This window comes from Eptatretus burgeri, chromosome 8, assembly GCF_056783735.1.
Source record: "Eptatretus burgeri isolate ZD-2024b chromosome 8, Ebu_testis_v1, whole genome shotgun sequence".
NCBI lineage: Eukaryota > Metazoa > Chordata > Myxini > Myxiniformes > Myxinidae > Eptatretus > Eptatretus burgeri.
This window is the reverse complement of record NC_140968.1, coordinates 25674579-25746667: the sequence shown is the minus strand read 5'-3', so window position 1 is coordinate 25746667 and position 72089 is coordinate 25674579. Positions and strand designations below refer to the sequence as shown.

Genomic DNA, 72089 nt, shown 5'->3' with positions numbered 1-72089 from the left:
CTCCTATCATACCGATACACCTTGTAGCCTTCTAATCCTGTCCTCCAGTTATTCCCTCCTTAAACCATGTCTCACTCACTGCAACTATATCGTACTCCTCGCTATCTACTTTGGCTTCAAGCTCTTCCATCTTATTATTTAAACTTCTGGCATTGGTATGGAATATGTTTAACTTTTCCCTTCCTGAAATTCGGTTTTCTTGCCTGGCCTTACTAATCACAATGATATCGTCAGTTCCTTCCTTAATAGCTTCCCCACCCTTAGCTGACCTAAAAAAGCCTGAATTCCTTCCTCAATTCACACTGAAAACCTTGCTGCACCCTTTCTATTTAGCAGATGGTCATCATTCCGGAAAGACTCCCTTTGTCCCCAAAATGATTCCCACTGCTTCTTAAATGCAAAACCTTCCTCCCTTCCTCCTCCTTCCTTCACACACAGAAGCCCACAACCATAACCAACTATTATTCTTCCAGCCATTGGTTGACATCTATCGCTCTGCTCATAATTTCTATATCATGTCCTAATCTTGGGCGAATCCCAGAAAACATTACCTCACAACCCTTTGCTTGCAGCCACTTACCCAATATCCTGTATCTATTTTTCAAAACCTCAGAGTAAACTTTCTCGAAATCATTTGCGCCTCGGTGGACCACAACCAACTTTTTCCTATCGTGACCCAATATGATATAATTTACACTTCCTTCAATGTTCCGAATTCCTGCTCCTTCAAAGCTGCACAGAACTCCATGTCGACGATCCTTCATGTAGAATGAAGAATCGACATATTTAATAGTCTCATCACCGACAAAAACTGTCTCCAAGACCTCATTCATACCAATCTCGATTGCTGTACTCTCACCACTACGTTCACTTGCTACACCTTTACCACTGCCTGCGATCACTGCACCCTCACCACTGCCTGCACTAAATGCACCCTCATCCCCTGCCTTCAATCACTGCACCCTCACCACTGCCACTCACCACTGCCTGCAGTCACTGCACCCTCAGCACTGCTTATACTCCCCACACCCTCTCCACTACCTGCACTCGCTGCACCCTCTCCACTGCCTGTACCCGCTGCCTTTAAACTGCCTGTACCCGCTGCCTCTCCACTGCCTGTACCCGCTGCCTGTACCTGCTGCCTTTAAACTGCCTGTACCTGCTGCCTTAAAACTGCCTGTACCCGCTGCCTCTCCACCTCACCACTGCCTAGACTCGCTGCCTCATCACTGCCTAGACTCACTGCCTCACCACTGCCTAGACATGCTGCCTCACCACTGCCTCGACTCGCTGCCTCACCACTGCCTGGGCTCGCTGCCTCACCACTGCCTGGGCTCGCTGCCTCACCACTGCCTGGACTCGCTGCCTCACCACTGCCTGGACTCGCTGCCTCACCACTGCCTGGACTCACTGCCTCACCACTGCCTGGACTCGCTTCCTCACCACTGCCTGGACTCGCTGCCTCACCACTGCATGGACTCGCTGCCTCGCCACTGCCTGGACCTGCTGCCTCACCAATGCCTGGACTCTGCACCCTCATCACTGCCTGTCTCACTGTACGCTCACCACTCTCTGCTCTGGCTGCACCCTCACCACTGCATGCATTCCCACCACTCCCTGCCCCTGCTGCACCATCACCATTGCCTGCTCCCGCTGCTAATTTCCTCAGCAACCTCAGCCCACAACTATAAGCAACTATTATTTCCAAATTTCTCACGTTATGCCACTTGCTGCAAGTTATCTATCTGTTCCTTCAACCTAGTAATAAGTATCCTCAATTGGGCTATTTCCTCACACTACCTACAACAGTGAGTACCCTCCGATTCCCATATTCATGATGTAGCCCACATTAAGCATCCATCACATTTTATGTACTCCTTGATCTTTCTCCTTCGCTCTCTACTTATACCCTTTTTCGCCACCATATTCCCAAGGCCCCAACTAATTAAAAATGCGCAACTTAACACTCGGCCTCCCCCTGCTTCTTTCAATAAGCGAACATAAATACTCACTAAAACTGTTATGAACACAACTACAACCTTTATAAATACAATCCCACAACCCCGACACAAAACTCAAGAACAAAATACGCAAAACAACACACAAAAAACACTCATCTTGTTCTGGCCTAGGAGTTAAACACAGCCGCGTGCCTACATATAGATATCTCAAAAAGTTATGTGCGGATTCGGGCAAAACTTGGTGGACTGGTTGGGAGTGTGACAAGGATGAATTGATTAGATTTTGGTGAAGATCAGGATTCGGATCTGAGAATTTTTTTTTGATTTCATAAGTGATTATTCACCATTGAGAGATGGAGCCAAAAAACGATATATAGCATGTTACTTCAAAAAGTTGTGGACGGATTATGACAAAACTTGGTGTACGAGTTGGGTACGTGACAAGAACATGGCGATTAGATTTTGGTTTAGGTCCGGATGCAGATCCGGCCTATCATTGTTATACAAAACGTAAACTGTTCAGCCTGGCGGAGGTATGCGCTCTACCGAGTGCCGTTCTAGTTCCATCTGTGCTCCTGAAAGGTATAATAAAGTTACCGGCACCTTATTCTGTTTGTATTAATCAAATCGTGCACACAGCAACGATTGTGTTTTAACGCACAAGGGCTTTACGTGACTAACGCAATGCAGTGCGGAGCTTGGACATCGCAACTTTCACATATCTACTTGTTTCTCCCAATGATTAAAAATACTGCTAAAAAGCAGAGCTTTGTGATATTTTACCTCATATTTCTATCAACTATGATGGTGAAAAAAAAATTGATAATCCCAATCCCAGATGGAACATCACAAATAGATTTGACTCCTGGGCAACCATTCACCATCAAGCAAGCACTAATTCCACCTGAGATTACAAGACCATCATCAATCCTGATTACAATTTGACCATTCATTCCTAAAATGATAAACTTGATCGCAACCGTCCAACTCGATAAGCACCAGTTGGGCTCGGTCAGGTTGTAGCTTAATGGTTTGATGGGTGTACATGCTTCTTCTGGATCAAATATAACATGTGTTCCCCAATATAATAAAGTTGATTGGAACACACCTCTGGACATTACAGGTAGGGTGATGAAGAAGAAAATGCACTTGTTAATTACAACTGACAGCACGTTGTTGTTCGGAATACAAAAAGAAAGTTAATCAAAGCATACAATAGATATTTAAATGCTAACGGAGTCTCCAGATACTTATGGGACCATCTTCAAAGGCATTCCAAATGTGGTTTGGTAACTGACCCGTACGGAGTCCACACGGTGTCGTGCAATGACTGCGAGCTTCTCGAGCACGCCGCGCAGCCGCTCTTGCGTAGCGTGGGAGAGCAGGCTCACGGTGTCGGGTGCCACCTCTTCCACGCCGTATCGCCGTGCTGACAACAATGAATGAATGAATTAATAAACAAGGTGAAAAAATAAATCAAAGAAGTAAACATTTTCAATAGGGAATGAGAGGAAAACGGAAGGTCAGAAAATGAGTGGAATAATTATAGAATGGGAAGAGAGTTTAACGCAAGTGTGAAAGTTCAGAACATCAGAAGGGTAAGGTGGTAAGGCGTTTAGACGGGTGGGGGTGGGGGCAGTTGGAAGAAGAGGCCTGAGGGAGGAGGGAGGGTTCTTGGATCGAGTAACGAGGGAGAGCTACATCAAGGTAAGAGCTGAAAAAGATGAGAGAACTCTGCGAGAGGCGATGTGCAGTGGCGATACCGATATGGTGGATGCGGTTGAGCAGAGGACTTGAAGCCAGGAAGAGCTCATCCTTGCAGGAACGAATCTGTGTCCCCACAAGCTGTGCACTCGTCGCCTGAATGCGAGCATTCTCCTCACTTATGTTCACTCCTGCCATCAGCGCGACGTCATTGATGTCATCATCGTCCCTGGCCGACACCGCCATCCGACACAACAGAGAAATGATGGTGACAATCGGCGCTACTGCCAAGGGAGTGCCACTGCCCTCGGCTGCTGTGGGTAGCCCTCAAAATTATAGTTTTGAAAATCCAAATATCAATATGCAGGCAAGTTGGTTAACATCTCTTCAAATAGCTACCGTTTTGAATGACACAGTTATTTTGGTATTTTTACTCATGAGTGATAAACTAAATAGACTGGAGGCTTTGTTAAGTACTGTACGCAGTTTTACCACACGAAATGTACAGTCGTCATAACAAGGTTACCAGAAGGAAAACATGATGGGGAGAATGCAAGAATATGCAAGTTGGAAAGTGATTTGAAAGAACCAGCAAGTTGCCCGTGCCCACACGGGATTCTAAAACGGAGCAGGGATGGAGTCGGTGAAAATGCAAATGGCATCTTCTGTCACCAAGTTGGCAAGCTGGGAGCAACAATTCGCATTTTAAATGCTTTTACGGCAGCGAGGTGCTCCATTTGAAACTGATTGTTCGATAAACATGTGGCTTTTGATGCCTGGGGTCCGTAATAAAAATTTGTATTGTTGTCAAAGCCAGTGACCAATTGCAAATAGTAGGAGGTTAATCAAAATGAGGGAGAGGAAGGTTGACGAAGAAGCAGCTGGCACGATTAATTATATCGGTGGCTAATTGTGCTTCAAGAATGTAACCAATAGAAAACTTAAAAATAAAAAAAAAACATTCCCACAAGGCTCACCGGTATGTTACGTGTGCATGGGGAAGGGGTTTTAAAAAAGCGAATAAATAGATCTCATCATTATTTAATTTTCGTCTTTGCATCCTTTCGGTTTACATGAAAAAAAACCCACAGACCATGTGGAGTAGTAAATACAACATTATATAATTTAATGTTTGTTACGTTACACTTTAATACATTAAATAACAAAAGTGAAGGGATCCAGTGATGAAAGAAGAATGATGATTTGCCACATAAGGGGAAGGTTATTTTTGTGGCAACAACACATTAAATTAGTTTAATAGACACCAAATAAATATCCATGGACTGGTGTTGCAGTAATCAATGAGGGGGAGAGACGAGGGCTTCATTAAGCAAATTTCCCCCCCGCCCCCGTTTGGGTACCGGATGCAAGGTGGTTTCATTTTCACATCAATCCGAGACTTATTGTGAAGCTTGTACAGAAATCATGTACACGACAAAGATATCCACAGACATCAGTGTATTTATACATGAATTGCAAGGACATTCATAAACAATGGACAAACACGTATGGGATTTGAACATCATGAGATGGGGGAGGGTACAGAGTGATTGTTATCAGGTTAAGCCATAAAGTGCTGCCGCCCTGTGCTCGTGTGGATACTCCTTCAAAATATGTTCTTGAAAACCCTTGGAGTATACAATTTATGCATGTTCTGGAACTGGGACCTAACAACAGATGAGAGCCTGTCGTCGTCGTGTTCATGACGTGTGCACGTGTTAATGCGAGCATCCCGATCACTGCGATGCTTCGTTTTATAAACAACAATTTACATACAAACGTGGGTGCTGAACCAGTACTGTTGTTCCGAAGCGACGGTGTTTGCATTGCAGTACTAAACGACGCGTTTTGAAAAATCCACTAAAGATTGTGGATGGAAAGGCAGGGCAAACACGATACCTCTTCTCTGCACATAAGAGAAGAAGCAAAGGTTTTCACTTCTTCATGAGCAATACATAGCAGGCTAGCAACTAGATGTGACTAAAGGTTCCAATGTCACTTTTCAAACAGATGGAAATAAGTCTTGCCATGTAGATAGTAGGCTCATTTCTCATCTTTTGTTAGTGCGTAAGATTGCAATGTTTATGTACCCGGTCAAAGGCAAGACACACAAGTACATTTTGTACCTGAATCCGCTACCTCCAGCCTCCTTTGCCTTGTACTTGGCACTTGCCGTGAGTGCCGATGAAGTCTGCTGGCCTGAAATGTGCCCCAGCAGGGGAGTAGACTGTTTCTGTACAATACCTGGTTACAAAAAATGAGGGTTGGGCAGAATGAATGAGGTGTGGAGGCATTCCATAATACATACACCGTTCACACTTTAATATAGAAAAAAAAATTTCAGAATTGTTTATTGTTTGGAATCCGACTCAGGCCCAGTACATCACACGAATCATGCTGTGGGTGCCATCATAAAAAAAATCGTGATATTTAATGAAAATCAGCCAATACAAAATGTACACAGCACCATGAAATGGCTACGGTGCAATGCAAGTGCATTCTCCTTAGCAGACTTCCCCTTCATCAAGTTAGGCAGAGGAGACTAAATAACTCACCTGTATTGAGCTGGCGGACCTGCACGGCCATTTGTGTCGGCGTTCCAGCAACCCTCTGCATGAACGGGGCTTTGGCCTGGGCAATGGACACCGAAGCAAATACGTATATTAAAATTTAAAAAAAAAGGAATCGTATTACAACTCGAATTCATTTGTGTCCAGCTTGGGCACATCACCAAACCCAACATCTTCTAAAAAAAAACAAAAAAACCCAAAAACCACACTACAGAGCTGACTCTTTTGTGGGAGAGAAAGCACATCTTATTAAACATCAATATCTGGGAAATACACAGCACGCTATGAAGGAAGAAGCGTGTGAAGAAGAACCACCACATCAGAGGGAGAGAAAAGCAATACCTGCCAAGGAACAAAGCTATCAGCGAGCTAACAGTTTCCAGCAAATAAATTAGCTGTAAAAATAAGTTATTTCTGCAGCAACTGCACATTGAAGACTATTTCATGAAAAAAAAAAAGTTTATTTTCATATTCTTCTTCATGTCGAAGCATTTATTTTCATACTTACAGGAGATTGTATTGTTACGAATCTGGAACCCATCGCACACAACAGCCAGAGTCCTTATAGATCAGTTATATCGGTAAGTATGTGTTCTCGGTAGGGTCCCGTCCAATGTTTAATGGGTGATTAATTGAACGTGCGCTGTGAATTATTTTATAGTTAGGATTTTTACATCACCAACAACAACGGCAACAACAACACTACTCGCGGCATTGTCTGCGCTCTTCGAGCATGTGCGGAATTCCATGCCCCAGGCGGTGTGAATTTCGCACCAAATATGGTCACGAAGCCTTTTGCTCTGGCTTGGCCCCAAATATGGGCACGGAGCGCTTCGTTCTGGTTTTGCGCCAAATAAGGGATGCGTCATTTTCCGCCCAATGGGCGACGCGCGGACCAGTGCCGGGGCAATTCTTTTCAGGAAGGCGGAGCCGCGACGCGCCGTCCACCCAATGGGAGCAGGCGACGGGGGAGCGGACCCGCCCCGAAGGACGGAAGAAAGGATTGAAGATTGCGTCCAGTCTGCTCGAGCGCACTTCTGTCTGGGTCTGCGGCTAACTGCATCCTGCGCATCCGAGGCGTCTCGTCTGGCGCATTACAAGCGGTCGACCATCTCATCACGGGAGATCACCTCGTCTCGGCTCCTCTGGGTTCGGTTGCCCTGGTCCTTCCTTTGGCGCCTGGTGCTCCGGGAAGGTGCGGTCGTACAGCCGCGCGAACGTGGCCAGGTAGCCAGCCACGTTCTCTTCCCTCAGCTCGTCTTCCCTCCCGAACTGAAGGAGCAATAACGACCTCGAGGTGCATCTCTTTATGGGTATTTGTGTGTGCGTGTGGGTGTCCGTGGGCCCTGTCTCAAAGTGGAATTGTTTAAGGAATTGCTTGTACATTTGATACCCTTCTTTATTCGGATAACTCTGCCTTTACGTGCTCCCCTCGTCCCCCGATTATTGTAAATAAATTCCCCTCTTGTTGAATGTACCAGCTTGTTCTTTGTCATTTCTGCCATTGGTTTGCCACGGTGCGTATTGGGGGTTAGGAAGGCCGTTGTTGCCGTAATTGTTCATTTGGACCGACAGGCCTCGGTAACCATCCGCTCGGGTTACACACGGTTCGAGCACGGTAACGGCTCGGCCCACTCGAGGCCTGCCGAGGGTGTGAATTCCCCGGTAGCTATGCCGCGTGGGTACTTAGGTATATTGAAGTTTGGCAATTAACCTCACCCCACGCGGTCGAATTATGAGCGATTCATGGTTCCGTAAGGGGCCCGTGGCTTTCGGACTTATCCGAGGGTCACGACCTAAATTCTGGTGTGTTCGGTGGAGCCGACTCTACTGCTCCCCCCAAGCCGGTCATGCTCGCCACCGAGACCCGGCCCCACAACAGTATATCATCGCTCGTTAAATAAAGGAAGGCTTGAACACTGTCTGTGCAACAAACAGGCATATTGAATGCATGGGTATAAATGGTAGCAGCCTCTGCCATGTTGTACCTGCTGACCAGTGACCTCACATTAATACCTTCCTTCACACGATAACGATGACACAGGTTCAAGGCAAAGTATGTGTTTCCAATATTGGAACCCTCTTTTTAATAAAGCTGAAACCTCCAGAATGCTAGGCGGATCAATTATCGTGTGCTCCCACCAAGACCCATCACATGAGAACAAAGACCTGCTTGACAGAAAATACACTGTGTATGTACAAGCATAAAAAGATGAAGAATAGCACCTTGAACCAGATATGTAAGCCTCCACCGACTGGGGGAGGCTTACCCTTGATGATCGCCTGCAACATCCAATGATGGCCATTTTTGGGGGGACCACCATACAACCTTGACCTTCAACATTCATGGATAGAGTGTGAATTTTAAAAATGTGTCCCCATCTCCAATCTATCCATAAAACTCAACATCATGAAAATCAGAGGAAAATTATTGAAGTGATGATCAAAAACATGTTTTTTGTAAATTAGGTCACAATCCGAAAAAAGGAGGTCAAGGACACTAATGAAACATCAGGTGTGCAACTTCAGTGCAGGTACACGATTATGATGCAAGAACATCTTGGTAGGCCAGGCTGTTGACTTTTAACTCGGAGGGGTATGATGTAAATCGAGCGTAAATGCGACTTGCTCTCAGCTATCTGGAGAGCAAATTCAGTCCGATCGGACAAACTTTAGTCGAATTATGGTGAAAATGATAAAAAGGTCTATAATTAGGTCATGACCTTAAAAAAAATTAGGTCACGGTCAAAAAATTTATGCCAACTGCGAATACTTTCTATTTGCATTACTGATGCAAAATTTCGTTTTGAAAGTTCCTGTTGGTTCCAAGATATAGCTCAGAAATTCGGAGTGTTGAGAGTGCAGGAATAAACTACAACGGCGCTCTTCAACACTGCGACGTCGAATGATATGACTCCGCCCACATCGTTACATTATTATACATACTTGGACCAAGTTTGATTTAAATCCCTTCAGCTGTTCTGAAGGATCACATTTTTACCTGACCTGACCTCTGACCCCTTGATACCAAAATCTAATCAGTTTATCTTTGCACCACACTATATACTTAAATACTAAGTTTGGTCAAAATCCTGTCACTGGTTCAGAAGTTAGCGTGGTAACAAAAATTAACGGGACCTCTGACATTTGACCTCTTGACACCATAAATCTAATCAGTTAATCTTTGCATCATTATACACACTTGTAGCAAGATTGACTTGGATCCTTTCAGCCATTCTTAAGCTATCGCGAGAACGAAAACCTATCACGGAAGCATGGACGGACAACCTGAAAACATCATGCCTCTGGCAACTTTGTCAGTGGAAACATTAAAAAAAAGTCTAAATGGTGGTTTAGTACTCCTCAGGGTCTAATAAGCTCTGGGGTACCACGAAAAAGTCCATCCATCCATCCATTGGGACCATACTCTGTGCAGAGCATTGGTGCTGCCTAAGCAGTCTCCTTGGCTATTGGACACAATCCTGGACAGGTCGCCACTCCGATACAGTATACCAGCATGCTGGCACTCATTTTTGCTGACCTCGGAAGGATGACAGACAGAGTCAACCACACCTGGTATTAATTCAACAGCCGAGTGGGATTTGAACTCAGGATCCTGGGATCCCAAGCTCACCACTCTAACCATTAAGCCAACACCAGGCCATGAAAAAGTGGGGGCACTAATTGTAGAAACAAACCCCACAACAGCAACAATCAGCCTTTCCTATTCTATAGGGGGAGGCTCAATAAACCAGGAAACAAATAGGTATAAGAGAAGAATGAATTGTGTGTTTGTGTTTTTTCATGGAAGGTTCTATTGTTTGCTTGGGAAATGGATTTGGTGTACCGTTGCCACCGAGGGTGACTGAACGAGTTGCAACGTGTGATGGGGGGCGACGACTCGCTGCTTCAACGCGACGGCGGACGCCGCCTGTTGTGCCGCAGTAGCACCGGGGGTCGCCATGGGAGGCAGAGACCCTGACAGAATGCTGGCAGCATACTGTGGGTTCTTGTTCATCTGCCGAAGCGCCGGAAGACTCCTCTGTGCATTAAGAAAAAAAAGGAGCGACGGTGAAGTTGGAAACAATTTTGTTTTTAAAGAAGTCAGCTCATTTTGTCAGTGGTTAACATTTCTGACCAGAAGAAGCCAAATGTCCCAGCACAGATGGTGGAGCAAAATGCGGTCAATGCGGAAGTGCAAACATTAAACAGTGAGGCAATTCACCTTCAAAAAAGGCACAAGGTAGGGCTGTGGAGAGGACTTGAGCTCCGTCTGCAGGCGCTCCGTGAACTCTTCTGCCTCCAACTTACTATCCTGTCCAATGCAATTGTTGGATCATATCCATTCTTGAAATTCATCAGCCAATTGAACACACCATCAAGTTCTAAAGTGCTGCTACAAAAAATTAAGCAAACTCACACACATAAAGTCGTGCAATCTTTCATGACTTCACATACATTAAATTCCAAAAAATATCACAGATTGCTAGAGATAGAAACCAAGAACCATTATATTCCTGCAGACGAAGTGGCTCTCCACAACGATGGGAGTTCTTGATTGTTCCACAAGGTCAGCAAGCGATGATGTGCTGAAAATGACCGCACGATATAAAATGAGCTTCACTTCTCTCGAAAGGTCTTACCAGTAGACTCTGCACAAGTTCACGCACATTCCGCGCGGTCTCCAGTGATTGCGAGTCCGAAGAGGACAGCTTGATGAGAGTCATTAGAAAGTTCTTACACTTTCGTACATTCTCCAGCAACTCCTGTAGCAGCAGAAACTATCATAAGAACATAGAAGACCTGATGCAAATCACGAACGCCAAACTCAAATTTGACTTCGATTCTGTGATCAAGGTTTATTAATCAGCATTTCCTGGGATTAAAAATGACACCATGCGTCAGACACCGTCGAGCGAGTTGAATACGGGGATCTCACCGGGGTCATGACCAAGGCTTTTGAAACTGACTGTCCTGTGGCAGCAACAACTGGTGCCGGATGAAGTAGTACAGTCTGCACGCAAGACAGAAAACAGTGAACGAAAACAAAAAGGGCAAGAAGAGGTGAGAGGAATAAAGAATGGACACATTACAGGAGAGCTTCACCACAGTTATGTTTAAAACAAGCCTTTGGTCATGTTCAAGCCTCATCAAACATGTGGTTGGTTGTGCCTATTATCCACATTATTTTTAATTCTATATTCATAATGGAGAGGAACTGGCTTGTCAAATGCAAGAGAAGGGAAAAAGAAGAAAACAATAAAATAATTTCACTTGGAGGAAAATCTTGTTGTTGTTCTTTAAACAGGATCTAAAGCTAGTAGACGCACGTGTGTACACACACACACACACACACACACACACACACACACACACACACACACACACACACACACACACACACACACACACACACACACACACACACACACACACACACACACACACACACACACACACACACACACACACCTCAAGAATGAAGTGAAAAGATCTTGCAAGCTGAAGAGTGCCGAATTTGTACCAGTGGTAGTTGAAGCAACGGGAATGATAAAGAAGAACCTCACAAAGATCCTAAAAACTATCCCTGGGAAGATTATCACAAAGAACGACAGTTCGAGACTGCCCGGCGCTCAGTGACGATCTTGAAAAGAGCCCTCAGAACAACACAACTTAGCCCACGAATCACGATCCTTCACTCAAACAAAGGTGGATACTTCAAGCCCTTCTGAAACCCACATACAGTCAAAGCTCGTTACTATGCCACCCGTCGGGACCGAGCAAAAGTGGCATAGTAGCGAGAGTGGCATAGTAACGAGATTTTGTAAAAACGGCCTTATTTTCTCAAGTTAACCATCTGTAGATAATCTTTAGACAAAATTTATTCCAGCAAGTAAAAGGCATGACTGTTGTATAAGCAAAGCGAACGGAGAACATACACACACTAACAGAGTTCACACACTAACATATGGCATGGCGAGAAATTCACGACACACAAAGCTTTCAAGAATCGTCGGTTGGCACATCTTCTTTCGGCGGATCTCGTGCATCTCGTTGTCTAGCCAATCGCACGCTTGCATCACACCGGGCTTCCCGCTTCTCTGCTGCATGAACTTCCGGACGGTGCTACAAGCGCGCTGGGCTTCCTCGAACGGAACTATTTCCTCCTCGATAGTTACCTCGTCATCTTCGCTTTCCACCGGCTCCTCACTGCACAGAATCTCCTCCGCAATCTCCTCCAGCGTGAAATACCCGCCAGTCGCGAGGCGCTCGTCGGCTTCGAGAAAGTCAGAAAGCTCGATCTCCTCGTTCTCGTGCATCTTTTCCTCGGCAGGCAGAGCTTCCCAGATGTCGGGCAGCTCCGCATCCTGTGGCTCAGTTTGGATCTCCTCTTCGATGAACTTGGCCTTCGCGAAACAGTTCCTGATCGTCGACTTGCCGACCTGCTCCCAAGCACGCCGGGCGACGTGTAGAGTGTCAAGCAACGTGAACTTGAACTCCTTTCCCTCGTCTATGGCCTCAAGCCGGCGGCATAGCAGGAGCTTCTTGTTGTGGCGCTTGAGGTTCTCTATGATTCCCTGATCCATTGGTTGCGAATTGGCTGTCGTGTTGGGTGGGAAGAAGACCAGTTGGATGTTGTTCAGCTCGAGCTCGGGAGGGTGGCCAGAGAAGTTATCGAGACAGACCAGCACTCTGCGTCCCTGCTGGCCGAGTCGTCCGTCCCACGCACGCGACATCTCCTCGAAAAGCTCCGCGTCATCCACGCCTTCGAGTTCGCCTTGTACTTGACCGGGATCTCTTTGTTCTTGAAGGCACGGGGTTTCTTGGAATTGCCAATCACCAGAAGAGGGAACTTCTCACAGCCGCTCATGTTTGCCCCAACCAGAAGAGTGATCCTTTGCTTGCTTTTCTTTCCTCCAGTACACCGCTCTCCCCTGAAAGCCATGGTCTTGTTCGGAAGCAGCTGCCAGAAGAGTCCAGTCTCGTCCAGGTTGAAGACGTCGTCTGCGGAGAACTGCCCGAGTAAGGGCCGGAGAACCTGTTGTTGCCACTCAAGAAGGGATTGCGAATCCACCGCTCCAGCTTCGCCCTGCACTGTCTTGAACGTGATGCCGTGGCGCTTCTTGAAATTGCCCAACCAACCGTCGCTCGCCATGAAGTCTGGGATGTGCATCAGCTCAGTCAGTTTCATCGCCTTCTCCTTGATCAGATCGCCGCTGACAGGCACATTCTGTCCTCTTGATTGCTTCAGCCACATGAGCACTCCCTCATCAAGCTTCGGGTCGTGAGCCTGCGTCAACTTCATGCGCTTCAATGGAAATCCAGCTTTGATTGCAGCCTCGATTGCATCCTTCTTGCTGAGAATGCCCTTCACGGTGGTTCTCTTAACTTCGACGCCCCATTTCTTGCTAATCTCCCTGGCCAACTTGGACTGATTCGGCTCCTTCTTCGCGGCATCGATGATCTCCTTCTTCTCCTTCAGCGTAAAGTCGGTTCGCTTGCGTTTCTGAGCTGACATTATGGGCTGAATTTGAAAAAAAATGATGTCACTGTTGTACGTGTGCCTGCGTGTCTGTGTGTGTGCTCGCGCTTTTTTGTGTCTCGTTGTGCGTGTTGTGATTGGCATGTTGTGGCTGGCATCGGGGAGAAGAATCGCGTGTTTTGACACAGTCTGACTATGCGCGTACGTATTGAGTTATGTTGTGCGCAGCTGGACTGTAGTTAGTCGCTTCGCCTTTGGACGTGAGTGTGATAATTGAGCACTGCGCAATACAGACTTTTTCCACGACTCGTGCCTTTTAACAGTCACACAGTAGTGGCATGGTAGCGAGAGTCGGGGGTAGCATAGTAAATTTATTTTGTATTGAATTTTGTCGGGACCAAGCAAAAGTGGTATAATAGCGAGAGTGGCATAGAAGCGAGGTGGCATAGTAACGAGCTTTGACTGTATGTAGAAAACAATCAACAACATACACGGCACAACACAAGACAAACACAGCCACTGAGCTTCCTGGGGGAAGTGCCGTCACTTCCCAGGGCACTCTGGGTACCAGTGACGTCACAACAATGGTGCCACTTTTCTCACCACACTCAGAGGGCATTTCCTAAAGAGGAATTTCCTCCTCCCCATGAATGCCAACATGTGGCTGTTTGTTGTGCTCTATGCTTTTTAGCTGCTGAGCTTCAAGCAAGGAAGCAGCACGTACCATTTGAAAACTCTCTGCTATGACTCGAGCGAGAGTTTGAACCATTGACCTGTCAGACTTGGAGCGGACTCTCTAATCATTAGATCACATAGTAGTTGCTGGTAATATAAAAATTAAATTGTATTAAAAATAAATTGTTGAAATATAATTTATTAAAATACTGTTGTTATTAAATCGAGCATTCTTCATCACCATCATCATCATCGTCATCGTCATCGTTATATGCCCGTTACCATGCATGCATGTGCAAGCCGTGTTTCACCGAATGGCTGCTTTCCAGGCTGCACGATCCCTTGCTCACCCTCTTGTTAGGCCTTTAACTCGAAGATCATCTCTCAGCAACACATCCCATGGGTTTTCCTTGGACGGCCTTGAGCTCTCCTTCCAGTAACATTCATATTTATACACCTCTTCACCAACTACCCGCCCACATGTCCGAACCATCTCAACCTACCCCTACGCATAAGATCACGAATACTTTCTATTCCTAACCGATCTCTTAATTCCACATTTTGTTTCCTATCCTTCAGTGTCACATCACATATCCACATCACCATTCTCATTTCATTTTGTTCACACCTCCGTTCATCCTCCTTTTTGATCACCCATGTTTCGCTGCCATACATCATCACATTTCTAACGCAAGCCACATAGTTTTCCCGTTAATCAGAGAGAGGTCCCTTTTGATGTCAATAGGGGTAACAACTCCCTAAACTTCCTCCAGTCACTTCTAATTCTTGCAATCGCTGCTGCTTCAACACCACCACCTGGACCAATCATATCACCAAGGCAACAGAATTTATCGACACATTCCAGAGATATATCCCCATAAACTAATCTTTCTGCTCTAACTGGAGTCACTTGTTTACCTGCACAAACAGCACATTTGAAGTCAGGTGCCACCTGCAGTCTACCCCTGATGCCACTACACCTCTTGTGCACCCAGCAGTTGCAGGATTTACACAATATTGAATTACTACCAATACACCTTTTCTGCAGACAGCACAGAGCCACCTTTATTTTTCCACACTTCCTTCTCCCACACCACTAATCAGTACTTTCGTTTTCCCTGGATTCAATTTCAGTCCTCTGGCCTCCATACCCTCCTTCCAGACTGTATATTTACCCATTACCTCTTCCACACTGTTGGCTATCAACACTAGGTAATCAGCATATAGGAATTCCCAAGGTGAGCCTCCTTTAAATTCCTGTGATAAAGCCTCAATAACCATGATGAACAGGATTGGACTCAAGACTGAACCCTGATGAACACCCACTTTCAGTTCAAAATCCTCAATCTGCACTCCATTTACCCTCGCAGAGGTTTTTGGGTCATCATGCATTGTAATGACTACTCTAACTAACCAATCTTCCACACGTAACTTTCTCATGGACCACTGCACCACTTCCTGAGGCACCCCATCAAACGCCTTCTTCAAATCCACAAATATAAAGTAAAGTTGTTTATTTTTCCCCATATATTTTTCCTGTAATTGTCCAACTATAAAAATTGCCTAAATCATGGCATCGTGAAACCAAATTGCATTTCATGTATATTAACACTCTCATCAATTTATCCATGACGCTCTCTACCACTTTCATTCCATTGTCAGCAACTTCAGACCACTATCGTTGCTCCAAACTAAGGCATCACCCTTCCCTTTATAATATTCACCATTACACTCTTCAACCAGTCATCTGGGGCAGATGTCTCCCTTAAAAATGAATTTATCAATGTAGTGATTAAATTCAAACAGCACATTTGAATTACCCCCATTGATGTCAATAGGGGTAACAATTCTTTAAAATAAAAACCAAAACAGCTCTGGTTGATATTGTCTTGGCAATTAGGGTGGGTATTCATTGGGGGGGGGGGGGGTGGGGACAGAATTATAAAAGTACATAAACATATTCTGCAATTAGAATATTCAGCAAATGAGTCGAAGAAAGAAAGAGCAGAGCCGCAATTAGTGAAATCTGATAGGTTATGGTCGTATTTCTAAAGATGGTATAAAAAACCCCTGACAAGGTCAACAAGGAAAGGTTAACTTCTGTTCGTGCACTTATAAAGGTAAGCTATGCCTTTGTGAGAAATAGTCTGGGTAGAATCAATAGTAGTTCGGGTTCTAAAGTGCAAGGTAAACTTACACTTTTTGGCCCAGGAACACCGACAGAGGCTGGTGAAGTAGGCCGAGATGATGTTGCGGTAGTAGTATTTGCAGTAGATTTGGATGCCGACAAGCTCGGTAACGTTGAAGCAACAGTAACTTTGATAGCAGGAGAGAGAGCCGGTGATGTCCGGTTCACCTGAGCATTTTGGAAGAAAAAATTCAAGCATGTGCACCTTTATCATGCATGAAGTACAAAGGACGAGGATGCAAGTCCTCATCCAACTACACCTTAAAAATGGGATATCTACATTTTACATTTAAAAAAAACTAATAAATAAATAGTTAAAGAAACAAACATAAAATTAATGAATAAATACACATAACGTGTGTTGTGGAAAGGAAAAAGGAATAGAAATAAATAAATAATTCATGGTGGCATACAGGCGTGGGTGATGGTAAAATGAATATAAAGAAATAATTCAAAGTTGTGTGTTGGTAGTGAAATGTCAAAGTGTATATAAATAAATAAATACCACAAAGCTGTGTGATGATCATGGAAATGATAGTGCATATAAATAAATAACTAAACAATTCAAAGTTGTGTGCTTGGCTTGGAAATGGTAAATTTAGATTTGGACTCATTGCTGGCCACTTCAGAACAGTCGAGCGTTTTGTGTTGCACAATTTCCTGGGTGTTTTCTGAAGTGCGTTTGGGGTCATTGTCCGGCTACAGGACCTTTGACGGAGACACAGCTTCTGACACTGGGTTGAACATTATGTTCTAAAATGCCTTGATAATCTTCTGATTTCATGATGCCGTGCACACGTTAAATGGACCCAGTGGCAGAGGCAGCACAGCAAACCCAAAGCATCACTGAACCTCCTCCATCTTTGACTGAAGGGAAGGTGTTCTTTTGTTTGAAGGCTTCATTTTGTTTTCTGTAAACAAAGAGATGATGTGCTTTACCAACAAGCTCTAATTTGATTTCATCTGTCCACAGGACATCCAATCCAGAAGGATTTTGGCTTGTTCAGGTGTGTTTTGGCAAACTCCAGTCGGACTTTCTTATGTCTCTGTCTCTGTCTCTCTCTGTCACTCTCCGTGTGTGTCTCAGCAGTGGGGTCCTCTTGGATCTCCTACCCTACCATAGAACCCCCTTTCATCGAGTTGGCGATGGATGATGTGAGTTCAAACTGTCGTACCTTGTGTCTGAAGGTCAACTTGAATCTGTTGGGCAGTGGATCGAGGTGCTTTCTCCAGGATTCAAACAATCCTTCCCTGCAATCTTCGATCAAGTTTTCTCTTGCGACCACATCCAAGGAGGGTGGCTACAGTGCCTTGGGCCTTAAACTTCCTGATAACATTGTGTACGGTGGACACAGGAACATCAAGGTCTCTGGAGATGGACTTGTAGCCTTGAGATTGTCCATGCTTGGCTTCAACATTGTGTCTGACCTCAGACAATTCTCTGGTTTTCTTTCTTTTCTCCATGCTCAATGCGGTACACACAGTGATACAAAACAGCAGAATGATTCCTTTTCTCGATTCAAACTGGATGAATGAGTGATTTTTATATTGCAGGCACCTGCAACTCACCACAGGTGAGTGCAATTCCAAAGTAAAGAAGACTCACCTGCTTAAAATCGAATTATTTCTTACTTATCAAAGGTGCTAATATTATTGTCCGGGTGATTTTAGGATTTCTGTGTGGAATAAGCTTAGATTTAGTATTTTTTTCAGGTTTTTTTTTTTTTTTTGTTCCACTGCAAACCAAAGAAATACATTTGTGGATACCAGAAGAGATTTCAATTTCAATAACTTTCTGGAAGAAATGGTGCATTATTTGAAAAAAGTGCAAGGGTGCCAATATTTTTGGCCACGACTGTACTTGCACTGTATTAAAAAAAAAATAAAACTTCATAAAACACCTTGGCCCACGCAGTGTTGAAGTATAATATGGAATAGGCAAAGCCTAGAAGCGAACGTAGAATTCTTCTTACATTCGCTTCTGACTTTACTTATAACTTGTTGACAACTGTATTCGCAATTTCCGGTTACTTCGGCCTGGATTCGGGATCAGCGATCAAATAATGTAAATCACGATTAAAAATTATTTTTTGATGATGCGGGAGATATCTTTATTAAAATCAGTGGAGGAAATATACACCATGTCTGATATTATTTGGGTCTTTCACGTCTCAGACGATGCCTTTATCTCCCGGCATGCATCATTCCCCATGACAAAAACCGGAAACAAACAAAAAATAACAGAAACAAAAAAAAAAACGGAAGCAAAAGGGTCATAGCCAACTACACGGATTCACAATTGCCAGGGTATTGTGTTGTTTTTGTTGTTTCCTATTCTCTCATGTGCACGCGTTAAGTATGAAGCTCACTACGTTCGCTATAATTAAATTGAAATACAATAAAGATTTTAAAGGTCGTAAAAAAAAAAAATCCGTAAGTTTGATGCTGTTCCTGCAGCGTTTTATACACCACCTTATTTAATATGTCCAAGTACTGCAAAACTGGAGGTTTTTAGAAGCGGTAAGAATGCGATTTGTGTTCTGCAGTGTTCAAGTATGTAATTCAATTTAAATCAAATAACAGTTTTAAAGGTTGTCGAAAATAAATTAATTGTACAAGTTAACTGCCGTTGACTCGGTGTCTTATTACACCAACTTATTTAAAACACGTTACTTTAGTTATTCGTGCCTGTTGGTTGGGTCCTTTATGGGGTCCTTAAAAAGAGTAAGTTTCCTGTTTGGAACAATTTAATATTTTGTTTGAGTGCCAGACAGGCAGACAGAGTAAAAAATGATCTCATTGCTCTCTGAGCATGCACAATCAGGACGAATTAAGAGCCAAAGCACTGCTAAACTAAAGGTTTGTTTTACAATTTATGTTCCAATTCATGTTCAAAAATATTAAAATCATTTGAAATAAAGTTCCTCAATCATAAACTGACGTTTGTAGACAGACTACGGACAGACAGACAGAAGTGAACAATTGCTTAACCCGCTTTTCGCTTCGCATGCGCAGGGTGATAAGCTGCTTTTGATTGAATAAATTTACAGATCAAAATGTCTTTTATAAACGATCCAAGGACTCCAGGTGAGTGATTTGTCAATGTGCCTCGGGTGGATGCTAAGCAGGAGTACTCATCGACCTGCACTGGTTGTTCATGGATTCTAAAGACCACAGGGTCTCTTTTGCGAAAAGAAGGCAAGTTAGCACCGTCACTGAACGAATTACAAATATCTGCCAAAACTACCACTGGAAACGAAAAGGAAAACGGGAAAAACATATCGATACAAAAATCCTTAAAAGGGGCAAGGAGAGAAAATTACTCCATTACCGAATTTCCTCAGCCACCTCCATAACTAATGGATCATCAATACACAAAAATTCAATCAATAATCTTCAACACTAGGTTCACATGTCCCTCTCATGGTGAAGTGTTCATTTGTGTAGGAAAGAACATGCACATGGACACAAGTAAGCATTGCTCCTGCTATAATTTTATATCAACACACACCCATGTACACACACACACGCACACAGACAAACCGCACGTGAACGCACGCACGCACACTGAATAAAGCCTTGCCTTTCCTCACCTGTATAGCTATAGGTTGACTGGTTCCTACTCGTCCTGCTAATGCTGGTTTCATGATAGTGGGTTGTGGTTTCCGGGCAATTGCTTGAGAAACTGTTGTCTGAGACAGAAGAAGCGAAGGTGACTGAAAGCAACACACTGGGTTTGAGAAGTTCAAAGTAAAATTTGAACAAACTTATTTATAACTTTCATCAAGTCATTTGCGAAAGGTACATTAAAACACAATACAATCACACAGAGCCAAACGTGGCATGATTTTGAAACTAAACATCAACAATACTTGAAGTAATTCAGAGGCGAATGCAGGTGACAAGTAACTGGCACCAGCATTCTTGCAGGTGTGCCGAGTACCAGTGGTGTGCATGTCCAGGCCACCAATCCTATGGCATCCGTGCCATTGAATACTTGGACTTACCTGCACAGTGGAGGGAAGGCGAGGAGTCTGGCTGGCATTGGGAATAGCTGCTCTCAGTTGCGAGAGTGCAGCATGCGGTAGCAAAATGAGTTGCCCATCCTTCTGAACAAGAACCATGCCTGCACAGTAAAAACAACAACAATAACAAAAAACAAACAGGACCCTCGGATCCCAAGCCCACCACCCAAACAATTAAGCCAACATCAGGCATAAGGTCCCCTCAGATGTCAGAATTTCATATTCATGCCACAGCTCTAATTTCAATGAGATCTTCATGTCTGAATGTGAAATTTTATTAATCTTTGAAAAGCAAAGTCATAAGTTTAAGGTGTCAAATCACTAAACTAATTTACCTATATGCAAATTAGGTGTTACGTATGGGAAAATTTGAAATCGTGATATAGTAAATTAAACCAAACTTTACAAGTTTTTTGCATGGACATGAATACTCTACCATGCCCTTTTAATACACAAGAAAAAAAAAATGTTCACTTAATTAATTATGCAAATTATGCCCGTTCTTCATAAGCGATGTCCCATACGTAACAATTATACATGGATATTTTAGGATTACACTAAAAGCTCTGAAAATTTTTGAATGCCATTTTCAGAAGTTTGAATCCATCTTGTTGGTCGTATATCCTGTATCTCTAGCTTAAAATACAAGTAGATAAATAATTAGTTCACAAGTAATTTTTAAAATGTGACGTATGCGACATTGGTTGCAAAGTCTGTGGGAAAGACTACTTCAACATCACCAACATGTGACCACTACTTTGGCCAATAGATATTTTGGGGGTCATGTATTCTCATGAGACCTGTCCTCCACACATGGCCCAGTTTAAAGCAGACTAAACAATATGGGATCATTAATTTGTAAAGAGGGGTGTAACCTCCTTTTGAAGAAGATGTGAATTTTTGTTTATCATTATTCCAGGCACCTCTAAGTTTCTGTTTTTTAAAATGAAACATAATGGAATGTGTATTTCCCTTTTACACAAAATTAATACCTTCTTCTATTCCCTTATGTAAGTGGAAGTAGTCCATATTATAACTACGTTGCCAGATTTGATATTTTTCAGTCTAGTTGATAAATGTTTACATCCATCTACATACAGTCGTGGCCAAAAATATTGGCACCCTTGCACTTTTTTCAAATAACTCACAATTTTCTCTAAAAAATTGTATAAATTGACAAAAGTATTTTGTCTCCACAATTCATTATTTCACTGTTAATATTACAGAACCTTTGTTTTTGATTCAGAACTTAATACATCCTTTCCAAATCAGAAAATAAAAAGAAATGGCATTGAAAAAATTATTGATACCCTCGATGTAATATTTGGTCTCAGCTTTTGGACAAAATATCTACAGTCAAGCGCTTTCTATAGCCATGAATGAGCTTCCTCCACCTCTCCACTGACAGTTTGACCCACTCTTCTTGTGCAAACTGCTCCAGTTCTCCCAGATTTGAAGGGTGCCTTCTCCCAACTGCTGTTTTCAGATCTCCCTACAGGTGTTCAATGGGATTTAGATCTGAACTCATTGCTGGCCACTTCAGAACAGTCCAGCGTTTTGTGTTGAACCATTCCTGGGTGCTTTCTGAAGTGTGTTTGGGGTCATTGGCCTGCTGCAAGACCCATGACCTTCGACAGATGCCCAGCTTTCTGACACTGTGTTGAACATTGTGCTCAAAAATGCCTTGAAAATCTCCTGATTTCATGATGCCGTGCACACGTTCAAGGCACCTAGTGCCACAGGCAGCTCAGCAACCCCAAACCATCACTGAACCTCCTCCATTTTTGACTGGAGGAAAGGTGTTCTTTTCCTTGAAGACTTCATTTTGTTTTCTGTAAACATAGACTTGATGTGCTTGACCAACAAGCTCTAATTTGGTTTCATCTGTCCACAGGACATTCTCCCAGAAGGATTTTGGCTTGTTCAGGTGTGTTTTGACAAACTCCAGTGAGGCTTTCTTATGTTTCTCTCTCAGCAGTGGGGTCCTCCTGGGTCTCCTACCATAGAACCCCCTTTCAATGAGTTGGTGGCAGATGGCACGAGTTGAAACTGTCATACCTTGTGCCTGAAGGTCAGCTTGAATCTGTTTGCCAGTTGATCGAGGTGCTTTCTCCATCATTCGAACAATCCTTCGCTGCAATCTTCGATCAAGTTTTCTGTTGCAGCCACGTCCAGGGATGTTGGCTGTAGTGCCATGGGCCTTAACCTTCCTGATAAAATTGTGTACGGTGGGCACAGGAACATTAAGGTGTCTGGAGATGGACTTGTAGCCTTGAGATTGTCCATGCTTGGCTGGAATCTTGAGTCTGACCTCCTCAGACAATTCTCTAGTTTTCTTTCTTTTCTCCATGCTCATTGTGGTACACAGTGACACAAAACAGCAGAATGACTCCTTTTTTCTCTTCAAACTGGTTGAATGAGTGATTTTTATATTGCAGGCACCTGTAACTCACCACAGGTGAGTTCAATGCCCAAGAAAAGGAGAATCACCTGCTTGAAATCTAATTATTTCTAACAACTTCTCAAAAGTGCCTATAACATTGTCCAGGCCATTTTTGGATTTATTTGTGGAATAAGCTAAGATTTGGTAATTTTTTCAGCTTTTTTTGTTTTGTTTCACTGCAAACCAAAGAAATACATTTGTGGATACCAAAAGAGTTTTTAATTTCAACAATTTTGTGCAAGAAATGGAGCATTCTTTGAAAAAAGTGCAAGGGTGCCAATATTTTTTGGCCACGACAGTTTAATTACTTCTATTGGATGTACAAAAGCCCTGAGGTCCTGAGACAAATCAAAACAAAAATCTATATGTGAATTAAGAAAAAAAAAAATTACCAACAAATGACTCGATGCAAATTCTTTTGTTAATTTTCATTCCTTGTGCACACACTGAAACAGATCTGTTCCACTTGTCCTGTCCGGGTTTAATCATCCTATGTAGCACATGTTTGTGTTTGTCCGCAATAAAGTTGTGCATTTAATTTTCCTCAGTAGGACTTGCAAACCATTGTCAAGATGATTCTAATTTAAAATCATTTTGCATTGTTAATATTTAATAATCAGATGATCACTTTGTTTCATATCCCGCGACATGAATTGCTGAGTTTCTAATCGTTAAATGTTGGATCTTTGTGTCAAAATATGCTCAAACTTGTCGATTGTTTTATCAAAGGCAATTTACACCAACAATGTGTATATCGCATGTAAAGCCGATGGAGAATTTTGTCCCGTACGTAACGCCACCTTCGTTAACACTAATTACTTTCTCTTGACGACTGTGTATTTTTTTTTCTGTAAGAGAATTTGTGACGAGTTACGCAACTGTTACAACTTTCTTAACACTGGAAATTCTGGTGAATGATTAAAATACTTTAAGAAAACTTTGAACCTGAAAATATGTCTGAAAAATCATGTTTCTTGTGGTCCCACAAAACGCACCATGTTTTCTTTAATTACATAATCATCCCCAAACATATAATTTCTTGTGGGTATTCTCCTTGCAGACTGCCCACATTAGAATAAAAAAAATCACTGAATCAATGGCCAGCTTTATTGCTTTTCAGAGGGTTAAACTTTCTGAATGTCCCATCCCATACGTAACGTGCGCAAATTCTTGGACTTGCCCTATACAGGAAAGAAGAAAATTAATCCTCTAGTCTTGCACGAGACCAAGTGAAAATCTTCCAATAGTCTCTCTTGGCATCAATGGAGATAAAACTAGGACGGCACTCGGTAGAGCGCATACCTCCGCCAGGCTGAACAGGTTACGGTTTGTATCCTAGTGACAGGCCGATATGCATCTGGACCTGAACCGAAATCTAACCGACTTGTTCTTGTCACCTACCCGACTCACCCACCAAGTTGTCATAATCCGTCCACAACTTTTTGAAACATTGTGCTGTAATATATATATATATATATATTGTATTTTTATTATTATTATTTATTTATTTTGGCTCCATCTCTCAATGGTGAAGTCAATTCAAAAATTAAAAACTTCTCGTATCTTGATCCTGATTCGGATCTTCACCGAAATCTAATCAATTCGTCCTCGTCACACAATCAACCTGCCCGTCAAGCTTCGTCCGAATCTGTCTGCAACTTTTTGAGATATCTTGCTCACATACAGAGACAGAGACAGACAGACACAGGCAAAGAGGCAGGGGTGAAAACAGACTCCGTCCAGCTTTGGTGGCGGAGCTAAAAAGGATGCAATGATAATAAAGAAAAAGAAAGCATGCTTGAAAAAAATTGGTAATAATTACAAGGACATCAGGAGACAATGGACAAGTCAACACAATATGCACCATTTGAATGTGCAATCCCAGCATCATGAGCTATGTGTGGAGATGGCAATAACAAAAAGACCAAGTGATGTGTTCACAATCAACCATTCCAACTCACTTATATTTCCAAACACGAATGTGTTCAATGATCGTACCTTGAGGGATCGTGAAGCCAGGGGGAAGCTGCACGGTGGTCTGTGCAGGGCGCATCGCGAACGTTTGCTGCGGTGTCACCGGCCGTGTAATGGTAAGGGCAGGGGACACGAGACGCGGAGTCACCGGCGCCAGTATGGTGGTCGCGGGCCGGGCCGGTACGGGAGCCAGAGTGATGGTCGGCACAGGGTTTTGCACAGGTAACCTGGTTGTACCTGGTAAAATTGCTGGGATTGGGGCACGAGCTGGAGATGGTACGGCGGCTGTTGATGAAACTGTCACTACGGATGAAGCGATAGGTGGAGCAGGAATCGGGACGGGGACTGGGACCGCAGATGAAGTTGGGATTGAAGATCGGGCTATAACCGATACCGTGGATGTGACTGGTATTACAGATATGGTTGCGGCTGGGACTGATGATGGAATTGATAGCGACATCGAGGGTGAAGATGTAGCTTGGATGGAAAATGAAGTCGTCGCAGCCGTGACCTGAGTTGGTACTGACGACGAGGTTGTGATTGAGGGCGTAAAAGAAGAGGAGGTAGTGACAACATGTGGGACTGAAGACGATGAAGATATGACAGGAGTCGATACCGAATGCGGTATGGACGTGACTGGAGTTGAGGTCCGAGGAGAGACGGAGGATGGCAAGGCCGTTGCTGGAACTGCGACTGACGATGCAGACACAATAGGTGCTCGGTGTAATGACAGGGAAGTGACAGGTACTGAGACTGATGATGGGGAAGTAACAGGTACTGAGGCTGATGACTGAGAAGGAACAGATACAGAGACTGATGATGAGGATGTGACGGGTAGTGGAACTGACGCCACGGTTGTGACAGGTACCGAGACTGATGATAGAGGGGCAGGCGCTGACGTTGATGCCAGGGACGTGACAGGTACTGGCACCGATGTCTGCGATGTGATATGTACTGTAACTGATGTTGAGGATGTAACAGGTGCTGCGACCGGCGCCACAGATGTCACAGGTACTGCGACCGATGCCGGGGATGCCACTGGTAGCGTGACCGACGCCGGAGACGTCACAGGTATCTGGATCGAAGCTGGAGATGTGACAGGTACCGAGACTGACGCTAGGGACTTGACAGGCGTCGAGACTGATGGGGATTTCACAGGTACTGGGACTGATGACGATAAGACAGATACTGGGACCGACGACAATGCCACAGGGTTTGGGACCAACGACTGAGCAGAGACTGAAACTGGGAATGTTGGTCTTGCAGGGATGAAACCACTTGCCATACCTGGGGTTTGCACTAGTGAGCACGGAGTGGATGTTGACAAAGGTACAGAACCAGCAGGTATGGCAATCGTTGCAGAACCAGAAGCGAGTCCCACACGTTCATTAAACGTTTTTGGAACTCCCGCTCGAACTGCGATCATACAACCAGTCCGCTGATTGCCGTTTCCATTCAGGACCAATTTAGAAGCAGATCTGAACTTGGACGAACCACTAGGAGCAGGGGATGGAACTGCAGGAGCTAACTGAAGCCGAGGTATAGTTGAAGCAACAGAAGAGCCCCTGGTGGTACAAGTCGGACCTACCACTGAGACTTTGGCTACAGCCGGCCGAGACGGCAGACCATTAGTGGATCCGGGCAGAACTTGCGGAGCAAAAAGCAAAGGAGACCCATTAACCGCCCGGGAACCCTGCCGCGGTGCATCCCCATCATGTTGTTGTTTATGGTTCTGTTGTAGGTGGAGGTGGTGGTGCTGAAGGTGGTTAGGTGCCGGGGTGTGCTGCTGAGGAACCTCAACCGGTGTCACTATGGAAACCCCGCGAGTTATCACCGGTGTAGGACCCGCCGCAGAGCCTTTGCCGAGCACACCGTGAGCACTCTGGAGCTGGCAGGCCGAACCGGCAGCTCCAGGCAGGGCCTCTGTACCGGGCTGCGAGTGGGACTCGCCCGGACGCGAAGATGTCATCGCCGGAGCTTTGACTCCAGCCGCGGTGTTTCGCGGACCTGCGAGCTGCGACTCCAGCGAACCGACCATATCGCTCAGGGCTTTCTCGTCCAAATCTGAGGAGAGCATATCATCGAAAGGATCGGCTGCTGCCGCCATGTTGGCGCGGCATCTGACGTCATGATGTAATGACAACGCGCCGTATGACGTCATCACGGAATCGCCGCACGTGTGTCGTCGCGTACGTGATGTCATCATAACCGCAAGAGTAAAGTTAAGAGACTTTAATAAAAAATATATAATATGCGAGAAACGTCTAATTTCGCTTCATCGAAAGGGTGACTATTTATACAACGGTAACGCGAACGGAAAAACGTTCAGTTTACCAAAACGTGATGACGTCAGCACGTCGGTTAGCTGAGGTGGACCTTATCGTGTTCTCAATGCATCGGATTACGCACAGCACGGCGGTTCTGTGAATTCATCGAGCTTTATTGGTAGCTCACGCAAAACACACCGAGCTCATGGAAATAAAAGAGCGAAGAATAAAAAAAAATCATTTTTGTGACCAAAGCACAACGGAACCGACGCGGGACGGTGGCAGATGACGTCACTTCCTGAACACCAACACCAACACCAACACCAACACCAACACCAACACCAACACCAACAACAACAACAACAACAACAACAACAAGAACAACAACAAGAACAACAACAACCAATCACGGCGATGGTTGGAGCGCCTCGGCCGAATCGTATCAAACACTTTTAAAATGGTCCGTGCTCTTTCCTTGCTTGATGCTCAGCATTTAAAAAGGATAGAGCACGTACAAACAACCACAGGTTGAATGGTAATAATAGCACAAGCTTTGATGGACCGAATGGCCTCCTGGGAAATGGAGGTTCATAATAATTGTGACTTGTGAGGGAACAAATATTATTATTATAGTGTTCCTGGATGGAATTAAGGCCTGGGCCTTGAATTCCTTGATAAAGGCGATGTTGATTATCTCAAGATGAGGAGGAATAAGAATAAGACGAGGTGGAGGAGGAGGAAGAAGAAGAAGAAGAAGAAGACGACGACAGGGTGGAGGAGTAGGAGGAGGAAGAAGAAGACGTGGAGGAGGAGAAAGAAGAAGGAGACGAAGTGGAGGAGGAAGAAGAGTAAGAGGTGGAGGAGAAAGAAGAAGAAGACGAGGTGGAGGAGGAGGAATAAGAGGTGGTGGAGGAGGAAGAAGATGTGGAGGAGGAAGAAGAAGACGAGGTTGAGGAGGAGGAATAAGAGGTGGAGGAGGAGGAAGAAGATGTGGAGGAGGAAGAAGAAGACGAGGTTGAGGAGGAGGAATAAGAAGAGTAAGAGGTGGTGGAGGAGGAAGAAGATGTGGAGGAGGAAGAAGAATAAGAGGTGGTGGAGGAGGAAGATGAGGAGGAGGAAGAAGAAGACGAGGTTGAGGAGGATTTAAAAATAAGAGGGGGAGGAGGAAGAAGAATGAGGTGGAGGAGGAAGAAGAATAAGAGGTGGTGGAGGAGGAGGAGGAGGAAGAAGATGTGGAGGAGGAGGAAGAAGAATAAGAGGTGGAGGAATAAGAATAAGAGGTGGTGGAGGAGGAAGAAGAAGAAGATAATGGTGATGATGAATATTATTATTATTGAGGAAACCAGGTGGGTTGTCGTGTAAAAACATTTTCACGAAAAGGAACGTCTGTGTTGGTTGAGTCTGCGCCTCAGAGGGAGCCTTGGAGAATTTGCTCAAACAGGTCTTTGATATGGATGCAATTGGGAGGGGAAGGGGGCAGACCAACACTGAGATGGACGATGGTAGTGGTGAGGGAAGTGAGGATGATATGAGGGACGGGGGAATGTGGAAAGGGAAAACTCGTGCGGCCAAGGCCAGAAGAAGTGGGTTCGTGGATGCATGAATGATTTTATTGGGTAAAAGTTTTACTAAAACCGATATGGCAGAGCAAAGAGTACAAGGTATGGATTAATTATTTTCCCTGACGCATTGGTCTTCACAGATTTGTTGCACACCCTTCTGGTGAACTTCTTGAGCATTCGCTTGCCCTTCACGAACTAAGCCCATGTGTGCTTGGGGCCAACGCGGGGATTATATATGTTCGTTATTAGTATTGCCACATGGTACTATTATTATTATTTTTGTAAATATTATGAGTGGTAATTAATATATGCTTTGTTGCAATGTTAACATTGTTTTTGTGATATATTTTGTAATTCGAACGAATGCCATGCTGTGGTAGAAGGACATGTCGAGCTGCTTTATATACCTTAACATGGCGAACGTTGAAAACATGGGAATTCTCATGGATTTTTTTTGTAGTATAGTCGAGTCTTAAAGGGTCTACAGGATCTACAGTCTTGATGATGGTGATCAAGGTATGACAACTAACCCTGTACATGCAAACATTATCACGAGTATCACTTGTCCATCACGACAATACAGGTCAAAACGCACTGGTGTGCTGTTGCTAGGTTACTGAAAATACCCCAAAGACCGAAAATACGCTGAAGACCCTTAAAGATCCAAAAGAAACCAAAGACCCAAAATATGCTGAAGATCCTTAAAGACCCAGAAGATCCTTCAAGACCCAAAATACCCTGAATACTCAAAAGACCTAAAATACCCCAAAGACCCAAAACACCCCAAAGACTGTTAAAGACCCAAAATATCCCGAAGACCCAAAAGACCTAACGGGCCCAAACAATCACAAGGACCCAAACGACCCTGAGGAACTAAGTGACCTCGCCCGAGGACCCAAAAGACCCCAACGACCAAAAAGACCCAAACGACCCTGAGGACTTAAATGACCCCAAGGACCCAAAAGACCAAAATGACCCTGAAGACCGAAAATAATGAAAATATCCTGAAGACTCAAACAACCCTGAGGACCTAAATGATCCCGAGGACCCAAAAGACCCATAGGACCAAAAAGATCCAAAAAATGCTGAATACCCTTAAAGATCCAAAAGACCTAAAAGACCCCCCAAAAAACAAAAGACCAAAATACACTGAAAACCCTTAAAGACTCAGAAGACTCTTAAACACCCAAAATACCTCAAGTACTAAAAAGACCCAACAGACTCGAAATACCCCAAATACCCTTAAGGACCCAAAAGACCCAAAATACCCAAAATGCCCCAAAGACCCTTAAGGACCCAAAAGACCCAAAAGACTGAAAATACCCCAAAGACTCAAAATACGCTAAAGACCCTTAAAGATCCAAAAGACATAAAAGACCAAAAACACCCCAAAGTCTCAAAATATGCTGAAGACTCTTAAAGGTCCAAAACACTGAAAATAACCAAAAGACCTAAAATACACTGAAGACTCTTAAAGACCCAGAGGACCCTTAAAGACCCAAAACACCCTGAATAATCAAAAGACCTAAAAGACCCCAAAGACTCTAAAAGACCCAAAAGATCCTGACAACCCAAAATATCTAAAAGACCCTGAAGAACCATAAGACCCTGAAGACCCTAAAATACCCAATAGACCCCCAAAACGCTGAAACACCTAAAATACTGAAAATACTCAAAAGACTGAAAAGACCTAGAAGACCCTTAAAAACCCCAAAGACCCTGAAGATCCTTAAAGTTCCAAAAGACACCAAAGACCCAAAATATGCTGAAGACCCTTAAATAACCCCAAAAAAACTGAAAAGACCCAAAGACTGAAAAGACTCTGAAGACCCGAAAAGACCACGAAGATGCAAAATACTCCAAAGGCCCTTAAAGACTAAAAAGACTCTGAAGACCCAAAACACCCTGAAGACCCAAAATGCCCCAAAGACTGAAAAGACCAAAACGACCCAAAAGATCCTGAAGACCCAAAAGATGCTTAAATACCCTTAAACACCCCGAAGACACAAAATACCAAAAAGACCCTGAAGACAAAAATAGCCCAAAGACTCAAAAGACTGAAAATACCTGAAAGACTGAAAAGACCCCAAAGCCACAAAGACCCCAAGGACCCAAAAGACCTGAAAGACTCAGAGGTACAAAAAGACCCCGAGTACCCAAAAGAGCCTGAGGACCCCAAATACATAAAATACCCAAAGGACCCAAAAGACCCAGAGGACCCAAAAGACCTTGAGTATCCAGAAGACCCAGGGGATCCAAATCACACGAGGACCCATAATAATGAGAGGACATAAAAGACCCCAAAGACCAAAAAGACCCAGGGGATTCAAAAGGACCTAAAAGGCCACGAGGACCCAAAATACCTAGAGGACTCAAAAGACAAAATGGGATTATCTGGGACCCATGCAAATTCTGCATAATGTAAAATGTGACTTCAGATACCCAACCCCTCCCTCCTCCACAAACACACGCACGCACGCACGCACGCACGCACAACACAATCACAATTCCTCAACCCCTCCCAACTCTGTCCTCTCTCTGCCCACAGTTATGCTCCCCTCTCCCTTTCTTCAAATCCTCAAACCCCTTCCTCAACTCCCCCCTGTTATGACTCTTCACCCGGCCGAGTAATGACAGAGTCGAATGAGGGTTTTCGAATGATACGATTTATTTCAGAAGATGGCACTACGCATGCGGAATGCAGCCCAAAGGCCCTTCAGTCAGGTGCCCCCGGACCACATTGAGATTCTTACTTCAAAACAGTTGTATATATAATCACACAAAAGCAGAAATGGGTGTGGACTACAAGTGTGTGCTTAAGGGATAAAGAAATAAAGAAATAAATGCGGCAGTGGGCTTCTTTCCCCCCTCCCTAGGGGCCCTCAGGGAAGTTGGATCAGTCAATCCTCAGATTCGCAACCCAACAGTTCATCTTGCAAACTAATAACTTTCTAAGACTCCTACACCCCTACACTGGCACCTGCTGATAGCAAAGGCGAAACTCTGGTGATGACTAAGAACAGGAATGTGTGGGATATCAGCATACACAGTTTTCCCAAGGACATGCTGTTGTGCATATGCAGAGCCATAAGAGTTATCAAAGACATAGTGAAAACAGCATGATACATTTAAAGCAACATTTTAAAGCAAGGTTTGAATAATACACAATTACAAGCAAGGTTAGAATCCCGACAGCTGATTAACACACAGCTAATGGTCCAAAATATGACCACCTACCATATCATCATAACAGTTTCCCTCCTTGGTCATATTTTGACCATACCCAGCCACACCTGATACTCACCAACCGAGTGGACCCCTATTTGGTTCCTGTAGCAGCTACCCCTAGGCCCCCGTGCCTGCCAAACGGGATTTGCAAATGCCGTGGATAGCCATCAACATTCCCCAAATGAGAAGTCCCCAACTGCCGGTGGTTCAGGTTAGCTTCTGTTGCCTTTTATCTTGCCCACTGCCACAAGTCTCCCATTAAGTTGTCATATACAAATTTGATGTTAAGTCCACACAATATTAAAGGCACTACAAGTCTATACAATATTAACAGCAACATTATTATTTAGGCAATTATACTCAACACTAATTACAACAATAATATTTACAATATGCAAATATATTAATGGGTGAGCAGCACTGTGAGCGCTCAAGGCATGGTGTAAGCTCCTTTCTCAACTTGCGCTAGAAGACAAAAGAGTCTCATGAGATGCATATTTACATATAAGGGTCATACAAGTATTTTCCATACATTCCTTCACTATCTGGTATTGTCCATTTTCCACGATTATGCATATGCTAGTCAAAACACTGCCACATCTATCATAAACCTCCATCAGCATTTTACTTGTAGATTTCCTTTCTTTCTTGTTACAACTTCCTGTATCTTCGTGTGTAGTGAGATGTATGAGTCCATGTTTGGCTTACCTTTTCACTTGAAAGTTCGTTGAGTAATCAGTAATACCTGGAAGAGTCTTCCCCAGGGCGCCCTCCGCCAGAACACCTTGTTGGCTCCTCAGCTGGTGGGGGTCGGGTCTGGTTGTGGCCCCTATACAGAGGTCCTCGGGGTCTTCCTCCATGAGTTCGCTGTTAATTATTATGATGGCCTGGGTGAGGGGTGAGGCTTCACAGCATTTCTTTAGACAAATGGAAATGAGACGTTTGATCAGAAATACTCCAAAAATGATTCCCATGATGATTAGGATTGCTGCCCCTACCAGGCACAGTAACCAGTCTCCCCAGTCATGAAATATAGATCTCCACCCTGCGTAACCCTCCTTGCGTTCCACTCGATCGCTCGTGAGAGCTTCAAGCCTTATAGGTGAAAACACCTATAAGTGAAATGTGTTCTTCTCTGGGAGGTTACTGTATTTTCACAAGATTTCACAACTGTACTCCAAAAGGGTTCTTTCGGGGCCCATGGAACTTGGGTAATTAGAGATGCGTGTTGACCCCATATGAATCCTATTTGTGCAAAGTGCCCCCCACTGGGTTTTGTCTTGCGTTTTGTTCTGCCAAGCCACTTCTGTCTTTTCTGCATTTTCTGACGTCCCCCTTTGCCACGGAGGTGTATACGGTTTCTTTGGCTTGAGTGTGTTGCCTAGTGATAGGTCCCCCCACAAAGGAGTAGTGTCAGTACCAGGAGTTGCATATTGTGTCGTCAAAGGTTCTGTCACTGTCTCCGTTACTACAAGGTTTACAGCATGCCACTGCACTGAACACTGCAGTCAACTGCAACATAATGACAAGTATTTGTGTAAAGATTATTTTAAATGATACCTCCGTACGAGGCTCCCACCATGACTAGAGCTTGCAGGACTGGAAGTTGCTCTGGGTGCGTGGTGAGTGGACGTGAAGGGCCAGAGACCTTACTGTACACTACTGTGGATTTTGATCAGAGCAAGCATACCTTCCATCCATCTCCTTGTCTGACGGCCAGTAAAGTGTTCTGGTGTTCGTTGCCCCATCTTGTGGTTCTGGGGCGCATCTCAATCTGTTCACCATTCTTCCTAACTCCCCTGCACTATGTCCGTTACTAACTGCCATTGAGATGTACGGTGTTAGTCCTTCTCTGTGCTTCATTAGTTCGCGCTCTCTGGCGGCTTGTTTCACCTCCACCGCCGCTCCTTCCTTCCCGATCCATCGGTTGGTTGTCATCAGAGAGCGTTTGACGGTGTAATCTCTATGTGCTTTGGCCACGTATTCATAATCCTGCCCTGTTTCATCGTAGTCAACAGTGAGTGCAGTGCAAAGCCAATTCCATTCCTTCCAGATCGATGTCGTTGCTCAGCAACCATTCCTCTACATCCCTTTAATTCCGCTTATACTTCCCAAATCCAATGAATTTATCCTGACAGATAGAGGCTCATATAAAGACAACAGACATGCTTTTCTGTCCGCTTCCAAACAAACATCTCGACCCTGACAGGCAGAGAATGAAACGCTCCTCGTCAAGGCCCACGATGGCTGCGTGTTCAAACAGCACGAGCCCCGCCCGTAATTTTTCCCAAAAACACCGCTATCCTCATAAGTGCGTAGCCTACCAAACGTCCTTGTTCTTGGATGTCTGACATGTAAACTAGGACAAATGTGTCCAAGAGCCACGTCCTAAAGGTTTTGTCTTCACCAGAATAATAATAAGAACAACGCGGAACTCTCTTAGAGCCGGCGTTTACTACGCGAGACGCGGCTAAAAGATAAACCCACTTTAAATAAAATCCGTTCCTTGTTCAAAGCATTTAAATCCTCCTTTCCATCTGTTGTAGTAATCAACAATAAACCTTTTCGATCGGCTTTATTCTCACAAAACCCATACGCATATCTACAACAACATAAATATACATAGGGTAAGAATAACAAAATACAATAACTTGTACACATAATACTGAAGGCAAACTCCATACTCTAATCCCAATTACATTCCTCAGAGTACACCATTCCTAATACAGTATACTACATACCATTACTGTTCCAGCACGACCCTCCACGGAGCACGCGGCATACGAGTCATCACTAGCCACCGAGTCATCACCAGCCACCGACCCCCATACACAGTGCTGCCACATCCGCCCAATCTCCGTTGCCGCTAATCACAGTACGGCACTTCATTACCACAACACCATCCATCCTAAATCCCTCGGTCCTGCGCCTCTTCCGCGTCTCTTTTTTTTTTTTTCTCTTTTCCTCTTCCGGTCACGAAGCCCAATCAACATCAACAACAACAACAACAACAACAACAACAACAACAACAACAACAACAACAACAACAACAACAACAACAACAACAACCGGAACAAACATATATATATATATTACAGCCTTGTTTCAAAGCATTGTCGCTTCCATGTTCCGATAGCGCGTGCACTCGCCTCGAAACACAAAATCGAGCGATCCTTTGAAACGTCAATGTCCTTATTAATTAATTTTACCACAAAGCTATCTCTTTAAAATCTAGTTTGTCCACCATATTCAAAATCAGCCGCCTCGAGAAATTCTTGTACATTGCTCCGACAAGCAGGCACGTTCACAGCAGGGTGTTAATTGCACTTTCAAGTTTGACAAAGCGCTGGGCCCATGCGTGATTACGTCATCACGCACTCACATGAGCAATACGTCTTATCAGCGCGTTGGTTTTTACCATCAAACTCAGGGAACAAATATTTGACGACATCTCAAATACGTTCGTTTTAAATCGGAATTTTACAGAATCCTATGAAGAGGGCGTCCCCATCTTGTAAAATGTGCTAATCCATTTCGTAAACCCTCACGATAAGCTGTCCTTCGACGGGACGATTTCGTGCTTTCGCGCCCTGTTAAATCCTATGGCACGTCACGTGACTCGCAAAACCCCATAAAATAAGTTTTTTTTCCCAGATTTACGAAAGTCAAGCATAAAACATGCTTAATGACCCCAACAATGAAACCAGAATTGAAACTGACGTTAAAACGAACCCGTAACGTCGATCAGCCTTACGAAACATGCAAAGTGGAAACAGAACTGAATTTCAATTTGAAATCAAAATGATGCTCCGTGGAGACCATCCATTTATCACGTACAGTGTTCAAAGCCAAAACAGCATACAGAGTTTATCGGACCATGAGAAAATCCGAACGTTGGTCCATTTGACATCCCATTTGACAAACTGTCTGCTGAAGTGGTTTTAATTATTCAATTCCCCATCCAGTTCACACACACACACACACACACACACACACACACACACACACACACACACACACACACACACACACACACACTCTCAATGACATTTTCCCATCACTGAATTAACAACACGTGCAGAATCGGTCATCATGGTCCTTCCTCCAGATTTGGTGTGCGCAATTCACCTCGTCCAAAGTCTTCACATTGACGATGACGACCCATCATTATCTCCATACAAACATACAAGTTGTTCCACACATACAAGTTCCAGGTTGGAACACTCAACTTACGTCTAACACAAAACTCAACCTTCCCCACCACATTGTATTCACAAATACATCCAAACAGGTAACTTCTACAAACAGCCCTTCTCCTGGCTCATTAACCTTGTGTTCTTTTCCCGTTGGTTCAAGATTCCCTCTGAATCTAATCGCTTACGTCCTGTCTCACTTTGTGACTCCGTTAGCCACGCTGCAAACGCTCTCCAGTGTTTTCCACTTTCACCGATAACTTTAAGTGTTGTTCCTTTGGGTAACTCTATGTTCTTTGCAGAGTTATTCCCCATCTTTTGTTCTTATCTTACCAACCGCCTAATAGCTGTAAATCGTTTCTCCTTTTACGTCGGGACCGAAATCCCTTTCAATCAGCCGCCTAATAGCTGTAAATCGTTTCTCCTTTTACACCGGGACCGAGATCGCTTTCGACCCGCCGCCTAGTAGCCTCAAACCCAATGAAGGCCTCTAACCTTCCCTCTCTTGGTACAGGATTCCAACCTGTTTCCTCCTTATTTCACACGGATGCCTTTATCCTCGACCCTTACCGATTCTAACATACGGCCTGGCAGCGGTCTTTGTGCGCTTCAAACAAACCGCATTCGAATCACCTCATATGTTTTACCGTTACAGTTCTTGATCCGAGCAGATCCTGGAGCTGCGTCCAGCGAGCACTGCCCACCAAGTGTACAGTTTTCACCTAACTAGGGCTCCCTGTCTTAGGTGCCCTATACGTGCAATTTCCACGTACCTTTAGCTGAACCCTTGTGATCGCTGTACACCAAGTGGAGTCCCGCCGTCCACACCGCCAGCATCAGTCGCATCGCATCCTCGTCGCCAATTGTTATGACTCTTCACCCGGCCGAGTAATGACAGAGTCGAATGAGGGTTTTCGAATGATACGATTTATTTCAGAAGATGGCACTACGCATGCGGAATGCAGCCCAAAGGCCCTTCAGTCAGGTGCCCCCGGACCACATTGAGATTCTTACTTCAAAACAGTTGTATATATAATCACACAAAAGCAGAAATGGGTGTGGACTACAAGTGTGTGCTTAAGGGATAAAGAAATAAAGAAATAAATGCGGCAGTGGGCTTCTTTCCCCCTCCCTAGGGGCCCTCAGGGAAGTTGGATCAGTCAATCCTCAGATTCGCAACCCAACAGTTCATCTTGCAAACTAATAACTTTCTAAGACTCCTACACCCCTACACTGGCACCTGCTGATAGCAAAGGCGAAACTCTGGTGATGACTAAGAACAGGAATGTGTGGGATATCAGCATACACAGTTTTCCCAAGGACATGCTGTTGTGCAGCTGCAGAGCCATAAAGAGTTATCAAAGACATAGTGAAAACAGCATGATACATTTAAAGCAACATTTTAAAGCAAGGTTTGAATAATACACAATTACAAGCAAGGTTAGAATCCCGACAGCTGATTAACACACAGCTAATGGTCCAAAATATGACCACCTACCATATCATCATAACACCCCCCACCCCCTTAAGCCTCAAACTCCTCAATCCCAAATCTGTCCCCTCTCTGCCCTCCCTCCCCCAACCCAACTCTGACCCCAGTTTGTGTATAGGAGTGTTTTTTTTATCTTTGTCGGTGGTCTTGGGGGGGGGGGAGGGGGTACAAATTCTCCATGTAAATGTGTAGCGTGTAGTGCCGCCTCTGGGTGGGGGAGGGCATTACAAGTCTTCACCATTTACAGGACAGTATTCTTGGCCCCATGGTTTTCAGTGTGGTGAGGTGTTTTGAATTATAAGCAGTAATGTTTTTGCTTCATGTTCATAATCCGGGTTATTTTTCCCCCCCATACAGAGTTGTCAGTTGCCTATACACCGCCCAAATAAGGGTATGCGTCAGCAGAACGTGTTGCATGGTTGCTGCTTTTTCACAAATGACCATCCATAGTAAGTACGGCATGGCGTTTCCAAACTTTGAATACCGTACTATCGATTGGGATGCAGTGAATTTATTTGAAGAATTCACTCGGTTTTGAGACCACGTTCAGTCCATGTTCGCGGGCCCGCTATCGGAGCCAAACCCAAAGCAAAAAGCTAGATGGCTGGGCACATGGATTGGTGCTCATGGACGTGAGGTTTGTAAAACGTTCACATGGGAGGAGACTGAGGAAGATGATCCCTACAAGGTACTCTATCATTTTGAAACATGTGCGACCGAGAAAGAACAAGCGGATTGCCCGGCACCGACTCAAGCAGCGGAAACAAAAGAGTGAGGAGACCTTTGATAACTTTGTTAAGGACCTGAGGATTATTCTCATGGACTGCGGGTATGCCGATCCCGAGGACATTCTAATAGATGCAATCATTGATGGCATTTTTGAATCCAGGGTGCAGGAAAGGTTACTGGATCAAGGTGAAGGACTGTCACTAGCAAAGGCTCTGGAGATTGGACAACAGTTTGAGTTGTCTCATAAGCAAATCCGCATCATGCGGAATGAAGATAACTACAAACTTGGAGTGTCAGCTATCAGCTCAGAGCAAATCACATCCCAAGCCTTGTGCTTTGTCATTATAGCTGCAAGCATTTAAAGCATGCGGTAGATATGGCAAGGATGAGCGGCATTTGTGGAACCAAGGGAAATGTCCTGCAGTCGGCTCCGCCTGTTCCTATTGCAAACGCCTGAACCATTGGATGTTGGTCTGCCGTAGGTGGCAGCGACTGAGCAAAACACTCCTCGTCGATGCTGGAGAAAACAAGGAACAACTTCGGCTTGTATGGACGGCTGAAAGCAAAGGGTTGTGAGGTCATGTTTTCTGGATTTTCCCAGGATTAGGAAACGATATAGAAATTATGAGCAGAGCAATAGATATCGTGCAATGGCTGGAAGAATGGTGTCGGGAGGAGGGTTTTACATTTAAGAAGCAGTGGGAATCATTTAGGGGACAAAGGGTGTGTTTCCGGAATGATGGCCAGATGTTACATAGAAAGGGGGCAACAATTCGCAGTGGGAATTGAGTAAGGAATTCAGGCTTTTTTCGGTCAGCGGAGGGTGGGGAAGGTATTAAGGAAGGAATGGATGATGTAATTGTGATGAGTAAGGTCAGACAAGAAAATAGAATTTCAGGAAGGGAAAAGTTAAACATATTCTATACCAATTTCCGAAGTTTTAAAGATAAGATTGAAGAGCTTGAAGCCAAAATGGATAGTGAGGAGTACGATATAGTTGCAGTGAGTGAGACATGGTTTAAGGAGGGAATAACTGGAGGACTGGATTAGAAGGCTACAAGGTGTATCGGTATGATAGGAGGAGGAGGAGTAGCAATCTGGGTAAAGGACAGCATTGCATCAAGAGAAAGGGGTGACATTAAGGAAGGAATAAATTTTGAGGATTCTCTATGGGAAGAGATTAGAGATTGTAAAAACAGTAAGATACTGGGAGGATGCTTTTATAGGGCTCCGGGTGGGAAGGAAGAGGAGGAAGGAGGAGTACATGAAGAATTCAAAAGGGCATGTGGGAAGGGAAGAATATTGATTATGGGAGATTTTAAATTGCCAGGGATAGATTGGGTCCAAAGGGCAGAGCAGATAAGGATTTCCTAGTTTTAGTCCAGGATTTCTTTTTCACCCAGTTTGTGGATAAGCCCACGAGGGGGCCTTTTAAATAACCTTTTGTTAGACCTTTTAAATAACGATCCCAATATGGTGGAGGAGATGGAAGTTCGGGAGCATTTAGGATCAAGTGACCATAACATTGTGTGTGCAAAGATTCCGTTAAGGGTTAGAGTTCAGGATAGTAGGGTAAGGCGAATAGATTTCAGGAAGGCAAACCTTGAGGGTGTGAGGAGAGAGTTGGGAGACTCGAACAACAGGACAATCAGCATAAGAGAAATGTGAAACCTTCACGGATCAAATGTGTAGAGTACAGAGTAAGTACATTCCAATGAGGCGTAAAACTAGAAGTAGAAAAAGACCAGGGTGTTTGAGCAGTGAGATAAGGAAAACTATTAAGGAGAAGCAGAAGGCATTTATGAGGTTTTAATATAACAGGACTGGAGGTAGATTTATATCACTATCGGAGTAAACAGAGGCAAGTGAAGAAAATAACTCGACAAGCCAAAAGAGAGTTTGAGAAGGACACGGCTAAGAATATTAAACATAATAGCAAGGATTTCTTTAAGTATATCAAGGGAAAATAACAGGTTCGGACCAGTGTGGGCCCATTGAGGAACAGCACCGGGAGAGTGGTCAGTGATGAAAGTGAAATGACAAGCTTATTAAACAGGTATTTTTCTTCAACTATTACACAAGAACAGTCAGGAGAATTGCCAATAGCTGAGAGAATCTATCGAGGAGGTGAGGAAGGGGTTTTACAGAAGATCCAGGTTGGAGTGGAGGAAGTACAGGAACAGCTCGGTAATCTAAGAGTAGATAAGGCTCTGAGTCCAGATAGTATGCAACCGAGAGTATTGATAGAGGTGGCTGAGCAGGTCAGCGAGATGTTACCGGATATTTGTAATAGTTCCCTGGAGTCAGGACAGGTACCGGAGGATTGGAGAGGAGCAAATTTAACACCATTATTGAAGAAACGATCCAGAGATGAATTGGAAACTATAGATCTGTTAGCTTGACTTCAATTGTGCGGAAGGTGTTGGAGACATTAATTAAGGACCAGATGAGGAACCATTTAAACAAATACAAACTAATTAAAGGTAGTCAGCATGGGTTTACGAAAGTTAGTTCCTGTTTGACAAATCTTTTCGAGTTCGATAAAGCAGCGTCTGATTGGGTGGATGAGGGAAAGGCAGTGGACATGGTGTATCTCGACTTTAAGAAGTCATTTGATAAGGTACCACAGCGGAGATTGGTAGCCAAAGTGAGGGCTTGTGGAGTGGCTGGTCATGCAGCTAATTGGATTGTAAACTGGCTTTGTGATCGGAAGCAAAGAGTGGCTGTGAGTGGGAGGATGTCTTGCTGGGAGGATGTAAGTAGTGGGGTGCTTCAGGGATCAGTAGTCAGACCATTACTATTCATCGTTTACATCTACGATTTGGAGAATGAGGTAAAGAGGAAGCTTTCCAAATTTGCAGATGACACAAAGCTTGGAGGTGAGGTGGATAGCAGATGGGCTGGTGATCAGATGCAGGAAAGTATTGATACTTGCATAGATTGGGCAGAAGATTGGCAGATGGAATTTAACCTGAGCAAGTGTAAGGTGTTGGGGATGGGAAAGAACAATGAAAATAGAGATTACAGGATGCAAGCGGTAATTTTGGAGTGTGTCACATGGGAGAAGGATCTGGGGGTGGTAATAGATACGGGAGGTAAGCAGGCAGCACATTGCAAGGTAGCGATAGGTAAAGCAAATAGGGTTTTTGGCTGTATTCGGAGGGGGATCATTTATATATCAAAAGAGATGATGTTAACATTGTACAGGAATTTAGTGAGGGCCACATTTAGAATATTGTGTGCAGTTCTGGTCAACACAGTTCCGGAAGGACATAGATGCCACAGAGAGGGTTCAGCGCAAGGCTACTGGATTGATTCCGGGTCTAGCTGGACTCAGCAATGAGGAACGGCTGAAGGAAACAGGGCTTTATACACTAGAAAAGAGGCGGTTGCGAGGAGATATGATGGAGATGTTGAAGAGAATGAAAAGTATAGATAAAATAAGTGCAGATGAATTATTCAACAGAGTAGACAGTGATAGGACCAGGGGCCATAGCTTGAGAGTAAAGAAGAGGAGAGTTAAGACGGTAGCAAGGCAGGGGACTTTTACTCAGAGAGTAGTTAATGCATGGAATGGCCTCCCTGGAAAGGTAGTGTCAGCAGAAAAAGTAGATAAGTTTAAATTGGAATTAGATAGTTACCTGGAAGCTATGGAGATAGAGGGGTATGGGGATGTTGATAGGACTTTTAGGTAGTTTGAGTATTGATGGGTGATTGTGTATGGAGTGCTGTTGATGGGTATCTTGTCAAGGGGGGTTGTGTGGTTGATTTTGTGTGTTTTTAACCAAGCCCATGCCCTCTCCCCTGAGCGGAAGAAAAGAAAAATAAATGAAAAAACAACACAAACTACCAAAAAAAAGTAAAATAAATAAATAAATAAATAAATAGAAAAACCAAAACAAACAACCAAAAACATTTATTTCACTAATTAAGAACATTTTTTGCATTTTCTTCCTTGGATCTTGTGTAGATGGATTAGTGTGGTGTTCGTGCAGGCATGATGGGCTGAATATTCTGCACCTGTGTTGCATTTCCTTGTATAACTCCCTGAAGGCAATTCGGAGGTTCTTCGAATATACAAGGTTGACAACATCGGCACTCTGGCAGATGACAAATGGTCCCAGACTGTCAGTCAGTGTCATTACTAACATTACCTTCTGTATCGATACAGGGGCAAGGTGCAATATACTTGCACTCAGGGATTTTCAAAGACTACCAGTTAACACTGAACTTCACAAGTCCAAGAGAACCCTGAGAACTTACTCCAACCACATCATTCGGCCAGTTACTTCCACGGATCTTTCCTTGGAATTTGAGGAGTGGTCCGTAATAGCTTCATGCGAGCTGGTCAATCTGGATCAGGAGAACATGATCTCAGGGGAGACCGCTGAGAACCTTGGCCTTATTGCTCGACTGAGTTCCCTGGTGGGGGTTCAGTCAGTGGATGATGAATCAATTCCCCCAGAGTTAACTCTGGTGGAGGAGCCAACCGAATGGGTCAGTTCAATGGTAGTTGCAGTTCGCAATGGCAAGCTAAGAATATGTTTGGATTCGAGAGATCTCAACAAGGCCATTAAACGTGAACGTTATCCCATGAAGACGGTTGAAGAGGTGGTTTCCAACATTCTAAAGACCAACTTATTCTCAGTATTGGATGCAAAGAGTGGGTTTCTCCAGATTGTCCTGGATGAGGAGTCATCAAAACTGACGACCATCAATACACCGATGGGTCGTTTTCGTTGGCTGAAGCTACCATTTGGATTGAAATGTGCCCCAGAAATATTTCAGTGTATCATGGATCAAATGTTGGATAGCATTATTGGAGCAACAGCGATCATGGACGATATTTTGATTCCACGACGAGATCGAGATCATCATGACAGCATTTTAAAGCAAGTCATGGAGAAGGCTACATCCTACAACCTCAAATTGAACATGCAAAAATGCAAAGTTCGCCAAAAGGTGGTTCAGTATGTCAGGCATCTACTTACTGCATACGGACTCAAGCCTGACCCCTCAAGAATTGAAGCCCTCCGTAATATGCCTATTCCACGGAATAACGAGGACGTGCGGCGTTTCCTTGGATTCGTTGCTTACCTGGCTAAATTTATTCCTCAACTGAGTGAAGTCAATGCACCACTTCGAGCTTTACTGAGAGCTGATAGTATTTTTGACTGGCAACCTGCACAGGATCAAGCTTTCCATAAACTATTGGATCTCTGCTGTCAGCAGCCTGGACTGAAATACTATGATGTGAAGGCACCAGTAGAGATCCATGCAGATGGAAGTCAAAGCGGACTCGGTGGTGTCTTAATGCAGGAGGGGAAGCTGGTTGCATACACTTCGTGATCCCTCTCGGAGTTGGAACAACGGTATGCTCAGATTGAAAAAGAAATGCTTGCAATCCTCCATACCTGTATGAAATTCCACTGTTACATATTTGGCAAGACAGCAACTATTTATAGATCACAAGGTACTTCAAGAGATTTTCAAAAAAACCTCTTCTGTCTGCTCCCATGCCTCTGCAGAGGACGCTGTTACGTCTGCAGTGGTCCAATCTCGAGGTAGTGTATAAAAGTGGCAAAGACGTGCAGCTACCAGATACACTATCTCGAGATTATCAGACTCACCAGTTGTCGGGACAAGAAGTCAATCTGGAGCAGGTTTCCATGTTAGACTTCATCTCCATCACCAAGTAGAGGAATGTCCAGCTGCAGGAGCAGACTCGACAAGAGTTACAACTTCTGTTGGACGTGATCCACACTGGATGGCCCAGCTATCGAAACGAAGTGCCAATTCCATTGAGACCGTACTGGGATTCAAAGAGTGAGTTAGGTATCTCTGATGGAATTATCTATAAAGGTATGCGTATAGTAGTGCCACCTAGTCTCCATCAGCACATGCTCTCCATCATACACAGCTCTCACCTTGGAATTGTAAAGTGCAAACAGCGTGCTCAGGAAGTGCTCTATTGGCCAACAATGAACCAACAGATCGAAGAGGCAGTGAAAATCTGCATTACATGTGCAGATTACCAAAATAAGCTTCCTCCGGAACCGCTCATACCGACAGATTCCAGATTTACCATTCAACCAGGTCGCCCTGGACCTATTCGAGTTTGAGTCAAAACAACACATTTTTGTTGTCGATTATTATTCGAAATTTCTAGAGGTATGTGAGCCCAAGCATATGAGAAGCTGCACAACGATTGATGCTCTAAAATCCATCTTTAGCACACATGGTATACCTGAGGGTCTTAGGAGCGACAATGCATCCTTGTTAGTGTCCAAAGAGTTCAAATCGTTGTGTTTTGATTACGGCATTAACCAAACAACTTACAGCCCTCAATTTGCTCGTGCTAATGCTGAAGCTGAAAGAGCAGTGCAAACTGCAAAAAGCTTATGAAAGAAAGCGGAGGACAAACATCTGGCTTTGTTAAACTACCACACCACACCCCAAGAAGGACTACACTTGTCCCCTGCACAGCTGTTGATGGGAAGAAGACCACGTAACAAGCTACCTGCAAAGCGCAGCTTACTTGTACCAAAATCCTATAGCTTTCATGAGTTTAAACGGCATTTTGACATGAAAAAGACCAAGCAAAAGTTCTATCATGATCGAGTCGAATTTGCAACTAGAATTTGCTGTGGCACGTTCATTCTTGCACACCCTCCTAATTCTGTCAAGAAGGCAAGTTTGCAGTGTGAAGAGTGTATCCAAGCTGGTTTCCCTTCACACTTTACAGCAGTTGGTGTGGTCAACAGTACCTGAAATGGTCCTTTCCACCGAGGTTCCAAAGCTGTTTTCCTCGTGAAGTGTTTCACCAACACGTAGTCTCCCGGCTGGAAGGTATGGTACGGCTCTTCCACCGGTTCCGGCAATGCCTCCTTCACCCGCGTATGTATCAATCGAGCAATCCTGGAAAGCTGTTTGCAGAATGTCAGCAAATTTCCGTCCATCATTGCAATGTCCAATTTATTCATATCAGCTGGAGTGGTTACAGGCAATCGCATTGGCCTTCCCATAAGTATTTTGTGAGGAGATAACCCTGATTTTTGGTTTATGGTCGACCGTATGCTCATTGATGCCAAAGGTGATGCGTCAGGCCATTTTAACCTTGTTTCCATTGATATATTTGCCAACTTATTCTTCAGAATCCCGTTCTGCCTTTCTTCAGCGCCTGCTGATTGTGGGTGGTAAATACAGTTAAATGCTTGCTTAATTCCCAACGCCTTACACGCTGCTTGCATCACTTCCCTGTAAAGTGTCCCCCTTGATCATGTGATATCTTATGGTGGATGCCAAATCGACAGAAAAATCTTTTCATCAAGTGCTTCACCACAGTGACCGCGTCTGCCTTCGCACATGGGTATGCCTCTACCCATTTGGTAAAAATGTCTTGCACTACCAAAACACTTTTGAAACCGCATGATGGCGACATCTTTATAAAGTATATCTGCAGGTATACGAAAGGACCCCAAGGACGAGGATGAGCCCCTGGCTCACGTGTTTTACTTGTCATCTGTTGATTGTGCTGTTGACATACCAGGCAATTCCTGCAGACCTCTTCGGCTGCTTTCCCAATTCCTGGCGCATACCATGATTCTTGCACCTGTCTCACAGTCCCCCTCTTGCAAACATGCCCATTCAAATGGACCATGCGTGCAAGTCACGGCAGGATCTCTACTGGCGCTATTGTTACGAATCTGGAAACCATACGCCTTCACACATACAGTTGACCCAAAGTTTAGTAATTTCGTTAAGTATATGTGGATAGTTAGAATCCCTCCCCTATATCTAATGGGAATTTCATGTGTGCACTGCGAGTTTCTTTCTCGTTCGTTTTCGACATCAATCCCCTCCACTCCTTCAGCTCCATTACGCACGTGTGCAAGGCCACAAACGTAGACGGAGTTTCCATCGCTTCAGTAAAGCTGTTCCACAGTCCCCGAGCTCACAAATGCGGGTCGGCCAGACCGCACGAGGCGGCCAGGTACCCGACCAGACTCTGACCCCCAGCTTGCCTATCCTCCGCGGCTGGCGGGTCCAATAAAGGCCAGCCGGCTCCATTTATTTTTGGGTGTGTGTGGCCAGTCTGTAAGTAAAACTGTTAAGTGATTGCCATTGTACATTTGCCTGCATTTATATTCGTGATTAAGTCTGCTCTGTGTTTCCCTCCCTATTGCCTATTGTAAATAAATAACTGTTAAATGTTCCAGTTCGTTGTCTGTGTTTTCCTTCATTGACCCAGTATGGTTTGGGCTTGAGAATTAGTGAGGCCGTTTGTGCTGTAAATTGCTATTTGGACCGGCAGGTTTTGGTAATTCCCGCTCGGTTACGCCGGACCCGAGTCTGTAACAGCGACTCAGATCGGATGAAGCCTGCCGAGGGTGTGGCTTCCCCAGTAGTTAGACGGCGTGGGTACTTAGGTAAATTGGAATAGACAAATAAACCCTACCCCACGCCGTCAAAATATTGGTGACAACTGTCGATTAAGCGACCCGTCGGCTTCGGAGTTATCCGGAGCGACGACCTTCAATTCCGGGATTCCGGTGGGAGATGGCCTAACAACTGCCCCATCTAGCGGTCGTCCTCACCACCGAACCCGGCACCACAACACTATAACTTTCCCATTATTTGTCCACAGTCCATCTCCATCCATTGCTCCTTCTTTTGCCTGCCATTTATCGTGGTCATTAATTGGTGCCACGGCTTGGATAGCAATGATATCCGGCAAGCTATATTGGTGTAGCTTAACATGCTCATTTGCTACACGTGCCGGCATTACCAAGGGAATGGATTGTTCTGCAGCTGCTTTAGCAGCCTTGTCTGCTTTATCATTTCCCTTATCCACGTCCGTTGTCAGTTTCTGGTGAGTGCGGCACTTAATGACAGCTACCGCTTTAGGTAGCATGGTGCTTGTTAGAAGTTCAGATATTAAACTGCCATTCTTAATGGGGGTGCCTGCAGATTTTAAAAAACCTCTCATTTTCCAAATGGCCCCTTTATCATGTACCACGCCAAATGCATAATTGGAATCGGTGTATATATTAATTGCCTGACCAGCTGACAACTCACAAGCCCTAATAAGGGCACGTAGCTCCGCCTGCTGTGCGGAATAGTGTGGTGGCAGACTAGCTGCTTCCCTAATCGTGTCATCAGTACCAACAGCATAACCTGCTTGATCCGAACAATTCTGGCCTCGGTAGGCGGACCCGTCAACAAATAAGGTTGAGTCGGGATTCTCCAATGGCTGATCTTTTAGTTGCGGTTGCACTGTCGATACCCCCTGGATCACCTCGGTACAATCGTGAGGATCGCCGTCTTCCTCTGTTGGTAACAAGGAAGCTGGATTGAGAACGTCACAACACTCTATCTGAAGGTTCGGTCGGTGGAGCATGGTCGTTTCATACTGCACCAGACGAGTATTGGTTAGGTGTTGCGTCTGCTTCTGTGTCTACGCAATGGGGATCCCTCAAGGTTAGAGGGTGACCCGTTACGATCTCCGCCGTGCGTTTAACAGCATAACTCGCTGCGGCCACGGCTTGTAAGCAGTGGCAGGCCGCGTTCAACCGGGTCTAGCCTGCGGCTAAAGTATGCTATTGGGCGTTGGCGATCACCATGCTGCTGTGTTAACACCATTTGCGCAAATCCTTTTATTTCATGAGAATAAAGGAAAAACGGCTTTTCGTAATTTGGAAGGTCCATAGCCAGGGCCATCAAGAGTGCTGCTTTCAATTTATTAAAACACTCCTCCACTTCTTCATTCCACTCAATTAAATTGGGCTGATTCTGACCTACCACAACATATAGTTCCTTCATCAGAATTGCATAAAATCAACAATCCACTGTCTGCAATTGGTTGCCATGCCTAGGAACCGCATCATATCCTTCTTTGTACGGGGGCGGGGTATTTTTGCAATTGAAGTTACCCTTCCCTTGTCCAACTCTCTTTTCCGGTGCGAAATGTGGTGGTTCCCCAAGTACTTAACCTTCTCCTGCACCAACTGCAACTTGTCTCTGTTTACTTTATGGCCTTTCTTTGCCAGGGCCTGGAGCAGCTGCAGCATATCCGTTTCGCACGCTTCCTTATGTTGGGAACAGATCAGCAAATCATCCACATATTGTAACAGCACTGAATTTCCTCTAAATACTACATAAGGCCAAAAAAAAAAAATGTTGCATTGGCGTAACGGGTCACTGAAAAATAGGGTAGGTCGGTCGGGATCTTTTTTTTTTTTTTTTTTTTTTTTTCCTAATAAATCCCAAAATTTTTGGATAATAAATCCAAAAATTTAATAAATCCTAATAAATCCCTCCCAAAATCTCCCCCGGCTCGAGTACCACCCTTTTTGTCGGCGGGTTCTGTCCGAAACACTTCCGGGTTTTTGCGATCGCGATCGCAATCAACAAGATACTTGAAATCGATAGCAAAAAAACAAAAAAAAAACGTAGGGTCGGCGGAATTTTTAGGGTCGGGCGGGTTACGCCAATGCAACATTTTTTTTTTTTGGCCTAATCTAGGTCTTTATGCAATGCACACGAGAACAACGTTGGGCTATCAGCAAAGCCCTGCGGCAGGACCGTCGATGTATATTGGCGGCCATTATACGTAAAGGCGAATAAAATTGCAATTTCTTTGCTATCAGGACCGAAAAAAAAACGCCAAACCCAAATCAATTACGGTGAAATGGGAGGAGTTTGCGGGGATAGATGTTATCAGCACCTCTGCACTAGATACCACTGGGTGAACACTTTGGATCACCTCATTTATCTCTCGCAGGTCTTGAACAAATCTCCAGTTATCTTTCTGTGGCTTTTTAACCGGCAATATTGGTGTGTTACACGGACTTGAAGTTTCCACAATTATCCCTTGTTCTTTCAGCGATTTAATCACTGGTGCTATTCCGGCTTCCACCTCCTTTCAGAGAGGATATTGGTGCACATTCGGCCAACGCGCTCCAGGTTTGAGCTTGACCACTAAAGGTGCTGCCCCGATGATGCGACCCACGTCATTATCATACCGGGTCCACAATTCTTGCGGAACCTCTTCTAGCAGGCTTTCTGAATCCTTCATCTCACTCACCATTCTCGTCAGCATCTCACGCTTGAGAGGCAATTCAATTTCCTCCACCATCCCTTGCAGAACCTGTTTCTTTAAATCACAGATCCACCCTTCGTTATTCACCAATCTATGCACATTTCCAATGTAACAGAGTTGCAGAGCAGTCTACCACTGCCCCCTGCAGGCGATAAACCATAAAGCCTAAATCTTTTGGGTGATATCCCATCGCTGTAGTTATTGTTATGTGCGAGGTTACCTCCTCCGGATACTTCGTCAATTGTCTCTGATCCTCTGTGGGCTCAACTTCCACTGCAATGCCTTCTTTCCCAATCATTAAATGGCAGACAGACAACTTATCACACTTTCCCAAATGTGGAGCTATTTTCTTTGCAAATTCAACATCATTTCCCGTTGCATCGTAATAAATTGTACAATGTGGAGGATCATAATATGTGCGTGTCGTTACCTGCGCATTCTCGAGCCAAGTTCGCATGCTTTGCCTCTCTGCCAAGATCGCATCTAGGCACTTTAAAACATCACTAATCGGCTGTCTTGGCAACCTCCACCAATAATTAAGCGATCGGGTGCGGTGTCATTAAAACCATCATTGCTAATTGTGCTTTCTTCGGGGGAATGTCAATGAACACCCCTTTCTCTGTATATGCGATTGTGCATCCGAACTTACATAGCAAGTCTCGCCCTAATAAGTTCACTGGTGCTGTGGTTGTGAGAAGGAATGCATGTTTCTCCTGCAATGGTCCACATCTTACCGACAATTGTGCTGTTGCGTCTAATGTTTCAATCTTACCCCCTAAACCCACGACCTTTGTGCTATTTCCAGATTTCTCAACTCCTGGAAATTCTTTAACTGCAATTGTGGAACGAGTGCCCCCCGTATCAACCAAGAAATAAAGCTCCTTGCCCGAGACGTTCAGAGTGTAGGTCGGCTCCTCTGTCGGGCTGAATGTCAGCATTGCTCTTTCCCTCGAGGGTTCACTCTCATCCTGTCAATATCTTCGTGAGTTAGTAGGTGGGGGTCTTGGTTCCCGTCTTCTGTTGGGACAATTTTGTTTCCAATGCCCTCTCTTTCCACACGCAAAACAAGCATCTTGTGGGGAATTGTCCCTTTTTCCTCTTCTTTCCCGATCCTTATTTTGCGATCTATTCTGGGGTCTCCAATCTGACCACTTGCGGGGTCTTGGGGGTCGCCTTCCCCTTTCCAGTAAGGAATGCCGTCGATCCTCATCCTCTCCCGAATCAGATTCCTCTCCCTCATCTAAAATTGCAGGCCCCCTGGGACGGAAAGGGGGGGGGCTCGTGACTCTCCTGCCTTATCTCGCAATATCATCTGAAACACTTCTTCCTTAATTTTCACCTCCTTCCCTTCTTTTTCCTCATGTCTGGCCTCGCATTGATCAGCCGCAGTGCAAAAAATCCAAAATGGCCACCACCGGTTGTTATTTTACCAGTTTCTCAGGTTCTGGACCAGCTCGGATATTGATTCTGGTGGCTATTCGTACATTTTCAAGGATGAGGAATGCAGTGGTACTATTTATAACATGCTAGCAACTACCAAACTACATATATCTAGCATGCAGGGAATTAAATAATAGTAGTAAAACCATCAAATATTAGCGGAGTTATGCACATTTTCCGGAATTTCAGAATCAGCCCATGAGTTGTGTGCTGACCTCAAAATTATGTTTATGTGTATTCATATATTTTGCTGCATATTGACACAGAACATCATAATAACGTCACAATGATAATCTATGTTGTTAGTACAGCTTTTGTGTACTTGTGTACACCTAGTAACAATGCCTAATCTGCATGTACATCTGTATGCTTTCAGTTGACCTGGACTGTGACTGTGGTGGCAGCCAACATATTTTCCTGGAGATTTCAGCTAATGGTAGAGGGTGGTGGTATAACTAGTACATCCTGTTCTCATATTATAACTAGTAGATACTGTTCTAAAGTAGCAAAGTGCATAGGGACAATGGCCAAAGTATACAAGGTGGTGGACCCTGATGAGCCTAGCTCATCAGGTAAACAGTGCCCGACCACAGACTGGAACAAATGTGTTCTGTGTCAGGAAGACACAGATGAGATGCTGACACGTCCATATAATTCAGCACGTGGCACAGATGGGGCAGGATACAGGACCATAGCTGAGCATCTTGTAGCATTCGACAAGATCAGTTGCCTGCCAAGAATACTAAAACTGTCACAACTGGATGAGGGTCAGGGCATCGAGGCAGCATTCCGCGTTCACAAAGCCAAATGGCATGACTCCTGCAGACTGCAGTATGACAAAACAAAACTTCAGAGGGCTGAAAAGAGGAAAACACACCACAATGATGACCCAGAAACCCACAAGTTCACCCATCAGAGCATTGAACGTGAAATTCATTCAACAGAGACATGCTTCTTCTGTGGCAAATCTGCAGCAAGAGATGCTTTGCGTAATGCATCAACATTCGAACTTAACATTCGTGTGAGGCAGCGTGCCCTCAAACTACAGGACAAACACCTCCTATCCAAACTCAGTGTTGGAGATCTCATTGCCCAAGAGGCTAAGTACCATGCTCAGTGTCTTGCCTCTCTGTACAATAAAGTGAGGGACACAAAGGCACAATAATCTAATGTAGACTGTTAACCATGGAATTGTATTCGCTGGACTTGTTGCCTATATTGAGGAAGTGCGCATGGACAATATGGTTGCACCAGTGTACAAGCTAACAGACTTGGTGAATCTGTACAGTACCAGGCTGGAACAACTGGGGACACACGTGACGGGGCGTGTACACTCCACTAAACTCAAGAACAGAATACTGGGTTACTTCCCAGACATGGACGCTCACAAGCAAGGTCGTTATGTGGTGCTTGTGTGCAATGAGGATGTTGGTGCTGCATTAGAGAAAGCATGTGAGCATGATGCTGACAATGATGCAGTTCATCTAGCCAGAGCTTTGATCATCTAGCCTTTGATGATGTCACGAGAGCCTTCTGTGCCTTGGCTGCCACCCCAGACACCATAGACAACTGGATGGAGTCTCTGGAGCAATTCGTGGTATTGCTCTTTGACCGCACTAGCAGCCTGGAATCAGTCAATCAGGCACGCAATCAGCTGCTCATCCAGAAAGGTAGAGACATTGAAGGACTCCCTCCAACATAAGCAGCACTGATTCAGCACACAAAGAGGGCTGCCTCCCAAGCTGGTCACTGCTGGGGACAGATGATTGTTGCAGTCCCGGAACTCCCATCCCCAGGTGACTGGGGGTGGAATAAGGACACAGGTGGATGGGAAGTTCACTGGACCACACTGCCAGAAGCGACCCAGGCCTGTCGAGAACTTATACGCTGTGTATGCAAAAAGGGGTGCAGAGGACAGTGCAAATGTGTCAAGGCAGCACTTCAGTGCACTGCCCTTTGCCACTGTGGTGGACTGTGTTCTCGAAACTAACATTACATTTCATTGAAAACCTGTAATATTACCATGGAAGACCTTACCTGGTTAATAATGAAAGGACTGTAGTAGACTTGTCCTCACCACTAACATGCCAAACAACAATGGGACATGCACTATTGATTTGTAAGATACAGCATAATCTCATGAACTGTGTGCTCATATAAATAAACTACCAAATATTATAAAGGAAACATTGCGAAGACTGCATTGTACTCTCATGAATATGTCACAGTTTCAAAACATGTACATGTATAACTCCACCAATATTGAATGCGTTTATAATTTTACTATGATTTTTTTCCCTGAAAGCTAGATATATGTAGTTAGGTTGTTGTTAGAGTAGTTATAGCATGTTGTAAATAGTACCACTGCATTCCTCATCCTTGAAAATGTACGATTAGCCACAGAATCAATATCCTAGGTAGTCTAGAACCTGAGCTACTGGTAAAATAACAACCGGTGGTGGCCATTTTTGGCCACAGGACAATTCTGTGATGGCTCTATAGCTAAATATTTTCCTTAGGGCATGCTCTAACAGTGTGCCAAAGCTTATGCTTGTATCATCAAAGGCACAATCCATTCCCATATCTGTCGGACTATTTACATTAACTCAAACACCCAATTTTCACTCTTGCACTTCCTTGAAGTTTTCTTAATATGCATGCAAAGTTTCAGGCTGCTAGGTTTCATGGTTTTGGAGTTATGGAGGACAAACACACTATGAATGATTGGCTGACTGACACATACTGACATTTATTATTATACATTAGTGTTCTGCATATTTTCATAATAAAGGTTTGTTGAAAATTTCTTGACAAAAGCCCAAATGATAAACCAGATATCTGTGATTACAAAGTGATCGCCAAAGGTAAGACTTCCCCTTCCTGGCGATCACCTGTGACTTACCCTTGGCCCGTGATCCAGCGATGACCATAATTTGTTCGGACCACCATATGACCTTGACCTTCATCATTTAAGGATGGCGTGTAAATTATAAAAATAATGGCAATACCCCTGGGTGCTCGCCTGGTAGAATAATGATACTGAGGAGGGAGTCAACGTGAGACGAAATCAGTAAAATGTACTAATGAACCAATGTTATAGCAAATACCTATTTTGGGGGCAAATCCCCTCCCCCTCTTTAAATCCCCCGATTTTTTTAAAGAGCATGAACAAACTTTGGTACATCATGGGTGATGAAGGTTGTGGTCAAGTTTCATCGAAATTGTGTGTGTAGTTTCAGAGAAGAAAGGAAATACCTATTTTGGGGGGCAAACCCCATATCCCCTTAGGGCCGGGTTTTTCTTTTATGCCATGAACAAACTTTGGTAAGTACAGGGTGATGAAGGTTGTGTTAAAGTTTATCGAAATCATTTGTGTAGTTTTGGCGAAGAAGTTGCAAGTATTTGTGGATGGATGGACGGATGACGTGCCATCCCATAAGCTCTCTGGAACTACGTTCCAGGTGAGCTAAAAATGTATCCCCATCTACAGTACATTGATAAAACTCAACATATGAAAATCGAAGGAAAATTATTCAAGATATGATCAAAAATGTTTTTTGTTAACTCGGTCACAATCCGAAAAAGTAGGTCAAGCACATTAATCAAATAGCAGGTGCACAATGTCAGTGCAGGTACACTATTATGATGTAAGCATTGGCAAAATTGAGCGATGACAAAAAAAATTCTTTTTGGACTGCCATTTGACCTTGACCTTTAACTCAGAGGGGTATGATGTAAATTAAGTGTAAATGCAACTTACTCGAGGCTATCTAGAGAGGGCAATTTAGTTCCAATCGGACAAACCTTAGTCGAGTTGTCATGAAAAATGTTAAAATGCCTATAACTGGTTCATGACCGTAAAGATGAGGTCAAGGTCAAAATAATTTTGTTAACCCCATAAACTTGTTATCCCCATTATTGATGCAAAATTTCATTCCGAAAGTCCCAGCAGGTCCGAGATACACCTCTGAAATTGGCAGACAAAAAATGGAGAAAAACCTCAATGGCGGTTTAGTACTCCTGGAGGTGTAAGACCATGACCTTTCACCTGGAGGAGTGTGATGTAAATTCAGTTTAAATACAGCTTACACAAAGCTATCGAAAGAGGGCAATTTTGTTCTGATCGACAAAAACCTAAGTCGAGTCTTGTTGAAAAATGTTAAAATGTCTATACTTGGGTCATGATCTTAAAGATAAGGTCAAGGGCAAAAAAATGTCAACCCTGCTTTCTTAGTATTGCCATTATTGATGCAAAATTTCATTCTGAAAGTCCCAGCCGGCTCCGAGATACAACTCGGAAATTGATACAGTTTGGTAATTTGGAGTGTTGAGAGTGCAGTAAGAATTTTAAATTAAACTAGAACTGCCACTTTACAACTGCTGGCAGTGACGACCGGGTACCCAGATGTCCGGCTTTGATACAAATACCGCAGAATGAGACCCCAGCCCTTTCTCTACAACGCGGGATTCACAAGTTATGGACTGAGGAACGGGCCACGTTCCATCTATTTATTTTGCACACAGTTGACCATTTTTCCTGGGGCCATCATCAGTATCAATTTAATTGTTATTCCTGTACCCTCAAATGCATGCAGCCAAGTGAGCCTTCTGGAAAAAAAACAAAAGTCGAAAAGTTCTCAGATTCAAATAATTAAATAATTCTGGCTGCCAAAGAGAGTGGCCAGCCGATCGGGTTGAAATTTTAAAGCTATGTTCCCCATGTCGGCTAGATTATAATTGTGAGGTTTCACATATATTGATGCAGCGGTTCCAGAATAAATATTACTTAATATTTTTCCTTCATCCAACATGGCTGCCAAACCATGTGGCCGATCGAGTTGAAATTAAATCCTTCATTCCACATGACAGCTCCATCATAACTGTGAAGTTTCACATTTATTGATGCAGCAGTTTCAAGGTAAGCATTAATTAATATTTTCCTTCAATCCAATATGGCTGCCAAACGGTGTCGTACATCAAAAGGAGGGGAGAACTTTTTTTTCTTCATGGCTAGGCGGTCATACGTGTAAAGTTTCGCCTCAATCTGTTCAGCCGTTTCAGAGAAGAAGACTTTTAAAGTTATTAATTTTCAATCCAATATGGCTGCCGTACCACGTGACCTATTGCATCATAAATTTAAATTCTCCCTCTAATGGGGTAGTGGATCATACTTGTAAAGTTTCAGGTTGATCGGACAAGGGGCATTTTTCTTTCCATGATGGCCACCAAACCATGTGACTTGTAACATAATTTTTTTACCATATATGCAGACATGGTGGTGGACGATAGCTGCAAATTTTTGCTTTGATCGGTTAAGTAGTTCCAGAGAAAACATTATTTAGTATTTTTCTTCAATCCAATATGGCTGCCAAACCATGTGACTTATCAATAAGAAATTAACAAACTTATATCCATTTGTTTTGGAGAATACGTGTGTGAAGTTTCCCCTTGATCTGACCAGCCGTTTTGGAGAAGATGTTTGAAGGTTTCAGGGTAAATTCAATATGGCCACCAAACCATGTGACCTATCAATTAGAAATTAACAAACTTGTGAAAGGATGTCTTGGGGAAAGTGTGTGTGAAGTTTTGCCTCAATCTGTCCAGCTGTTCTGGAGAAGATTTTTAAAATTTATTAATTTTCTATCCAATATGGCTGATGAACCATGTGACCTATGACATCATAACTTTATATTCTGCCTACAATGTGGTAGGGGAACACGTGTGTGAAGTTTTGTGTGAATCAGTTGAGGTGCATTTTTCCATCCAAGATGGCCACCAAACCATGTGCCTTGTGATGTCATAATTTTACCATGTATGTAATCATGGTGTTCTATGAGAGTTGCAAAGTTGCACTATGATTGGTAAAGTGGTTCCAGAGAAAACATTATTTAATATTTTTCTTAAATCCACCATGGCTGCCAAACCATGTGACCCATCAATTATTCATTAGCAAACTTGTATTCCCTACCCAAGGAGAATATGTTTATGAAGTTTTCCCTTGATCTGGCCAGCCGTTCTGGAGAACATGTTTGAAGGTTTTTGGGTAAATTCAATATGGCCGCCAAGCCATGTGACCCACTAATAAGAAATTAACAAACTCATAAAAGGATGTCATGGGGAATGTGTGTGTAAAGTGTGTAAATCTGTCCACCCGTTCTGGAAAAGAAGATTTTTTTATTTTTTTTTTCAAAACAAGATGCTTGCCGAACCAACTCACCGATGACGTCATAATTTTTTTCTGTGGTGAATTGTGTAGATGATGTGCACGAAATTTCAGATTTTTCCCATGCAGCGTTCGACTTGACGAATTTTACACCGCGACACCAGTTCACCAATGAAGTCACAAAAATCACACATATTCCCCATGGGGAGTTCTTTTAAATGTATGAAGGGAAAAAAATTTCCATTGCAAGGTTTCAGAGATAGAGGTCCAAAGATTTTAGGTTTTTTCAAGATGGCACCCATACCACATGACCTATGGCGTTATTATCAATTAGGTAATAATTGTTGAAAATTTCTTGACAAAAGCTCAAATGATAGACAAGATATCTGTGATCACAAAGTTATTGCCAAGGGTAAGACTTCCCCTACCTGGCGATCACCTGTGACTTACCCTTGGCCCGTGATCCAATGATGACCATAATTTGTTCGGACCACCAAATGACCTTGACCTTCATCATTTAAGGATGATGTGTCAATTATACAAAAAATAGGGGCAATACCCCTGGGTATGCTATCAAAAAAGATACATACTATGGTGAAAAATGCGTGTTGATCGGACTTACCGTTCCCGAGAAAATGATTTTAAAAGCGAAAACACCTGCAAATTTCTGGCGGAAAAAGAAAAACAATAAATAAACAGAAGAAAAACAATAGGTTACCCAGTCCATTAGACTGGGTACCCCAATAAAGATGGTAAAAGTCATGTTAAAAATATAAAAAATCCGGAATTTACCATGGTCGCCACAGTGTTGATCACATGACATGAGTTATTCATGCCTGTTGTTTGTGTCCTTTATGACATCCTGAAAAACAGTAAGTTTCTTGTTTGGAATGATTTTCAATTTTGTTTCACTGCCAGACAAGCAAGAGAGAGTAAATATTGTTACGAATCTGGAAACCATGCGCACTCAACATTAAGGTCCCAAAGTTAGTTATGTCAATAAGTATGTGTACAGTTAGAATCCATCCCCTTCTGTCTAATGGGAATTGCATGTGTGTGCTACGGGTTATTTTGTTAGCTAGGTTTTTACATCAACAACTACAACAATAACAACACCATCGCCCACGTGCATCGTGTCACGTACAGGAGTGAGGTGGAGAATAGGGTGCTCCCCTGGCTGTTCTGTTTGGGTTCTCAGACGCACACGGTGGGAGGGTGGTCGTTGCACTCCCACCAGACCACCCCTTGCCCAATCAGGGAAGCTCTCACCTCAGGCTGGCTCCGCCTTAGCCAGATGGAGTGTTCGGCCCGGCCAATCGGGAGGCCGCCACGAGTCGCCTGACAACCCACCATCCAATCAGGAGGCGAGTGGCGGGGAGAAGAAGCTCCTCCCTCCTCAAGAGGAGAGTGGTGGTCTGGACGAGTGTGGAGAGACAAGGATTGTGTTCTGAAGGATCGTGGGGATTGCATTAAACAAGGATCGTGGCGATTGCATTCTGCAGACGGTCGTGGTCGTGGCTGGAGCGGTCTGAGACAGTGGCGAGTGTGGCTTGGTCCTGTTCGTGGGCTGTGGACTTCGGGTTGTGGGTTCAAGTTGGTGGAACCGCACGAGGCGGGGAGGTACCCGGCTCTACCGAGAAAAGACCCACAGGTCCATTTCTTGTGTGTGTGTGTGTGTGTGTGTGTGTGTGTGTGTGTGTGTGCGTGCGTGCGTGCGTGCGTGCGTGCGTGCGTGCGTGCATGCGTGCGTGTGTCTGTGGGCCCCGTCTGTTAAATAGAGCTGTTTAAGTGTTTTCTTTTCATTGTACATTGCATTTTATTCGTGATAGCTCTGCTCTGTGTTCCCCTCCCGATTATTCTTTATAAATAAACCCCCTGTGAAATGTACCAGCTCGTTTTCTGTGTTTCTTTCATTGGCTTAGCACGGTGTGTGTTGAGAAATAGCGAGGCAGTAAATTGTTCATTTGGACCAACAGGCCTTGGTAACTTCCGCTCGAGTTACACACGGTTCGGACATGACAACGGCTTGTTCCGCTCGAGGTCCGTCGAGGGTGTGAATTCCCCGGTAGCTTTGCCGCGTGGGTAATTAGGTATATTGAAGTTTGGCAATTGACAATACCCCACGCGGTCGAATTATTGGCGATTCATGGTCCTATAAGGGACCCGTGCCTTTCGGACTTATCCGAGAGTCACGATCTCAATTCCGGTGTGTTTGGTGGAGCCAACTCTGCTGCTCCCTCTAGCGGTCGTGCTCGCCACCGATACCCGGCCCCACAACAATATATCTCACTCTTCTGGGTGAACAATATATTCACAACAATATATTCTCACTTCACAACAATATATCTCGCTCTTCTTCTCTTCTCTCCTTTGACAGCATGTGCCATCTTTTATCTATAATTCCAGCAATCTCTCTCTGCGTGTGTGTGTGTGTGTGTTTGTGTATGTATGTCTGCGACCGCCGTTTCTCAACAACCACTGGTCCGATCTAATTGAAACTTGCCAGGAATATTGCCGGGGACCCGCGGATGTGCCTTTTCAAGGTTTGATATTAATCGGACAAGCGGTTCCCAAGTTACGGCCATTTATCTGTTAACCAATGACAGGACACGGTGCTATGACATCACGAATGATGTCACAATTGTTCCTTTTTTTCTTTATCTTTTGCACGTACAGGCACGCACATACGGGCCCGCACCTTCGGGCACGCACCTATGGGCCCGCACTAGTCTTTCTATAATTCCAGCAATCTCTGTGTGTGTGTGTCTGTATGTGTGTCTGCGACCGCCGTTTCTCGACAACCATTGGTCTGATCTGATTAAAACTTGCCAAGAATATTGCTGGGGACCTGTGGATGTGCCTTTTTAAGGTTTGATATTAATCGGACGAGCGGTTCCCAAGTTACGGCCATTTATTTATCAACCAATGACAGGAACCGGTGCTATGACATCACGATTGACATCACAATGTTTTTTTTTTGCACGTACGGCCACGCACGTACGTGCCCGCACCTTCGGGCATGCACTAGTTCAGAAGAATTCAGAGACAAAGTACTGTTCTGTAAAATTGAATGTTTGTTTTCCGATTGATGTTCAAAATATAAAACGTTCAATTTGAACAAGTTGTTCCTTGATCAAAACCCTGACGTTTGTAGATGGACGGACGGACAGACATGAACCAGTTGCTGAACACCGCTGTCTGCTTTGCGTGCACAGGATAACAACAACCTGGAATTTGAACGGCCATTAAGAATTTGGTGCAAAATTGGCCAAGCACACATCTATCGAAATTCCAGCAATCTCTCTCTGTGTGTGTGTGTGTGTGTGTGTGTGTGTGTGTGTGTGTGTGTGTGTGTGTGTGTGTGTGTGTGTGTGTGTGTGTGTGTGTGTGTGTGTGTGTGTGTGTGTGTGTGTGTGTGTGTGTGTCTGTTTGTTTGTCTGCGACCGCCGTTTCTCGACGACCGCCGGTCCGATCCGATTGAAACTTGCCAGGAATATTGCCGGGGACCCGCAGATGTGCCTTTTCAAGGTTTGATGTCGATTGGACGAGCGGTTCCCAAGTTACAGCCATTTTACTGCTTTTTCAGTGTTGAAAAGGTGTATATATGGCAGCTGAACGTGTCGTTCCACCCTCTCACCTTATCATGCCAATCTTTTCCCAAATTATTAATAACCGGACGACCACCGGTCCGATCGGATTGAAACAAGCCAGGAATATTGCCGGGAACCCGCGGATGTGCCTTTCTGAGGTTTGATATCGATCGGATGAGCGGTTCCCAAGTTACGGCCATGTATCTGTGAACCAATGAGAGGACACGGTGCTCTGACTTCACGAATGACGTCACAATTAATGTTTATTTAATTAAATTTTTTTTGAAGGGTTGACGTCACAATTCTTCTTCTTCGTTTGGTATGACGTCACAATCGACACTGGGGACCTGATTATGTGCCTTTTCAAAGTTTGATATCATTCTTCCTCATCCATTTCAACTGTTTCCCAAGTGTTTCCCAAGGTTTGAAAGCTGATTTATCCCAAGGTTTGAATTAATTAATTAATCCCAAGGTTTGATTATTATTTAATTATTTAATCCCAAGGTTTGATTATTATGCAAATTATTAATTAATCCCAAGGTTTGAATTTTCCCAAGGGAAACAGCTGTTTCCCAAGGGTTTGAAAGCTGTTTTTTTCCCAAGGTTGGAATTAATCGTTGTGCTTGGTCGACATTTGTGAATACATTTACAGAGAGGGACGAGAGAGGAGGGATGAACGAGAGAGGGGCGAGAGGCGGGGCAAGAGAGGGGAGTGAGAGAGGAGGGGGACAGAGGAGGGGGAGAGAGGGGGCAAGAGAGAGGAGGGGGAGAGAGGAGGGGGAGAGAGAGGGGTGAGAGGGGGGCAAGAGAAGGGAGAGAGAAGGGTGAGAGAGGGGATGAGAGGGGGGCAAGAGAGGGGAGGGAGAGAGGAGGGGGACAGAGGAGGCGGACAGAGGAGAGAGGATGGGAAGAGGGGGGGGCAAGAGAGGGGGCAAGAAAGGGGAGTGGAGAGGGGGGCGAGAGAGGAGGCAGAGAGTGGGCGAGAGAGAGGGGGCGTCACAATTCTTCTTCTTCATTTGTTATGACGTCACAATTGATGCTGGGACCTGATACTGCAGGCACGAACCTGCACATACTGGCACGCACCTACGGGCCCACCCCTACGGGCCCGCATGAGTCAATCTATAATTTCAGCAATCTCTGTGTGTCTGTCTGTTTGTCTGCGACCAACGTTTCTCGACGACCGCCGGTCCGATCTCATTGAAACTTGCCAGGAATATTGCCGGGGGCCCCCGGATGTGCCTTTTTGAGGTTTGATATCGATTAGACGAGCGGTTCCCAAGTTACGGCCATTTTATTGCTTTTTCAGTGTTGAAAAGGTGTATATATGGCAGCTGAACGTGTCGTTCCACCTTCTCACCTTATCATGCCAATTTTTCCCAAATTATTATTAACCAGACGACCACCGGTCCAATCGGATTGAAACTTGCCAGGAATGTTGCCGGGGCCCCGCGGATGTGCCTTTTCAAGGTTTGATATCAATCGGACAAGCGGTTCCCAAGTTACCGCCATTTATCTGTCAACCAATGACAGGACACGGTGCTATGACATCAGGAATGACGTCACAATTAAGGTTTTTAAATTATTTAATTTATTCTTTTTTTGCACCATTGACGTCACAATTCTTCTTCGGTTGGTATGACGTCACAATCGACACTGCGGACCTGATTATGTGCTTTTTCAAAGTTTGATATCATTCTTCCTCATCCATTTCAGCTGTTTCCCAAATGTTTCCCAAGGTTTGAAAGCTGTTTTATCCCAAGGTTTGAATTAATTAATTAATCCCAAGGTTTGATTATTATGCAAATTATTTAATCCCAAGGTTTGATTATTATGCAAATTATTAATTAATCCCAAGGTTTGAATTTTCCCAAGGGAAACAGCTGTTTCCCAAGGGTTTGAAAGCTGTTTTTTTTCCCAAGGTTGGAATTAATCATTGTGCTTGGTAGACATTTGTGAATACATTTACAGAGAGGGACGAGAGAGGAGGGACGAACGAGAGAGGGGCGAGAGGAGGGGGCAAGAGAGGGGAGTGAGAGAGGAGGGGGACAGAGGAGGGGGAGAGAGGGGGCAAGAGAGAGGAGGGGGGACAGAGGAGGGGTGAGAGGGGGAGAGAGGGGGTGAGAGGAGGGGGGAGAGAGAAGGGCGGCAGAGGAGTGAGAGGGGGGGCAAGAGAAGGGAGAGAGAAGGGCGAGAGAGAGGGGTGAGAGGGGGCAAGAGAGGGGGGAGAGAGAGGGGCGTCACAATTCTTCTTCTTCGTTTGATATGACGTCACAATTGATGCTGGGGACCTGATACTGCAGGCACGAAGCTGCACATACTGGCACGCATCTATGGGACCGCCCCTACGGGCCTGCACTAGTTTATTTAAAGGATATTCTATTCAACATACCGTGTCTACAGAGAGTCTACACCCACTCAATTTATTTTTTAAATGATTTAAACTTTATTTTAAATTTTCAAATGAAAAAACATTCAACAAAATTAAAAACAAAAGTAAACATCTTCTCCCCGATCTTCTCTATCTCTTCTCTTGCTCGATGTTCTCCGCATTTTGATGGCGATCCGATCTTTGGCCGATGTTACTTGCCAGATCTAAAGGTGGAAACATCGAATTTCAAGGTCAAAATGAACGTTCAGCATTTTCAGAAACATTATCGGAACGATAAGGATCGATAAGGAACGACAAACAGTCGTACACATACGATAACCCTGGTACGTCTAACATCGTGAGTGATCTTAAGGAACGGCACCGGAAAGGTTGGTCTATATATCAAGGAAAGGAGGACGTCGTTGGAAACACCATTTCCGGATCTCACCTGTTGTGTTTTTCCCCCCCAAGTTTACAACACTCACCTTCCACCAGGTGCCCGTCCTGTCGAACTTTTGTCAGCGGACTTCGTCGTCATATTTCCAGAGCGTTTCGTCAACGGGAAATCTTTGAACATCATCATTATTTTAATTACCTTCATTCACATTAAAAGCTTGTGACGAGCTCCAGGTCGAGTACAAACAAACATTTTAAATGCCTCGAAGCGATTGTGAGCGCGTTCTTTCCCCCTAAAATCGAACCACAAATTTATCTTCACCTTATAAAAAAAGAAAGTTCATCAAGTTTTAAGAAATGGAGACTTTTTTTACAAGAACGAAGCCATCGCTTTCGATGAAATAGAAACAAACGCCCAACGGACCAGGACGTGCGTCTCTAATAAATTCCCGGCATGCTTCGCGTGCTCCCGTGTTCGCTTGTTGTTGTTGTTGTTGTTGTTTTTTGGGGGAATTGATCACGTGACCCGTTATATTTATTTATTTTTCTGTTAACCGTTGATTCGGGTACTTGTTGAGTATCGTGTTGTAATACTCTGTGTTAATGTTGAGCGTCGTCTACTTCCTGACATCTTTTTGTTCTTTTCCTTTTCTTTCACACCTCTTTTTTTTTTAGTCTTTCACGGTTACTTTTGCTGTTTCATACCTCTCTTCATTCCTATTTCCCCCTTTTAATTTCCCCCCTTACCTGAACCCTATTTTTCTCTTCAATTTTGGGGCATGAGCTGCCCTGCCCTCGTGTTCACCAAAAACCAACAGCTGCTGTTGATCTAGTTTTAAGGTTTGGGTCATGGCTGTCACACATGGATCGCTTGGCATTGTCAGTGCAGGTGGGAGAACTTTCAGTTCTCCACCAGGTAACGCCAGCCTCAAGCGAGACAGCCCCTCGCCAAGAGGTATCCTGGTCAGTCTGTCTCTTCTGTCTGGTCTGAGCCAACCGGACTGGGCCATAAACCGAAAACAGTGACAATGTTGACAGGTTTACAAAAAACGAAAAAGCATACAGTGTCAGAATGAGTCAGTATGTTTTGTCAAGTACTTGTAAAGGTGTTTTTATAAAAAGTGTAAATTCCTCCAGATGTTTGTGCTGTAAAGTTTTTTTAAAGTGTAATTCCTCCAGATGTTTGTGTTGTAAAGTTTTTTTTTTAAAAAGTGTAATTCCTCCAGATGTTTGTGTTGTAAAGTTTTTTTTTCAAAGTGTAATTCCTCCAGATGTTTGTGTTGTAAAGTTTTTTTTTTTAAAAAGTGTAATTCCTCCAGATGTTTGTAAAGTTTTTTTTCAAAGTGTAATTCCTCCAGATGTTTGTGTTGTAAAGTTTTTTTTTTTAAGTGCAATTCCTCCAGATGTTTGTGTTGTAAAGTTTTTAGACCTTGTGAAACTTTTGTTGCCTCTGGCACCGAAGTTGAAAGAGGTTATGTTTTCACCCCTCTCTGTCTGTTTGTGCACAGGATATCTCAAAACGTTATGGACGGATCCGGATGAAATTTTCGGGACAGGTTGGGTGTGTGATAATGAAGAATTGGTTCAATTTTGGTGAAAATCCAGATCTGGTAATTTTTAAAGTGATTCTTCCCCATTGAGAGAGAGGGCCAAAAACAAAATAACACGATATCTCAAAACGTTGTGGACGGGTCTGGACGGAACTTGGTGGACAGGTTGGGTGTGTGACAAGGACGAATTGGTTCAATTTTGGTGAAGATCCAGATCTGATAAGTTTTTTAAGTGATTCTTCACCATTCAGAGATTGGGCTAAAAACGATGTAGTACTGTTTCGCATGATATTTCAAATATGTATTGGGCCCGATATGTTCTCGTGGATCAGGTATTACGTGGCAGAGGTACGCGCTCCACCGCGTGCCCTTCTCGTTTGTCTTGTAACAGGTAAGACTTTTGTTACCCTCGCCGAAGGAGAGGGTATTGTGTTTGGGTCAGTTTGTTTCTTTTTTTGGTGGTCGCTAGACGACCCTTAGTTGGGTGGTCGTTAGTCTACCCTTAGTCTCAGGTTTTCCATCTGTCTGTTTGTTTGTATGTAATGGACATCTCTGGAGGCCAGAGGAGTCAACCAATTTTGATGAAACTTGACTGGTAGGTTCATACCAGGATCTAGTTGTATGCTTTTGAGCACCATTGCTATGGACGCCACCATTGCCTAGCAACGGGATTTTGAAACGGGACAACGGGAACGGGACTGTGCTTTCACCCCAACGTTCGCGTTGGGATTCCCTTGGGATTAGGGAATTGAACACAAATGATGAATGGACAATTGCTCGTCATGTTCCTATATGGAACAACGAACGGCAAAAATGACATCTGATGTGTTCTCTTATCTACATCTATCTATAATTCCAGCAATCTCTGTGTGTCTGTATGTGTGTCTGCAACCACTGTTTCTCAACAACCACTGGTCCGATCTAATTGAAACTTGCCAGGAATATTGCTGGGGCCCTATACCTTGAAACCCTTTTCAAGGTTTGATATTAATCGGATAAGTGGTTCACAAGTTACGGCCATTTATTTGCCAACCAATGACAGGACATGGTGCTATGACGTCATGATTGACGTCACAATGTTGTTGTTTTTTTGTATGTATGGCCACACATGTACGGGCATGCGAGAGCGAAGAAACGGCCTGTGTGGTTGTTGTTTCTGGCACGCGGTTTGAAATGTTTTTTTTTGCATGTACGGCCACGCATGTACGGGCACGCACGTACGGGCATGCACATACGGGCCCGCACTAGTATTTCAAATTCGCCTTAGTCGAGCGACCACCCATGTCGCCTACCGGCTTGTTTCTTTCTTTGTTTTGTCCGTGCAGAACTTTTGTTTTTCTCCGCAACCGCTCGTCGGATTGAGAGGAAATTTTCACCAGCGGTGCGGCGACTCATGTGAAATGTTTTAATGATAATTATGACGTCATAGGTCACGTGGCGTGGCAGCCATGTTGGAAAAATGGAAAAACGTTGGTCATCCCTCCAAGAAGAATTACGCACAATCGAGGCCAGCAGAGCCATGCATATCGCCAGCGGCGTTTACTTCAGGCACAGTTCACCCAGTGATAATACACCTAGGAAAGCATTTATGCAAAAGTCCTGTGTCTTATGCAAAACATCCGGGAGATCCTAACGACATGCACAATATGGCTGAGTGTCGTTTCTTACCAGACAGTGACAAACGATCCATTAGACGATCCCGACTAGTTGCTGATGATGACTGTGATGCGGATGAGGCCATAATGTCTGATGAGTACAACACCCCTGGACAGGTTTCTGATGACTGCGATCTTTCAGCCCACCATGTTGAGTGCTCTTTGCCCAGCCATAGAGTGAATGTCACCCAATCTCCAGTTTTGAAAACATTCTTCCAGCACCATCCTGTCACACTTGCACTCGACACCAGAGCCACGACAAATTTGATCCGTGCTTGCGCAGCTAAGGCCTACAATCCCCCAATCCATACAGCCTCTCACATGGCTCGGCAGGCAGATGGTATTACCCCACTCGATGTGATTGGTGAGGTACACTGCAACTTGTCAAGAGGGAGTCAAGAATTTCGACTTGATGCATTAGTTGTCAAGCAACTTGACGTGGGAGTGCTTGCTGGCAATCCGTTTTTGGTCACCGACATTGCTGTGCGACCCTCGAAGAGGAAAATCATCATTAAAAGTGAAGATTCCGTTGAATATGGCTCTTACAGTAGCCGATGCAGTCAAGTACCCTTTGCCACATGCACCCAAGCATTCTTACTGCATAATCCTCACAAGGCTGTTCTCCTCCCCGGAGAATACCTAGAACTACACACTTCTGCCAGCACTGAGCCAGATGCTGTATGGGCGATAGAACCACGCTTGGACAGTGATGCGAATACTCTCGTCGAGCCCAAATATGCATGGCCAACTCCTCAGGATATTTGTTCCATCAGCAGGGCCGTGTGTGTCACTAACAAGACCGATTCACCTATGCTGGTCAATTGGGGCAAACATGGCTGTGAGGCAAGGGTAGCTTTTCTTGTCAGTGACACACACAGAGTAAATGTTCCGATGAGTGCTGCCACCAATGCAGCACCAGCTCCTCTATTCTCAGTCAGTGTCTCCGGCGACCCCGATTCCTACCTGTCAACCGAAGTGCACAATCAGTTCCACCAAATCAATGAGGCCTACGACGATGTATTTAATCCGTATGAAAGTTCTGATCCATATGAAAGTTTTTGAGGGAGATCCTAACGCTTATTGGGGATAAGCGGGAGATCCGCTTATCCCCAATATGGATGAAATGGTCCACAGAAAAACAAATTGATGATGTTATTGGTCACGTGATTCGGCAGCCATATTGTTTTTTTTTTTTTTAAACCTTCAAAAATCTTCTCTGAAGAGGCTGAACAGGTTGAGGCAAAAATTTACACGTATGACCGCCTATCCACGAGGAACGAAATGTTCACACATGTGATGTCATAGGTCAAATGGTTTGGCAGCCATATTGGATTTACCCTAAAACCCATAACAAAAAATCTTATTCTCTAGAACGGCTGGACAGTTTGAGGGGAAACTTCACAAAAATGTTCCCCAGGCCTTCGGGATAACAGGGTATTCAAGAATAATTGTCCCACAGTCTGGCAGCAATATTTGATTGAGTGAAAATCTTTTTTAAAATACTGTCTCTTGAACGATTTAATCAATCGATGTGAAACTTCATAATTATGATATAGTAGTGATGGGGAATATATGTTTTAAATTTCAAACTGATCGGACGCATGGCCTGGCAGCCAGAATTATTTAATTATTTTTATCTGGGTTATTTTTGATTTGTTTGTTTTTAGGTCATCTCTACCGAGATGACATAATAAAGCCGGAGCAAATGTCCGTCCGTACGTCCGTCAACAATTTTTCTTTCCGATCTTGATGAAACTTAGTATGTGGGTAGAGGTCGATGAGTGTTGCACAACGATATAACTTTTGTCCGGGTTCAAGGTCAGGGACGAGGTCACGAGGTCACGTAAGTTATAAAAATCGCCATTTTCAAAACCTATCTAGTCTGCCATTCTACAAGATATTCGGCAACTGTTTATTGATTATGATAGTAAAAAATATTATCTTGTATCTAACCGGACAGATTTTTGAATTTCCTTCCCGTTTGGCCGCCACGTAACCTAGAAGATGGTCAAAAACACCTCCCGGTACAAAGAAAACTTTTTACTTCCGATCTTGATGAAATTTGGTGTGTGGGTAGAGGTCGATGAGTGATACCCAACGACATATTTTTTTTTCCCGGATTCGAGGTCAGGGTCAAGGTCACGAGGTCACGAAAGTTGTGAAAGTCGCAATTTTCAAAACCTATCTCGTCTGTCATTTCAGGAGATATCTGGCAACGGTTCCTCGATTATGATAGTAAAAAAACATTATAGAGATGACCGTCACCCCCACACGGGGGTAATTTTTTCTGAATAAAGCTCACTTGGCTGTGCCTGCATGGGTTTGAGGGTGGAGGAGAAGCAGCTGAAATGTGAATTCCATCGATGTTCCTCCTGATGACTTCATCTTTGCTTTTTTCTTGTTCGTGTTCCTTCCGATTACTCCATTGCAGGACTGTTACCTATTTGGTCTTCTATTTGATTTGAATTGAATTAATTTTAATCCCATTCTAAATTCAATTGAAGAATAACAAACGTCATGGGTCAGCGTCAGGTGTCTGATCAAAGCGAGATTGTATCAAAGTGGGACATCTTGGTACTCAGTCATCACTGCCAGCAGTTATAAAGTTGTGGCAGTTCTTGTTATAGTGGGGGCGGGGGGCAGTGTTTTCCCATTGGTTTCAAATGTTAATTTCTGGCCACTGGTTGGACTGTGTTCTGGAAGGATTTAACTTACCAAAAAATGATGTCGCCTTTTTTTTTTGGTGATATCTTTATACTTTTCTCTCAATTTCAAATTACGGCCAAAATCGTGCTGAATAATTTCATTGTATTACCCCAAAATACATTCTGTATGAAAAGCAAACACCCAATATATTGCTAAAAGTAATATAATAATTAAGAAAAAACACTCCTTTCAACAACTCAAACTTTTTTTTGGTTTTTGACTTCTAAATTTTAAATACAGTGATAATCTCACAGCTCAAACATGTTTTATTTAGTTCTTTCGGTCCACCATCTGGTTGGTTCTGGTCAGCTAATGTAGGATAGAACTTCAATGTTCATTTAGTGTTTGTGTTCATAGTTAGATGGAAGGATCTCCTTCTTCTTCATCCTCTTCAATTCCTAAGAGTGCCTGGTTGACATTACTGCACACCTCCTCATCGGCTCCACACAAACACATCTCGGAGCAGTTGAGGCCCTGCGACCGACAGGAACAGTGTGACGTGCAACTGGTCTTCTTGCACCCACATTTGATGAGGTGAGTAACTGTGGCTGGAGCTGGAGGATCCCTTGTTGGTACTGGTACTAGCGTATCCCCCTCTTCCTTCCACCCGTAGGTTGTTGCTGGTGGTAGCTGAGGGTGAGGAATGTTATCGTCACGCCACACCATGGCCTGGTAATGTGCCCGGACAATGGCTTCATGTAAGGCTCCTCGTGTCGGAGGTAGCTTTTGAGCCTCCAGTTGTTTCTTGGTGATAAGCTTCCATCTGAGATCACCAACATCCACCACAGTGCTACCAGGCTCATAGAGCTGGCAAACAAATGTCTCAATGGCTCGTTCAGTGTCAACTTCCAGCTTCTCGGACGTCCCTTAGGCAGCAAATGCAGACACCACCTCCATGGAGCATCTGATAAATGCTTGCCAACAGGTCAGCTTCCCCTTGCCTGCAAATCGACCTGTTACGTCAGCTCCAGAGAAGGCATGAAATCCTGGTAAGGCTTCAGCCTTTGCATCACCAAGTGCATTCATGATTGGTCCCAGTGAGATTACTCGCTTCTTGTTCCCCACACCAGTGACAAAGTATGTGTTCCTGCAGAGCTGATGGTAACGGTGGATTGCAAGGACAAAAACGTCAGTGTCAGGTGACTGAATGTAGAGTTCTGTTGCTCCTCTTCGAATAGCATCCAGACTGTGCAGGATAAGTCTCGTGTCAGCTTCTTCTTGGGAGCTGCAGAGATGTTGAACATCCATGGAGTTTGAGAGGACCTCTTGCCACAAAGTCACTATGAAGACCTTGGGCTTACCCTCAAAGTGGTGGAGAGCTTTCTTTGCAAGATAAACTGTCGGTTCATCTTTGGTTGCGGTACTGGATAGGAACTGCTTTGCTGACACCTTGCCAATTTGTGTATTGTCTGTGACGAGGTAAGCAGTTGCTGGCTTACAACCCTGGCGTCTCTCCCTTGTGGCCTCTTTCAGTGAAGTGGGAAGATCATAACGGTCAAAGACTAGATGGAGCTCATCATATTCTCTGCACTTGCTGTCCAGTGTAGCTATGAAGTGGTCAGCCCATTGAGCACATGTCTTGACCCAAGGTAGCTTACCCATTGCCTGGACAATTGCCATTCCATCAATTACAGTTGCCTTCCTTGGTGTCAAGGGAACAATGTCATTGGTGACATCCTCTGACTGCAGATCAACACTAATTTTGTTTGGGAGGCCCTCAAGTACAGCCATCAGCTTGCTTTTGTCTGTGCATGGTAGGAGTTCACCACTCACTGTGAACAAGGCTCGTGGGAGAGACGTGAACTCATGCTGGCCAATGCTCTCCTTGAGGTTCATCTCGGAGCGTGAGCGTGCAACAATCAACATGCAGGCAAATAGTGATCTGTCATCCTTGAGATCCACTACCTGATCAGCCATTTTGTGTTTCACCGACTTCCTTGCGCTTTTCCATGTCTTCAGTTGAACCTTCTTCGTTCTGGCCCAGATACTGAACTCATTCGTGTTGATGCGTTCCTCAACAAAGTTGGCATACTTCTGCTGCCCAATGTCTCCTTGGTTGCTGACAAAATCACAAAAAAAAAACAAGAAAAAAATCTGAATTCACAACAGACACCTGCCAATGGTTCTCGAAGCAAGTACAAGCACGCGTCTGAATGTTCTAGGCGGGTGACGCAACATCTATGAGTGGATGATGCAATACCTGTCCAGGGTTGCCAAATTGACATTTTCTCAGGGTGGTCCTAAACTTTTGCAAATGATTGTCGAAGTGTATTTCTTATTTCTAAGGCCTTAACTATTATGCAAAAGTTAGCTGAAGAGGAGAAAGTGAGATCTCAGTATTATATGCTGGTTTGGATGGGTCGTGGCTGCGAAGTTCAACAAGAAGTTAGTTGTATGATCATAAACAGGATAAACAGACATTCTGTAATGAAGACACTGTTAGTTCAAATTGAATATTTGTCAGAAACACTTTAGAAAACACAATGTAACATTCTGGCACTCCAGACTCTGAAACAAAGCGTGATTAATACAGTACGTTGGGTCAAAAATGACCTTTCAGCTTTGACGTTGTGTCAAGGTTACTGAAGGTCCACAGAAAAAATGGCGACAACATTTTTCCACT

The 72089-nt window shown here is 44.2% G+C and overlaps 1 protein-coding gene, 1 long non-coding RNA gene and 1 pseudogene across 4 annotated transcripts in view; 1 reads left to right on the top strand and 2 right to left on the bottom strand.

Annotated features, from left to right (window-relative positions):
• The window catches only part of LOC147021360 (uncharacterized), a 113115-nt gene extending 85948 nt beyond the window's left edge, over window positions 1–27167 (bottom strand). For 2 of the 3 annotated variants that reach the window (XM_085891231.1, XM_085891233.1), the window contains exons 1-12: window positions 25048–27167; window positions 20589–20707; window positions 20175–20273; window positions 16591–16749; window positions 11175–11249; window positions 10879–11001; window positions 10461–10550; window positions 10083–10277; window positions 6221–6296; window positions 5792–5909; window positions 3725–3894; window positions 3260–3390 (exon numbers count right to left, since the gene is read on the bottom strand). In XM_085891231.1, coding sequence (XP_085747357.1) covers window positions 3260–3390; window positions 3725–3894; window positions 5792–5909; window positions 6221–6296; window positions 10083–10277; window positions 10461–10550; window positions 10879–11001; window positions 11175–11249; window positions 16591–16749; window positions 20175–20273; window positions 20589–20707; window positions 25048–27130 — 3438 coding nt within the window. In that variant the 5' untranslated portion in view covers window positions 27131–27167. The remainder of the gene's footprint in view (window positions 1–3259; window positions 3391–3724; window positions 3895–5791; window positions 5910–6220; window positions 6297–10082; window positions 10278–10460; window positions 10551–10878; window positions 11002–11174; window positions 11250–16590; window positions 16750–20174; window positions 20274–20588; window positions 20708–25047) is intronic. The other variant, XM_085891230.1, reaches the window with a different exon arrangement.
• Window positions 27168–38072: 10905 nt separating this feature from the next.
• On the top strand, window positions 38073–39070 carry LOC147021359 (uncharacterized; annotated as a pseudogene).
• Window positions 39071–63210: 24140 nt separating this feature from the next.
• On the bottom strand, window positions 63211–64029 carry LOC147021358 (uncharacterized). Its single transcript, XR_015061361.1, has 2 exons — window positions 63645–64029; window positions 63211–63383 (listed from the first exon to the last, which is right to left on the bottom strand). It is a non-coding gene; the product is annotated as an uncharacterized LOC147021358 (long non-coding RNA).
• Between the last annotated feature and the right edge of the window lie 8060 nt (window positions 64030–72089).